General features: G+C 42.1%; 1 protein-coding gene, 1 long non-coding RNA gene and 1 pseudogene across 4 annotated transcripts; 2 read left to right on the top strand and 1 right to left on the bottom strand.

Moving 5' to 3' along the window:
• Positions 1 to 7,044: 7,044 nt before the first annotated feature.
• Positions 7,045 to 25,945, bottom strand: LOC111957053 (cAMP-responsive element modulator). 2 transcript variants are annotated; one of them, XM_023977774.2, is made up of 8 exons: positions 25,770 to 25,945; positions 22,506 to 22,626; positions 22,103 to 22,234; positions 21,183 to 21,274; positions 18,885 to 19,027; positions 18,196 to 18,372; positions 10,354 to 10,516; positions 7,045 to 9,974 (listed from the first exon to the last, which is right to left on the bottom strand). In XM_023977774.2, exons 1-8 carry the CDS (start codon positions 25,907 to 25,909, stop codon positions 9,830 to 9,832), a joined length of 1,113 nt encoding a protein of 370 aa, XP_023833542.2. In that variant the 5' UTR covers positions 25,910 to 25,945; the 3' UTR covers positions 7,045 to 9,829. The 2 variants fall into 2 exon arrangements, with proteins under 2 accessions (XP_023833542.2, XP_023833543.1); XM_023977775.2 differs by lacking the exons at positions 18,196 to 18,372; positions 18,885 to 19,027; positions 21,183 to 21,274; ... (1 more) ...; positions 22,506 to 22,626; positions 25,770 to 25,945 and adding an exon at positions 16,208 to 16,462.
• A 17,912-nt stretch (positions 25,946 to 43,857) lies between these two features.
• Positions 43,858 to 50,038, top strand: LOC111956393 (uncharacterized). Of its 2 annotated transcripts, none has more exons than XR_011474624.1 (4): positions 43,858 to 44,028; positions 44,214 to 44,536; positions 44,638 to 44,687; positions 49,894 to 50,038. It is a non-coding gene; the product is annotated as an uncharacterized lncRNA (long non-coding RNA). The 2 variants fall into 2 exon arrangements; XR_002876265.2 differs by lacking the exon at positions 49,894 to 50,038 and adding an exon at positions 44,875 to 45,039.
• Positions 50,039 to 52,894: 2,856 nt separating this feature from the next.
• LOC111956982 (ladderlectin-like) lies at positions 52,895 to 55,297 on the top strand (annotated as a pseudogene).
• The last annotated feature ends 1,041 nt before the right edge of the window (positions 55,298 to 56,338 follow it).

Genomic DNA, 56,338 nt, shown 5'->3' with positions numbered 1-56,338 from the left:
ATCAGTAATGTAACTTTTGGATTACCCAAACTCAGTAACATAATCTGATTACATTCAGTTACTTTTAGATTACTTTCCCCTTAAGAGGCATTAGAAGAAGACAAAAATGTATGTTACCAATTGAATGACATCTACTGCAGGTTAAATCAATGTTAAAGTTTACATAGCTGGCCATATATGGATGTTAACTTTTACTTTATGGGTTGGTTATGAAGGCTTCTTCTACCCCATCGCTTTCTACATCATATAATAATATGATTAAATTATATCTTTACATCAAAAACCAAAGTCTATCAGAATTCCAGTCATTCCAATAAATGTTACACCCCTTAATCTTCAAGAATAGGACTTGTAAATATGGAAGTATAGATTAGCCAAATAAAATCAAATGCTATTGGTCACATACACATTTAGCAGATGTTATTGGGGGTGTAGCAAAATGCTTGTGCTTCTAACTCCGACAGTGCAGTAAAATCTAACAAGTAATATCTAACAATTTCACAACATATACCTAATACACACAAATCTAAGTAAAGGAATGATGAATTAAGAATATATAAATATATGGACGAGCAATGTCAGAGTGGCATAGACTAAGATAAAATAGTATAGAATACAGTATATACATGAGATGAGTAATGCAAGCTATGTAAACATTATAAAAATGAATAGTGTTCCATTTATTAAAGTGTCCAGTGATTTCAAGTCTATGTATATAGGCAATGTTCTATGTGCTAGTGATGGCTAGTTAACAGTCTGTTGGCCTTGAGATAGAAGCTGTTTTTCAGTCTCTCAGTCCCAGCTTTGATACACCTGTATCACTGACCTCGCCTTCAAGATGATAGCGGGGTGAACAGGCAGTGGCTCGGGTGGTTGTTGTCCTTGATTATCTTTTTGGCCTTCCTGTGACATCGGGTGCTGTAGGTGTCGTGGAGGGCAGGTAGTTTGCCCCCGGTGATGTGTTGGGCAGACGGCACCACCCTCTGGAGAGCCCTGCGGTTGCGGGCAGAGCAGTTGCCGTAACAGGCGGTGATTCTGCCAAGCCAAATTTCTTCAGCCTCTTCATCACTCTGTCTGTGTGGGTGGACCATTTCAGTTTGTCAGTGGTGTGTACGCTGAGGAACTTGAAGATTTGGAGGCGTGCTTGGCCACGCAGTCATGGGTGAACAGGGAGTACAGGAGGGGGCTGAGCACGCACCCTTGTGGGGCCCCAGTGTTGAGGATCAGCGGAGTGGAGGTGTTGTTTTACCTGAGCATGAACCCAAAACTAATGACTTATTAGCCAGCCCTACTCTGTTGTTTATGATTTTGTTGTCATGGAGGACTGATTGGGCTCATTAATTCGAGGTAAAAAATAAATGCTGCGCTCAAGGAATGGCATGCTTTGAGCACTACTGAAAAATAAATGCCATATGCTGCATTTACTATAGGCCTATTGTTTACATTTTTGTTGGTGACACTTTGATATCTTGATTAAATGCAGCTGTTTAAAGGGCAAATCCACAGATGAAACAATAACAAAACGGGTGCCCTGCCTCTGTTTTGGTAAAAAAAGCTGAGGGATGGGCCTTGAGAAATGTTTCCACTCTCAGATTAATAGACAGAGCTAAGGATGCAAGCACTGCCCATCCATGACATAAAACATATTGTTTTAACCATGTTATGAGGCTATAAAGTGTTTGTTTACATTTACAATGTTTACAAACATTGGAGTAAAACAAGCTTATATTTTGGGTTCTCATGGAGTGTGACAGTTGAACTAACCTCATGAAGCATTTATAAGTTATATATAATATATTGATTCTTGATGAATATAAGTCCAAAAATGAATGTATAAACTACAGATTAAAGGGGCAATCTGTAGTTTTATTTAATTTGATTTAAGTCTATCAAAAGTGTGCAAGTTTAAGCATGTGTCCATTAGACCTATTAGACCAATAAAAGCCCCACTTCCATAGGCTTGGAGCCAAACTATGCAGCTGTTGCAAGAGCACATTTTTCACTGGCTGTCCACTGGTTTCAAAAACAATGATTGATAGGCAGCTTAAACTTCTTGAATTCAACCATTATTGGGTTCAAAAACACATTTAGATTTGTGCACAACCATCCACAACAACCACAAGCCGTAAGGCGCAAAAACTAAATGAGAGAGCAGCAGTGTGATTCACATCCATGTGCTATGTAGATATCAATAATAAGTGCTATCCATATCGCCGTAGACTACACCATACACCACTGCTGTCATCCTACCTCCAAGCGTTTATTCCAGTTGGATAATCTTTGAATGCCGACAGTATGCCGACAGTTGCACCATTGAATGATATATGTTGGACTGTAGTCTACAAAAGCCTATTTCTGCTCTTTTCCCGCGATCCATCAAACACATTTGGTCTGTCATCATAGTGGTCTCTGACTTGTGGTCAGACTCACTCAGGTGGAACAAACTTAAATGTACGTCTTTTTTCAATGGTGATTTGAATGTCATTGAGAAAACAGAGAACTGTCAAATATTTTTTATCGTTAACATCCTTTCTGATTTTAAAAGTAATCCTCGAAGTAATCATATAGTTTTTAAAAATAATCTGTAATCCGATATTTTTGCTGGTAACATAACGGATTACATAAAATACAAAGATGAGTCCTATATCTATCACTATGGCCTGTTATTCACACACATATCTGCCCTCTCATTGACTACAATGGTCCCACCTGATCTCGCCTCCTCCTGCCTGCATTCCATCTTTGATAGCATGTATTTTCATTGTTACAATGGTCACTTGACTATCTTGTCAATATAATAAACAATCTTTGTTTTTTATCAGTTATAACAAAAATGTAAATGGAGCTCTACTATGGCACATATGATGGCACATAAAATGGGTGCTCCTGCTGTCACAATGACAGAGGCAACACAGTTGTAGCTTGAAAAGGTTCCAGATCAAGTTAGTGGTTACAAATTAGCTCAGCGCAAGACAGCGAGAGTGTGTGTGTGTACAGTGGTGTAATGAGTTCAGACAGGCAGTTATCAAGATCAATGTGACATGGCTAGACATGGCTTTGACTGTGCAATGGGCTCTAGAGAGAGCAAGAGACTGTGACGAATGGGATCTGTCTGACTGTAAGCCACAGAACACACACCTATGGTGCTTTTCCATCTAGACTTACCCCCACACCAGTGTGTCACCAGTGTTTCATGTTAATGTAAGCTAGTGTTATTGTGTTTCCATCAGGAGTGTAACACTAAAGACTTGTGGCAAGCAGAATCAATAACCTTTGCATCATTCAAGACGGTTGCTTTGTGAGGTGTTAAAGTTCACAGTTAGCCATTGTTATGTAAATGCTAGCGTACAAGTACCCAGTGCCTTGGCAAGTCAGGGCAGGTCTGCCGGAGCCATGGCACAGTGAGACACAGGTAGATGGAAACAGAAAAGCTTTAGCCTTTTGGGTAAACGCTGGGGTAAATCCTTAGTGGAAATGAACTACTAGCCTACTGTAAGAGGCCTGCTGCCAGGCTGGAGGCCTATGATATGACCTTATCTGTTAATGCCAGACAGACGGACGGACAGGACAGACATGTTCACCATTCCAAACAAAGACATGACAGATCAAATTCTCACAAAAGGTTTACAGATTCCTGGTGTGAATTGGTGGTGCTTTGACAGATCAGATGAGGCTTTACATCACATATACTTTAGAATACCATAGCAGTAGCAGGAGTATGGAGAATAAACATGCAGACTTTCTCTCTCTCCCCTCTACCGCACCTGCTGTCTCATCCTCTGAATTCTCGGCTATGAAGAGCCAACTGACATTTACTCCAGAGGTGCTAACCTATTGCACCCTCAACAACCACTGTGATTACTATTATTATTGTTATTAGACCCTGCTGTTTTATTTACAATGACGGCCTACCCCAGCTAAACCAAAACCCGGACGACGCTGGGACAATTGTGCGCCGCCCTATGGGACTCCAAATCACAGCTGGTTGTGATACAGCCTGGAATCGAACCAGGGTCTGTAGTGACGCCTCTAGCAGAGATGCAGATGCAGTGCCTTAGACCGCTGCGCCACTCAGGAGCCCATGGCTCCTCTCTAGGTTTCTTCCTAGGTTCCTGCCTTTCTAGTGAGTTTTTCCAAGCCACCGTGCTTCTACATCTGCATTGCTTGCTGTTTTAGGCTTGGTTTCTGTGTAAGCACTTTGTGACATCTGCGGATTTATATACGTTTAGTTTTCTAAATGTAGTAACACCCTCTGTCCACAAGATGTCAGTGTTGAACTATTAGCGAAGGGAGAGGCTTCAGGATTAGACCAGTGTATTACTACATTATTAATTGCTCGATGGCGCCTTGTCCCGAGGTGGAAATTTCCACTTCAACCAAACAGGATGAACTTCAGGAGATGTTGCAATGCTGCTAATAAAATATTAAATATACACCCACCTCCAGTTGTTCAACTTCTAAGTTTTGATAGGTCCTATCTGACGGGTGCAATCCTCATGTACTAAGCATTTCAGGCAAACTGCCTAATGTACAGTAAGTAGTATTAGTAAAATCATTTGCCATATAACATGACCACGAAACACTCTGAGAGAAGTGAACACATATTACGTAAGAGATGTTCACAGATTGGCTTTACAAAAACACAACCGTAAGGAAAAACACCATTGTTTCAAGGTTTCATGCCAAGTCCTCTGTTTACAGTACCAACCCATCCACTTTGCAGTGTCCTGAAACAGAGAGAGAATGGTGTACTGCACTCTTTCAGAGAAATGCAAAACACTTTTAAGAGAAATGAGAAATTCAAGGCTTAAAAATAACAAATGAAACTTGAGGGCAGTTTGTAGAGCATAAACCAGTTATTAATAAACAGCATTGCTGCTCTATAAAGCACTACACCGTTATTGTCATTTAGATTTACAGAAGACAGTGAAATAATTCTATAAGTGACTGATATTCCTTGGGACGTCAAGGGTAGTAAATCCTTCTCTTATATGGAGTCCTGATGATTATAGATCACAATCTGATGCCTGGAGTATCATAATGAATTTGTCTCAGCATGACTCTCTGTTCAAATAAAGTTTAAATAAAAAATGTAATGTTGGAACATGAGGTTTTAGGTTATTTGCTCTAGGCAACATTTAAGTTTTGTGTAACAGCCTTCTGTTTTCTGTTGTACAATGTTGTGATGACAGAGTTAAGGTGAAGATAAATTAGATGTGGGTTAGTATTTGTATTCATTATTGTGCTTGTTTTTTCTGCAACCTAGACTCATGATAGACATAACATAGTAAATGTATATATGTCTCCCTACATTTGGTATGATATGTTACTTTTGTGTGGTTTATGTTCTTATGTGGCTGTCCACCATCCATTTCGTATGATACGTTACAAATTGCAATTTGTACAATATGTTATGAATTTGCAATACATATAAACATATAATAAATGTCCCTTTTTCAGGACCCTGTCTTTCAAAGATAATTTGTAAAAATCCAAATAACTTCAACAGATCTTCATTGTAAAGGGTTTAAACACTGTTTACCATGCTTGTTCAATGAACCATAAACAATCAATGAACATGCACCTGTGGAACGGTCAGCTTACAGACAGTAGGCAATTAAGGTCACAGTTATGAAAACTTAGGACACTAAAAGAGGCCTTTCTACTGACTGAAAAACACCAAAAGAAAGATGCCCAAGGTTCCTGCTCATCTGCGTGAACGTGCCTTAGACATGCTGCAAGAAGGCATGAGGACTGCAGATGTGTCCAGGGCAATGAATTGTGATGTCCGTACCGATAGACGCCTAAGACAGCGCTACAGGGAGACAGGATGGACAGCTGATCGTCCTCGCAGTGGCAGACCACATGTAACAACACCTACACAAGATTGGTACATCCGAACATCACACCTGCGGGACAGGTACAGGATGGCAACAACAACTGACTGAGTTACAGGAACGCACAATCCCTCCATCAGTGCTCAGACTGTCCGCAATAGGCCGAGAGAGGCTGGACTGAGGGCTCGTTGTAAGGTAGACTCCTATGGGCACAAACCCACTGTCGCTGGACCAGACAGGACTGGCAAAAAGTGCTCTTCACTGACGAGTTGTGGTTTGTCTCACCAGGGGTGATGGTCGGATTTACGTTTATCGTCAAAGGAATGAGCGTTACACCGAGGCCTGTACTCTGGAGCGGGATCGATTTGGAGGTGGAGAGTCCGTCATGGTCTGGGGCATTGTGTCACAGCATCATCGGACTGAGCTTGTTGTCATTGCAGGCAATCTTAACACTGTGCGTTACAGGGAAGACCTTCTCCTCCCTCATGAGGTACCCTTCCTGCAGGCTCATCCTGACATGACCCTCCAGCATGACAATGCCACCAGCCATACTGCTCATTCTGTGCGTTATTTCCTGCAAGACAGGAATGTCAGTGTTCTGCCATGGCCAGCAAAGAACCCGGATTTCAATACCATTGAGCACATCTGGGACCTGTTGGATCTGAGGGTGAGGGCTAGGGCCATTCCCCCCAGAAATGTCCGGGAACTTGCAGGTGCCTTCGTGGAAGAGTGGGGTAACATCTCACAGCAAAAACTGGCAAATCTGGTGCAGTCCATGAGGAGATGCACTGCAGTACTTAATGCAGCTGGTGGCCACACCAGATACTGACTGTTACCTTTGATTTTGACCCCCCTTTGTTCAAGTACACATTATTCCATTTCTGTTAGTCACATGTCTGTGGAACTTGTTCAGTTTATGTCTCAGTTGTTGAATCTTATGTTCATACAAATATTTACACGGTAAGTTTGCTGAAAATAAACGCAGTTGACAGTGAGAGGACATTTCTTTTTTTGCTGAGTTTAATTCAGGTCATGTAGTGTATGATAATAATTTGAGTCTCCAATTTACATTTACTATGTTACGTCTTTGAGACCAGGCTGATTTCAGTGGTAAGCCCAAAGGCATTGTGTGGAACAGACTTCAATCCATATAGTGTATAGTTTTCTGACTATGAATCTTACAAACATTTTCACTGCAAATTCATACTCTGGTATGAACTTTAGGAAATTTTATTTAGAAATAGTATTCTTTTTTTTTAAACAAATTTCAAACATAGCAGGGATCAACACGCGCTGTACAACTGGTTAAGAGCTAAGCCCAAAGGCAGTGGTAAGCCCAAAGGCATTGTGTGGAACAGACTTCAATCCATATAGTGTATAGTTTTCTGACTATGAATCTTACAAACATTTTCACCGCAAATTCATACTCTGGTATGAACTTTAGGAAATTTTATTTAGAAATAGTATTTTTCTTTTTTAAACAAATTTCAAACATAGCAGGGATCAACACGCGCTGTACAACTGGTTAAGAGCTAACCTGTTTGACATACTCTTCAATTCTATCCAACAACATTTACTGAGATCAATTTTCTTTTTCATCTTATTTGATATCTCACCTGAAATGTATAACCACTGGCATGACAACATACAAAGGACATATACATGTAAACAGAAAGAAAGATTACCTCAAAATTCAAAGCAAGCGGGAGGGTGCAAAATCAGCAAGCAGAACTGGTGTGAGGAAAGAAAATGAAGCTAGTTCATCAGTCAAGTCTGTGCTCTCATGGACATTCATTAGCAATACCCTTTAAACAGAGCAGTCCTGAACTCTATGCATGTCCCAAATGGCACACTATTCCTTATTTAGTGCACTAGTTTTGACCAGGGCCCATAAGACTTGTTAAAAGTAGTGCTCTATAAAGGGAATAGGGGGCCATTTGCGACACATCCTACCTGTTATTAGCAAGTCATTCACATACATTTTTTATAAAGACAGTCAAAATACCCAAGCATTAGTTCATCAGTACTTTCTGTGGTTGTAATATATATAGATATATATATTTTTTAAACATGTGTACAATATACTGGCACAGTAATGTTCCAAGACAGACAAAGTGGAGAACGATTGGTGAGCCATTCAGTAAACGGAAAATGTAGCCATTTTGAAAGAGTAGCATAGCAGTAGTCATTTCAACATGGTCTTGGTGAGATAAGATTCCTCAGATGGCTATAAATATATAATTATTTAATTTAAATTCCTCTGAGGGGCATGTCATGTAAATTTTAGCTCCCGGCTGCGTAGCCGGGAGCTAAAAGAGAATGTGGTTCTATTTGTGACACTCAACGCGCTGCAAGTCCTGCCTCTCAAATCTCCTCATTGGATTTTAGGAGCATATACCCATGTGGGTGATTGAAAGATGAACTGAGGTCCACACTCCACACGGTTGTAGTAATGCTGTAATGTTGGTTTCCAACTTCCATATGAAGTCTAAATAAGAAAAAGAAGCCTGAAGGAAGGAGGAGAGATGAGGAGAAACAAATTTGGTTACCGTTTTATCTGTGGATTAAATTGTCAGAGTAGAGGACCTTTCAGGTAAAGAGGACCTTTCAGCATTTCAGGTAAAATAACAACCCAATGTTTATATCCCAGGACAAATAAGCTAGCAACAGCAAGCTAGCTAGCTAAATTGCCATAAAATGTTTAATGCTTGACATCCTTGACACTGGGTCTTACACATTAATTCAAGTAACACATTAAAAGGCCCAGTGCGGTCAAAAACTAGATTTGCCTGTGTTTTAAAATCATTTCAAAACTATGAGGTTGGAATAATACTGTGAAATTGCATTTTTTTTACGATAATGCCCTTTTAGTGGAAGAGCTGTTTGAAAAGACCATCTGTAATTTCAGCCTGTTTTGGTAGGATGGTGTTTTGGTCTGCCCGGTGACATCACCAGGCGGTAAATTAGTTAATAGACCTGTAAGAAAAAGCGTTCCAAAACTCGCCAATAACAGCTCAGACCACTCCCAGACAGCCCAAGCTAAATTCTTGCTTGAGATATAGCTCTTTGCTAAGAAGCAAATTTTGGTTTATTTTTGACCACTTTAATTGAAAACAATCACAGAAAGGTACTTCATTGTAACCCAGGAATTAGTTGCTATGGACATAAAGGTCCAATGCAACCGTTTTTAAGTCAAACATTTTTGAATTAACTCAAATGGTCAAACACAGCATCCCAAAACTTCAATGATGCAGAAAGTGTATTTACTCATCACACTTCGTCCTGAAAGGGGTTAATCTCATTTCACAAAGGAATGTTGACAACAGCCAAGGTGAGAAGAGAAGTATAGTAATATAAGAACAACTCTAGCTAGCAGTGAAAAGTAAAGATGGGTAGGTTTAGCCTGATCCTAGATCTATTGGTGCTCTTGCCAACTTGATTGGTTTCATTGTCAAGCCAAACAAGGAGTTGGCATGATAGCATAAACAGACTGGCACTTAGGCTAAGGTAGGTTGGCTTGCTGGTGAGTCTGCTTGCACAAACTTGCTGGCTGATAATGAGGCTCTATCGCAGGTCTTTAGTTTTTGCTTCTCCACTGTGGTGAGTCAGTGTTGGTGAGCGGTGTGCCTTCAGGAAGCACATGTATTTCCTTTTCCTCTGCAGGCTGGCTTCTCATTGGTTGCCTCCCTGAAAATAGCAAAAGCAAAACGCGGCTGGGCGACACTTATGTATTCACTTGCAAGCGCATGAGTGAGGACAGACAGGGGCCCTGGGCCAGACCAAGACTTGACTTGTGCCCGGAGAGCACAAGCCTATGGCCGCCTGACAACCTCTGATGCAGTATCAAAGTGACTGGGCCTGAAAAAGCGGAGTAGACAGTGAAAGTAGTTTTTGTTCCAGTCTTTTAGAGCAGTCAGTCTGTAAACGGAACTATATGAGCCTTTTTAGTAGGATCTCTCTCTCCTGGCACAAGGCTGAGTACAGCTCCTGAGCTACTCGTTCTTGTGGCAGTAAATGTCCTTTAATGCTCGGAGTTCCTCGATGAGGGTCTTGTTTTGATTTTCCAGCACTCCCACGCGGTTCTCCAGACACCGGACATACTCTTTCTTTTTCCTGCGGCACTCCCGTGCAGCCTCCCTAGAGAAGACAGGGGAAAAGAGATGGTCAGTGGGAGAAATTACAGCACTTAGCACCAATCAAAAGTGAACAAATACACCTCAGACGATTCACATAACATCCACTCAACCTTTATAGCTAACCAATTATCAAAAGGGTGCTTTAAAAATCTACAGGAAAGGGAGGAAACCGAAAGATGAGTATGAATGATTTTGAAATCTATTCCCCTTTCTCAGTTGTTAGCCAAATTCAGAGCAATTCAAGTAAACTCTGTGTCTGTGTTCCAAAAGGCACCCTACTCTCTATAGTGTACTACTTTTGATCAGGGCCTCTGGTCAAATGTAGTGCACTATAAAAGGGAACAGGGTGCCATTTGGGACGCCAACTGCGTCTGTCTCACCTGTTCTTCATGAGGCGGACCTCCCTCTTGCGTGTGACCTCCTCAGTGTGCACCGGGGGGCTGTGCATGGACAGGGAGCCTGGGGACGCAGCCATCACCAGGCCCTGGGGCAGGCCCGAGGTGGGCGAACGCAGCTGGTACGCTGGCATATCTCCAGTGGCAGCTAGAAAACACAGACAGAACATCAGGGTTAGTTTTGATAGTAATTTACTTAAATCAAGTTCATCCCTTGCACAGAGAGACAGACAGGACATCAGAATACAAATTCTCACTTGTAATGACCACCTGTATTTAGCTTGCTGGTTGAAAATCAGGTACTGTATTTTTTAACTCAAGTCTTTCAATCACAAAGATTACTCATCATCTTCTATCTATTTACAGGATAGATAGAAGATGAGCAACTGTAAATTAGACAAACACAAAATACAAATAAAGTAGATGGGAATACTTTTAACGGCAAAAAAAACAACTGACCACTCTTTCTATTAAAACGACCAGACAAGCCCAGATTCCAACAGACACAAGTGAACTAAGCAAAACAAACCTAATTTAAATTGTTATTTTTATACAGACAGATTTAAGATCACAGCACAGCTGCCAAATTAGGGAGTAGTTCTGAGTAGTTCTGTCAAATCTGGACTGGGAGAGTGTGAGAATTCATCCCAAATGGCACCCTATTCCCTCTGGGCCCCGGTCAAAAGTAGTGCACTATAAAAAAATGAATATGGTGCCATTTGGGATGCATTCAGAGCGTGATCCATGACGAGAGCCAGGAACCCTCACCTTTGACCCCTCTGTAAAAAGATTAACCAATGGCCTGTGACTTAACACCAACAACCAGGATTGATAGACAATCACCTTGCCCAACACAGTAGAACCTAACTCAATTAAAAACCATTTCACTGATTGGTTGATGTCATAAAAAACCTCTGAACAAGCAGCTTATGTAACCAGTGTTCTTGTCTTTATCAGATGATCAACGTGCACATTGACATTAAAGAATAGAGAGGATATTAGCTTTATAGGCGATGGTGGGGGGGATTAATTACTACAATTATGTGAAGACAATTGTCATTATCTGGTTACTGGGTGGATAACTGCCATCAAAAGTGAAAGAAGAGACAGCCTCACTGATAGCAGCCTACATTATTTGGTGATGATTAATTAAAAAACTATTTCAAAGTACAAAGAAACCCCAGAGGTTGCCAGGGGGTAGTCTAGTGGTAGTGCTGCCGCCCCTGAACCACATATGCCCCTAGAGAGCGGTTCGATCCCCCATTCCCCRACTCACTTTCTATACTGTATACCTCTAATCTATTTCCCAATCTACCGTACCAGTCAAAAGTCATCAAGGCAAAGGGTGGCTACTTTGAAGAATCTCAAATATAAAATATATTTTGATATGTTGTACACTTTTTTGGTTACTACATCATTCCATATGTGTTATTTCATAGTTTTGATGTCTTCACTATTATTCTACAATGTAGAAAATAAAGAAAAACCCTGGAATGAGTAGGTGTGTCTTGACTGGTACTGTACATTTCTGACCTGTTTTGGCACATTTTTAAAAATAAAATACATACAAAATACATATATATTTTTTTAAATCTGAGGATAACACATAAAAGCGTAAAATACACTTATTTCCAATGTGCTACTCGGTTTAGAAATTGAGATTCTCATCCGATCGCTGGTATTTTGATAAATACCTTTCTAATCTCTTCTAATAGTAACTGCAAAGTAACTACAGGAGAGAAAAAACTAAAGATGTTTGTCACAAACTATCATCATGCTTACAGTGCCTTCAGAAAGTATTCACAACCCTTGACTTTTTAGGGGTTGCAGTGATGGGACAAGACTGTAACGACCAATTGGGTATCACGAAATTGGGGAGAAAAAGGGCAAAAAACTAAAAGCTGAAATGTCTTGAGTCAATAAGTATTCAACCCCTTTGTTATGGCAAAACTAAATAAGTTCAGGCATAAAAATGTTCTTAACAAGTCACATAAGTTGCATGGACTCACTCTGTGTGCAATAATAGTGTTTAACATGATTTTTTAATGACTACCTCATCTCTGTACTCCACATACATAAGGTCCCTCAGTCGAGCAGTGAATTTCAACCACAAAGACCAGGGAGGTTTTTCCAATGCCTCGCAAAGAACGGCACCTATTGGTAGATGGGTAAAAATAGCAAAAAGCAGACATCGAATATCCCTTTGAGCATGGTGAAGTTATTAATTACACTTTGGATGGTGTATCAATACACCCAGTCACTACAAAGAGACAGGTGTCCTTTCTAATTCAGTTGCAGGAAAGGAAGGAAACCACTCAGGGATTTCACCATGAGGCCAATGGTGACTTTAAAACAGTTACACAGATATGTGAAAACTGAGGATGGATTAACAACATTGTAGTTACTCCACAATACTAACCTAAATGACCGAGTGAAAAGAAGGAAGCCTGTACAGAATAAAAATATTCCAAAACAATAATCCTGTTTGCAAGGCACTAAAGTAAAACTGCAAAAAATGTGGCAAAGAAATTAACTTTGACCTGAATACAAAGTGTTATGTTTGGGGCAAATCCAACACAAAATACACAGAGTACCACTCTCTTCCGGCGCCGATAGAGATGGCCGCCTCGCTTCGCGTTCCTAGGAAACTATGCAGTATTTTTTTTTTTTTTACGTGTTATTTCTTACATTGGTATCCCAGGTAATCTTAGGTTTCATTACATACAGTCGGGAGGAACTACTGAATATAAGAGCAACGTCAACTCACTATCATTACRACCAGGAATATGACTCTCCYGAAGCGGATCCTGTGTTTTGCCTTCCACCCAGTACAATGGATCTGATCCCAGCCGGCGACCCTAAACAACGACGCCGTAAAAGGGGCAAACGAAGCRGTCTTCTGGTCAGGCTTYGGAGACGGGCACATCGCGCTCCACTCCCTAGCATACTACTCGCCAATGTCCAGTCTCTTGACAACAAGGTTGATGAAATCCGAGCAAGGGTAGCATTCTAGAGAGACATCAGAGACTGTAACGTTCTTTGCTTCACGGAAACATGGCTCACTCGAGAGACGCTAACGGAGTCGGTGCAGCCAGCTGGTTTCTTCACGCATCGCGCCGACAGAAAAAAACATCTTTCTGGTAAGAAGAGGGGCGGGGGGGTATGGCTTATGATTAACGAGACGTGGTGTGATCATAACATACAGGAACTCAAGTCATTCTGTTCACCTGACTTAGAATGCCTCACAATCAAATGTCGACCGCATTATCTACCAAGGGAATTCTCTTCGATTATAATCACAGCCGTATATATTCCCCCCCAAGCAGACACATCGATGGCCCTGAACGAACTCTACGACTCTATGTAAACTGGAAACCACACACCCTGAGGCTGCATTCATCGTAGCTGGGGATTTTAACAAGGCTAATCTRAAAACAAAACTCCCTAAATTCTATCAGCATATCGATTGTGCTACCAGGGCTGGTAAAACCCTGGATCATTGTTATTCTAACTTCCGCGACGCATATAAGGCCCTCCCCCGCCCYCCTTTCGGAAAAGCTGACCACGACTCAATTTTGTTGCTTCTAGCCTACAAACAGAAACTAAAACAAGAAGCTCCAGCGCTCAGGTCTGTTCAACGCTGGTCCGACCAATCTGAATCCACGCTTCAAGACTGCTTCGATCACGTGGATTGGGATATGTTCCGCATTGCGTCCAACAACAACATTGACGAATACGCTGATTCGGTGAGCGAGTTCATTAGGAAGTGCATTGACGATGTCGTACCCACAGCAACGATTAAAACATTCCCAAACCAGAAACCGTGGATTGATGGCAGCATTCGCGTGAAACTGAAAGCGCGAACCACTGCTTTTAACCAGGGCAAGGTGACCGGAAACATGACCAAATACAAACAGTGTAGCTATTCYCTCCGCAAGGCAATCAAACAAGCTAAGTGCCAGTATAGAGACAAAGTAGAGTCGCAATTCAACAGCTCAGACACAAGAGGTATGTGGCAGGGTCTACAGTCAATCACGGATTACAAAAAGAAAACCAGCCCCGTCGCCGACCAGGATGTCTTGCTCCCAGACAGACTAAATAACTTTTATGCCGTTCTGTACCATCACTCATTCATATATCTTTATGTACATATTCTTTATCCCTTTACACTTGTGTGTATAAGGTAGTAGTTGTGGAATTGTTGGGTTAGATTACTCGTTGGTTATTACTGCATTGTCGGAACTAGAAGCACAAGCATTTCGCTACACTCGCATTAACATCTGCTAACCATGTGTATGTAACAAATAAAATTTGATTTGATTCATATTTTCAAGCATGGAGGTGGCTGCACCATGTTATGGGTGCTGTCATAGACTAGGGATTTTTGGAGGACAAAAAGACACAGAATAGAGCTAAGCACAAGAAAAATCCTAGAGGAAAACCTGGTTCAGTTTGCTTTCCAACAGACACTGGGAGACAAATTCACCTTTCAGCAGGACAATAGCCTAAAACAATGGAGATGCTTACCAAGACAACATTGAATGTTCCTGATAGGCCTAATTACAGTTTTAAATTTTGATTATCATCTGGAAAAATCAACAAACAACTTTACAGAGCTTGAAGAATTGTTTAAAGGATAAGGTGATTCTAACATGTACTGACTCAGGCGTGTGAATACTTATGTAAATGAGACATTTCAGTATTTCATTTTCAATACATTTGTAAAAATGTCTAAAAACATGTTTTCACTTTGTCATTGGATATTGTGTGTAGATTGGTGAGAATTTTTATTTATTTAATCCATTTTGAATTCAGGCTGTATAACAACGTGGAATAAATCAAGGGGTATGAATACTTTCTGAAGGCACCTATATGGCAAGAACAAACACTTATACAAAACAACTATGCTTTCACAAAAAAAATAGCTTTTTTGGTAACATTTATGATGTTGATAATAGCCCAAATGCTACCACTGCACTAGTGTTTTAACGCATGAGTGAGCTCTTCTCTCTCGTCATCTGAGTGGATTACTAAAACTGGCAACGCCTACGCTGTGCTCACTGCTCTCAGAGGGCTCTGTTCTGTCTGTAGCCTAATCACAGCATGACTCCCTGCTGACGTCAATCTGGGTCTCACTCGACGCATTTTCATTTCCCTGCCCAGATCTGCTTCCAGGAAACCGGATTGACGTCAACACACATCCACCACCCCTCTCCCTCGCTGATCCAGAGAAGCATTCTGTTTGAGCATTTCAGGGGGCAGGCAGACCGGTACCGGCGGATTGAGCAAGCTAACCAAACACTTACCGCCTTGTTCGGTCAACAGTCATGTCTAGCTTTTCACTACAGGAATGTTGAATGGTAATTATACAGTACTCTTGCAAGGTATTCAAGTCTCAGAAAGAACTGTGGGCAAGATGCCTCTTGGTAGCTAGCTATTAACCCTCAGTTAGTGCACGTCTCAGTTTGCTATTGGTTTCCTCTGTTCCCTTAAAAACACTCAGTATCTTGAGAAAATACTCTGAAGACTTTTGAAGACTCCAAGCGAACTGGCACCTTTGGTAAACTACATACACGTTTTTATCAATGCTTAAAAGTTCTGTAAAGATATTTAACCAACCCAACATTAAAGTCATTCCTCACAAAAACAAAATGTATAAAAATGATGTATTTAGCCGTCGAAATATAGACGATGCAGATAGATTGATATCTATCTGAATTGTACAACAATGCAGCTATACATTTTCAATTACTGCCAGCATGCAACATTTCATTTTCTATGAAAATCTAAGTCTGAGAAACACTTACAAAAGAAAAACTTAAAAACGACAGTTACATACCTGATTCAGTCTCATCTCCAGTAACAGCCATATATTCTACTCTAACATAGGCTCCACAGAACCAGACACTTTTTCTGTCTTTATCAGACTGTGTCTTTCTATCTGCCTGTGTGTGTCTCGCTCTGCCTGCTCTCTACATGGAGGGGTCACCCATCAACTTTGCACAAAATTACAATTAGGGACATTGACATCACAATGACATCACTGTCCCTGCTGAAGTCAATAAGACATTCCGCCTCTAGGCCCCTCCCCTGCTCTTCTCCTGGATCAAATGCTAAAGTGGAGCAACACAATGCAGTGAGGCAGGGGGGAGGGAGGGAAAGACGCAGGGAGGGCTAGCTGGATATTTTTAGAACCTATGACGCAACTAGGCAATGGAGATCAAACAGCTCGTTGACGAGAGAGGTCACGGTAGATTGGCAAGAATCATGCAAGCTAACAGGCGTGACACAAACAGACAAATAACGCCGCAGTACAACAGTGGTGTGCAGAACAGCATCTCGGACAACTAGTCGGTCCTTGTCACGGATGGGCTATTGCAGCTGCTATTGCAGCTAAAAACAAGAAGAAGCGGCTCCAGTGGGCACGTGATCACCAACACTGGACAATAAAATAAAAACATCCTGATTTAGGGAACAGCATGCCATTTGGGACATAAAGAGATTGGAGTTCATGTAGCCCTTTACACTCATACCCGTGTTCGGGTTGAAAAAGGCAAATTTGGGCACTGATTAGTGCCTAAATTGAAACGCAGTGGCTGTACAGTAACATACTATGTATGACATCAGAGCTCAGGCTCTGTGCTTCACAGTGCTGTATGGGTTTTGACTGACAGCCGTTCTGAACTTGAGCACCGCACACGACAAGAAGTTGCCCCCATCCCTCCTGCTAATTGGGCAAGTTTTGCAGATTTTGGGTTGTCTGAGTTAGGGAAATCCTGTAAATGAAAAGGGCTCTATGTATTTTGGAAGATGAGACATTGAAGATTATAATAAATACCACTTTGATGTCATACAAGCAAGCCAAACACTGAGTCCAAATGTGCATTTCACATTTCCATATCATAAAACTCATGTCATGTACAGTATTAATGTTTATGATCACTATGTTTGATGTACAGTTACAAGATGACATGGCGTCAAACCCTGGGTTGTTCTGAACAGAATGAGCCTGTTTGTCTGTTGTGAAGAGAATTCACTGTGGAATGCACACCTGAATGCACTCATGACTCCTTTCTATGCACACCAAAATGATGATCTGTTTCCCGGAATTGCATTGAGAAAGCCAAACTGTAATATTGTATTTTTATAACTTAGCTAGTTATGTTGGCAATAGAACAAGCTTTCAAATTATGCCCACCTGACCCAGATGGCGATTTATAATGGACCGTTTTTAAATTGCGTAAACAACAACAGTAATTGCGTGATGGCTGGATGCAGGGCTGTGTACCAAACAAAACAACTACAAGTGTGCTTGCTCTAGTCCCTCAACGGCACAGCTAAGAGAGCTCAAAAAAGTACCTTAGTGTTGAAGACTCTTTTTTGAGTCATAAAAGTACATTGAAATGACTTAGGAACTGTGCACTTTGGAGAGATGTGTGTCCCATTGGAGACACCAGTTAGTCCTCTCACTCAAACCCTTATGTTACACCTACCCAACATGTTCCAGGAATATTCTTATCATGTTACTGAATGTATCCACAGTATTTTCAGATTTCGTTATCAACAAATATGGTGAAAAGTACAGTAAACGTAAAATGCACATAAAATTAACATTGTAATGTTTGGATTCAGTCTTGTGTAACGTGAACTGTTGTGTCCTCAACTTTGGTCTAATAATGTTCCCATTATCTCCAAACTGTTCCCTTTAAAATTACTACCATGCGTATGTATATGCTTTTCATATTTCCTCTGTAAGAAACAGTTTAATTTAGACGTATCCACATAAGCCAATTCCCACGAGTGTAAAGGGTTCAGTACCGTTCTTACCTTGTATCACCACCTGGCCACCTTGCACAGAGAATAACTGCTGTCCAGAGTCCCCTGCCTGGGCTGCGTACTGCAGGATCTGGGTACCAGAGTTGGACATGGCCAGCGACTGTACACCCTGGAGGCCCTCACTGCCTGGGCTGGCTATCTGGATGGCTCCCCCCTGGGTGATGGCAACTGAGGGACACACGTTTTTAGAAGGGTTACTCAGAGGTATATGTGGATGTTAGTGTGAATCTAAAAAAGGTCTCTGACCAAAACATGAATAATCAATGTGCAGAAGTAAAAGGGTGTGGGAGTTTATTTTGTCAACGAGGGACAAAAGTCGCATGCAGTTCTGCATTTTTGACCACGGCGACAAATAGCTCATTACTGTTATCAGCCGTTTCTAAGCAGCACCTTTCGATCTATTAGATGATGTTTTCTTCAAATATAAAAAAGTACTGTACTTGGTATGGATGGTAAGGTTGGGTGACTGGCTTATTGATGCACTACTGTAACATGGAGAATTTAGCCTCCACAATGAATACTCAGTTTAAGATCTCTTATCAATAACACAAAGTGGATATGGAACTTAAATGTCACAATAGTGAGTGCACGTCAACATTTACACCATAGTTGCGTCCCAACTATGGCAACCTATTCCTTGTATAGTGCACCACTTTTGACCAGAGCCTAATGAAACTCACTGTATTGGCCACAGCTGGTCTGATAGATTGAAGTTGGAACTTGAACTGAAGAAACACTGGAGGGTGGAACCTCATCTTCAGGTTTCTCCTCCTCAATTCTTGGAATTGAGGAGGAATCCGTTGATAGTTCATTGAGGATTTTTCTGAAGGAAAGAGGAAAGCACGTAATGAACTACTCTGCTTGGATTGCTTTGAAATGTCAATGGTTATACAGTGCCTTCGGAAAGTATTCAGACCCCTTGACTTTCTCTACATTTTGTTACATTACAGCCTTATTCTAAAATTGATTCCGTTTTTCAAATCCTCAGCAATATACACACAACACCCCATAATGACAGAGCAAAAACACGCCTTTAGAAATGTTTGCAAAAGTATTCAAAATAAAAACAGAAATACCTTATTTACATAACTATTCAGACCCTTTGCTATGAGACTTGAAATTGAGCTCAGGTGCATCCTGTTTCCATTGATCATCCTTGAGATGTTTCTACAACTTGGAGTCCACCTGTGGCTCCCGAATGGCGCAGCGGTCTAAGGCACTGCATCTAAGTTCAAGAGGCGTCACTACAGTCTCTGGTTCAAATCTAGGCTGTATCACATCCAGCCGTGATTGGGAGTCCCATAGTGCGGCGCGCAATTGGCCCAGCGTTGTCCGGGTTTGGCCGGGGTAGGTCATCATTGTAAATAAGAATTTGTTCTTAACTGACTAGTAAAAAAATAAATAAAAAATACAAATGCTATTGATTGGACATGATTAAGAAAGGCACACACCTGTCTATATAAGGTCCCACAGTTGACAGTGCATGTCAGAGCAAAAACCAAGCTCAGAGACAGGATTGTGTTGAGGCACAGATCTGGGGAAGGGTACCAAAACATTTCTGCAGCATTGAAGGTCCCCAAGAACACAGTGGCCTCCAATATTCTTAAAATCAAAGAAGTTTGGAACTACCAAGACCTAGAGCTGGGCCGCCCGGCCAAACTGAGCAATCGGGGGAGAACGGCCTTGGTCAGGGAGGTGACCAAGAATCTGATGGTCACTCTGACAGAGCTCTAGAGTTCCTCTGTGGAGACGGGAGAACCTTTCCAGAAGGACAACCATCTCTGCAGCACTGCACCAATCAGTCCTTTATGGTAGAGTGGCCAGACGGAAGCCACTCCTCAGTAAAAGGCACATGACAGCCCGCTTGGAGACTCTCGGACATGAGAAACAAGATTCTCTGGTCTGATGAAACCAAGATTCAAGTCTTTGGCATGAATGCCGAGTGTCACGTCTGGAGGAAACCTAGCACCATACACACGGTGAAGAATGGTGGTGGCAGCATCACACTGTGGGGATTTCTTTCAGCGGCATGGACTGGGAGACTAGTCAGGATCGAGGCAAAGATGAACGGAGCAAAGTACAGAGAGATCCTCCTCCAGAGCGCTCAGGACCTCAAAATGGGGCGAAGGTTCACCTCACCTTCCAACAGGACAATGACCCTAAGCACACAGCCAAGACAACGCAGGAGTGGCTTCGGGACAAGTCTCAATGTCCTTGAGTGGCCCAGCCAGAGCCTAGACTTGAACACAATCAAACATCTCTGGAGAGACCTGAAAATAGCTGTGCAGCGATGCTCCCCATCCAACCTGACAGACCTTGAGAGGATCTKCAGAGGGGAATGGGAGAAACCCCAAAAACAGGTGTGCCAAGCTTGTAGCATCATACCCAAGACTCTAGGCTGTAATCGCTGCCAAAGGTGCTTCATCAAAGTACTGAGTAAAGGTTCTGAATACTTATTTAAATGTAATATTATTATTTATTTTTTCTCTCAAATTTGCTAAAATATGTTTTTACTTTGTCATTATGGGGTATTGTGAGTGGATTGAGGATATTTTTTGTTTTTAATCAATTTTAGAATAAGGCTGTAACATATCAAAATGTGGAAAAAGTCAAGCGGTTTGAATACTTTCCAAATTAACTCTATATAAAAATTTTGTCGTTTAGCAGATGCTCTTATCCAGAGCGACTTACAGGAGCAATTAGGGTTAAGTGCCTTGTTCAAGAGCACAGACATATTTTTTACCTAGTCGGATCGGGTATTCGAACCAGTGACCTTTTGTTTACTGGCCCAACACCCCTAACCGCTACACTACGTGCTGCCCCAAATATATAAACTTACACCCTGTTCCATTTATAGTGAACTACTTTTAACCAGGGCCCATAGGTCTCTGGACAAAAGTAATACACTTAATAGGAAATAAGGTGTCCTTTGGGACACATACAATTTTTATATTTGCAATGTTTTCATGTCTGCCTACCGATAAGATGGGCGTCTTGAGAGAATCTCTCTTCTTTTCTGTGTGTCTGTGACTGCCGACTCCCCACCTTCAAGCCCAGCTATAGAGGTGATCTGGAGCAAAAAGAGGGTGTGAAAGTAATGCATAGACACGGTCCCTGTGTAGGGCCACCTCCCTCCATTTTAAAACACCTTACTGAATACTGAAAAATAATAGTCATTCCCAAACAGTATAAATCTCAGGTTGTGTCCCAAATAACACCCTATTGCCCTATTCACATGGCTCTAGTCAAAGGTAGTGCACTATAGGGAATAGAGTGCCATTTGTGACTCATTCTTTGTTGGGGAGTGTGATTTACAGAAAAAAGGAAAATGAGCATGACGTGCTGATTTGTCTAATGCAAGCAGACAGCGTGTTTTCTAAGAGACTGCCAGACACAATACAACATCCGGCACATGAAGGTCAAAGTGATTAGCTTAAATCACAGATCCCATTTCTCAAACAAGGCCAATTAAGAGAGTGCTGCATTAGAGCCAGAACACCCACACCTGTAGATGTGAAGATACCCTTTGTTACATCCTTGGGATCACTGATACACAACATCAGAAACTACTAGCCTGGCCCCAGATATGTCTGTGCTCTTCCTAACTCCATTGCTGTCATTATCAACGACATGACAAAGAATGACAAGAATTTGGCATGATGGGACAAACAGACTGGCACTCAGGTTAACAAACTACAGCTACAAGTCCCCAAAACCATTCTGGAATTGTTCTATGGGGAAAAAACGAACTACCGAATTACTGTATTGAGCCAAGACGAGTGCATCCCCAATGACACCTATAGACCACTACTTTCAAAAGTAGTGAACTATAGGGAAAGAGGTGCAAGTTGGGACGCAACCTGAGGGTATAAGGAAGGGATGGAGCTCTAGTAGCTACCTGTACAGTCTGCATCTGTGGTGACTGGATGACAGAGGCCTGAGGAGCCTGGATGACAGCCTGGACCTGAACTGTCTGCTCAACAGGTAACTGCACCACTGTCATGCCAGCGGAGTCTCCTGTTCCGGAAACCTGGAGAAAAACAAGAGACGTTGAATTGTTTTACTACCCATTAACAATATTTGAGAAAAGGATACTCCAGCATCAGTGTGTCTAAATTAGCTTGTTTGTGCCATCATGCCAACTCCTTGTCATTTATTGTTGTTTGGCTTGACAATGAGAAACAGAGTTGGCAAGAGCACCAACAGATCTGGGACCAGGCTTTAGACCCTGATGCATCTCTGAATATAAGAGTGATGATGAGTGATAATGGCAACAACACACACTACACAAAAGGTGCTACCTGAGTAAGTACAGCAGTCGGTGAGTTGGATTCACTCTGACTTGGTTCTTCATCAGACAGAGAGTAATCAACACTTCCATCCTTCTGTGATGACGCAACCGCTGTGTCCATGGTCATCGGACTGGAAATGTCAGGAAATTGAGCACAATTGAAGGGGAAGTTCACTTTTTTTTTTCACATATCCTTATTTTGACTCTTCCTGTAGCTTGTAGTTGATCCCCCCCAAACCATAATTTTAAATATTTTGTATCATTACAAAGGAAATTGGTTGTCACATTTTTCTGAGTGAGCACTTGCAATTGACTATAAAGCAATAAAGCATATAAGAAAACACTCCACACCAACTCATATTACATCAAAATCTCATTCTAAATTATGTGTCTGCACTTAATTAAAAAATCCACTGTGCCATGAATCCATATTTGAATGAAAAAAATGAATTTAACTACAACAAAAATATGTAAATATGGATTAATGGGACAGTAGAAAAACAAATCTAAAATTGAGTGCAGGGTCGTACTGAGCAATTAACTGAAATGTTGGTTATTTTTCTGTTTTTAAACAACTAATTGAGCAACGTAGGTTCAATTACTTTAATTCCATTTTTTTTTTAATCTGTGCGCTCGGTGCACAGTTTCTTTAGAGATCATCAGATCAAGCCTGAACTGTGCAATGTAGTACAGTTGTAGTTTCCAACAGGCCAATATTCCAAATAGTTGAGCGCAGAAAACATGGTAATTAACTACAATGACCATAATCCATTGTTCGCCCGCCTACTTGTCCAGTCTGTGGAGCAGACAGGGAGAGAGAACGTGCGATCGAGAGGGATAGAAAGCAAGGTATCTTTACCTTAAAAATACATGATCTAAGTGATTGATAGTTAGTATTCAGCAGTCATAAAAGTATGCCTTATTTACTTTGAAGAACTACTAAAACAGTGATTCATAGGCAGCAGCTCTATAGAGATGATGACTTGGAATGAAATAAAACAAACGTGATATACACAACTGAAACATTTTATTAAAGTGATTAAAATGGTTAATAAGTGATAAGCAGTATTGGACAGTCACTACAAAGGTTGTTGGATCGAATCCCCGAGCTGACAAGGTAAAAACCTGTCGTTCTGCCCCTTAGCAACTCAGTTAACCCACTGTTCCCCGGGCGCCGAACACGTGGATGTTGATGAAGGCAGCCCCCCACACCTCTCTGATTCAGAGGGATTGGGTTAAATACGGAAGATACATTTCAGTTGAAGGCATTCAGTTGTACAACTGACTAGGTATCCCCCTTTCCCATCATGGAACTTTTATTAATTGGTTTTATTCTGAGTTGTTACAGCATTCAATCCACATAATTTTTAAAATCTAAACCGAAAACCGTGATGATTTTTTTGTAATCGAATCAACCCAAAAAAGCACTAATCACTTTTCACTTGCGCAGAGACATCATTAAGAATGGGAGTCTGTAATGAGTTGGTTTGGAACATTGCCAAAACATGTAGCACCCACCTGGGTGATGCCATGGCTGCTGAAAAGTGCACAAAAAGCCACCCTAATAGATGATTAGATAAGAACAAATTATGCTCCCTTTGGGAAATGTAAGTCTAAGACTATTTCAATATTATATCATTAGATTAAAGCAATTAATGTTGTCATTTGTACGGAACAACTGCCTGATTACTCAAAAACAGTGCTGGTTGATTGGGCTGCCATCAAAATCAAATCAAATTTTATTGGTCACATACACATGGTTAGCAGATGTTAATGCGAGTGTAGCAAAATGCTTGTGCTTCTAGTTCCGACCATGCAGTAATATCTAACAAGTAATCTAACAATTTCACAACAACTACCTTATACACACACAAGTGTAAAGGAATGAATAAGAATATGTAAAATAACTGTTAGCACATTTGTTTTATTTAACTAGGCAAGTCAGTTAAGAACAAATTTTTATTTAAGATGATGGCCTACCCCGATCAAAACCTAACCCAGACGACGCTGGGTCAATTGTGCACCACCCTATGGGACTCCCAATCACGGCCAGTTGTGATACAGCCTGGAATCGAACAAGGGTCTGTAGTGACGCTTCTTGCACTGAGATGCAGTACCTCAGATCCCTATGCCACTTGGGAGCCCATTAGTTAAAGTATTGTGTTAGGGTCCTCCTGTGCTGTAAACATATTGATTAAACTGGGACACACTTTAAAGAAATGCAAGGAATGACTAGTGTCTTTGCATATTGGAGAACAAATGCCATCAATTCGAGGGCTTTTGATTAAGTTACAAGTGGCCTACTGTCACTACAAAACAAACCCCTTCAGTGACAATGCATTACATGAAACACATTTCAAACGTTTGATTTAATTTAAATTAATGTATTCAATTAAACATTGTGTGAAACTTGATTGTTGCGTTTGCTTGGTTCATGCTTTCCATTTTTTAATGGTGCTTTCAAGTCAACTGGGAACTCGGGGGGGGGAAGAGTTCAAAACATGAAGTCAGTGATCCTCATGTCGGAGCGCTATAAAGAAACCAGGGTTTCCGAGTTGGATAACCCGTTCCAAAAGATTTTTCCCAGTCAGAGCTGTGCCCCCCGGAATAACTCCCATGTAGCAAAGACAGCCGCATGCCTGTCTGAATACAAAATGGGAGGGTCCAGAGTTTCGAAGCTGTCACTCTGAAATTGTTAATTTGTAGCCATATTCAGCACCTAAACAAAATAGACTTTGGGTACATTTATTAACAGGGATTTTTTTTCGTTAGCTGGCTAACTAACGTAACCTTTCCAAAAATTGAACGCGAATGGAGTAGCGTAATTTATGCAGCTGTAGACAAACGCTCGAGAGAAACTGCGACTTAACACCGAAAAGCACGAAAGGTGGATAGCTAACGTTATTTCTCATGTAACTAACGTTAGCTAGTAACATACAGTTACTAGTTTTCTAAAAGTAATACGGACGCTGGCTGGCAAGCCAATTCACTCTGTCTATGCCAGTTTAACGTTAGTTAGCAAGCGAGCAAACTGTTCCATTCGTGTCTTTGCATAAAGTAGTTCAGCTGGCTAACACACAGGAAGGAGATTGTACACGTAACCAGAGCTAGCAACTAGCTTTAGCTAACATTGTCATTAGCCTGTAGATTCGACTGACAAATTGGAAGTTTGTCCATGCGTCATTGTAAACCGTGATCTTTCTGTTTTGTTGTCTCTACTTTTTTTTCTTCTTCAGAACGAGTCCCACGACTAGTCTACCGTGTAATAACTTACCAAAGTTTTACGTAGTCAGACTCGTCACTAATTATGGTAGGAGTGGATGGCTCGAGCCTCTGCCCACGTAGTCCCCACGTCAGTCTTGATGATGCAGTGCTAAAATGTCGACCAAGCGCTCGTCCTCTCCAACTGAACATGACAGGGGGGAAAAAAACTACACATGGGAGGAGCTTTACACATTACTGTAGATTGAGGACAACAAATATAATTTCTTTACAATTGTATGACTCTAGACAGCAATGTACTGTACAAAACGACTCGTAGAAACATGTTAGAATTAACTTATTTAACCTTTTTGATACCGTATATCAAAATCAATAGGTTACTGACAGAGTGAAAAATACGTTTAAAGAGTAGACCAAGCATTCTATAATTATCTCATCCATCCCATATGCACAGTAATGTTACACACTAAATAGTTTGACATGTATATTTTGTTCATATTTTGGAGGCCTAACCTGTAACGTACAGTATTTAAATATGACCTAAATGTGCCATCTAGTGGTTGTAAAGGAGAAGAAAACACTACATTGGAAATGTAAGCTACTATTTATATAGCGAATTGGTATATATATATATATATATATATATATAGCCCAACAACCTGCCCGCTTGACCCTATCCCCTCCTCTCTTCTCCAGACCATTTCCGGAGACCTTCTCCCTTACCTCACCTCGCTCATCAACTCATCCTTGACCGCTGGCTACGTCCCTTCCGTCTTCAAGAGAGCGAGAGTTGCACCCCTTCTGAAAAAACCTACACTCGATGTCAACAACTACAGACCAGTATCCTTCTTTCTTTTCTCTCCAAAACTCTTGAACGTGCCGTCCTGGCCAGCCTCTCTCCTGCTACTCTCTCAGAATGACCTTCTTGATCCAAATCAGTCAGGTTTCAAGACTAGTCATTCAACTGAGACTGCTCTTCTCTGTGTCACGGAGGCGCTCCGCACTGCTAAAGCTAACTCTCTCTCCTCTGCTCTCATCCTTCTAGACCTATCGGCTGCCTTTGATACTGTGAACCATCAGATCCTCCTCTCCACCCTCTCCGAGCTGGGCATCTCCGGCGCGGCCCACGCTTGGATTGCGTCCTACCTGACAGGTCGCTCCTACCAGGTGGCGTGGCGAGAATCTGTCTCCGCACCACGTGCTCTCACCACTGGTGTCCCCAGGCTCTGTTCTAGGCCCTCTCCTATTCTCGCTATACACCAAGTCACTTGGCTCTGTCATATCCTCACATGGTCTCTCCTATCATTGCTATGCAGACGACACACAATTAATCTTCTCCTTTTCCCCCTCTGATAACCAGGTGGTGAATCGCATCTCTGCATGTCTGGCAGACATATCAGTGTGGATGACGGATCACCACCTCAAGCTGAACCTCGGCAAGACGGAGCTGCTCTTTCCTCCGGGGAAGGACTGCCCGTTCCATGATCTCGCCATCACGGTTGACAACTCCATTGTGTCTCCTCCCAGAGTGCTAAGAACCTTGGCGTGATCCTGGACAACACCCTGTCGTTCTCAACTAACATCAAGGCGGTGACCCGTTCCTGTAGGTTCATGCTCTACAACATTCGCAGAGTACGACCCTGCCTCACGCAGGAAGCGGCGCAGGGCCTAATCCAGGCACTTGTCATCTCCCGTCTGGATTACTGCAACCGCTGTTGGCTGGGCTCCCTGCCTGTGCCATTAAACCCTACAACTCATCCAGAACGCCGCAGCCCGTCTGGTGTTCAACCTTCCCAAGTTCTCTCACGTCACCCCGCTCCTCCGCTCTCTCCACTGGCTTCCAGTTGAAGCTCGCATCCGCTACAAGACCATGGTGCTTGCCTACGGAGCTGTGAGGGAACGGCACCTCCGTACCTTCAGGCTCTGATCAGCCCTACACCCAAACAAGGGCACTGCGTTCATCCACCTCTGGCCTGCTCGCCTCCCTACCTCTGAGGAAGTACAGTTCCCGCTCAGCCCAGTCAAAACTGTTCGCTGCTCTGGCACCCAATGGTGGAACAAACTCCCTCACGACGCCAGGTCAGCGGAGTCAATCACCACCTTCCGGAGACACCTGAAACCCACCTCTTTAAGGAATACTAGGATAGGATAAAGTAATCCTTCTAACCCCCCCTTAAAAGAGTTAGATGCACTATTGTAAAGTGGTTGTTCCACTGGATATCATAAGGTGAATGCACCAATTTGTAAGTCGCTCTGGCATAAGAGCGTCTGCTAAATGACTTAAATGTAAATGTAAATGTTGGTAATGACGTCTTTTTACAGGCACTAACTACGCCATTCGTTGGACAAAGCCTATGGGGGAAATTAATGGCGTTTTTGTATAAACGCCGAAAATAAGGTTTGTGAACACAGGCTCGTATTATGAGATAATCTTCATCAGCTAACGTCACTTTTTGTGAATTTTGAAGAATGTAATGTGTAACCTTTAATTAACTAGGCAAGCCAGTTAAGAACACATTCTTATTTACAATGGACGTCCAAACCCGGACGACGCTGGGCCAATTGTGGGACTCCCAATCACGGCCGATTGTGAAACAGCCTGGACACGAACTAGGGTGTCTGTTGTGACGCCTCAATAGACAATGGACCTGACCGGACAGCTCAGAGCTTCTGCTCTTTTCTGTCCATAAAAAACAAATGGATTGGTGGAAGGGGAAGGCCAGGAGCAAGGCATCCCCCAAGGCTATATGCCCTAAGGTTTTTATCATAACAGGCGTAGATTAGTCTCACCTTTTTCTTTTACCGACATGAGTTTGTTGTGTAAAAAATTAATTATAGCTCACAACTGTGCGGGGGAGAGGGGTGGGGGCGCTAAGGATGCAGTGCCTTACATGTGGACCAGACCGGACTCGTCGCGTCCACGAGCGTCATAATTTTTTGGGGGAAATCCATGTTATTCAATTATTGCACCCACACTGCTCGCACGCGCCAACGAGCGTCTGCGTTACCAAGGGCTAAAATAGAAGTCATTCCTATTTCTGACGCAGATCGCGCTGAAAGTCCTGCCTCTCCCATCTCCTCATTGGTTTATAGAAGCAGGTACCCACGTGCCATCTCCTCATTGGTTATACCCACGTGGGTGATTGAAAGACGAACTGTTTTGCCGGTAGTCGCGGTAATACTATGAAAGTTTAGATGCGATCACTATATAAATTCAACGATAAAAAAGCCTGGAAGGAGGAGAGATGACTAGAAACGATTCGGTTGGCCGTTTTATGTGTGGATTAATTTGTCGGAGTAGAGGACCTTGTGCAGTTCAGGTAAAATAACAACTCAATGTTTATATCCCAGGACAAATTAGCTAGCAACAGCAAGCTAGCTAAATAGGACAAATTAGCTAGCAAGTGCAAGCTAACTAGCTAAATTGCTATTCATGTTTAATGCTTTTCGACCTGTCCCCAAATTAATGTAATTGGTTCAGAGTTTGTTTTGATATTTTAACCTGCGTGTCGTGATCGCGTTTGGTGTAGGGGGACGAAATAAATGTATGCATGATAGCGCACGCGTGCAGCCGGTTTGGGTTCCGTGTTCTATACCGCTGCGCTACTCGGCGGGAGCCCAAAAACCACATACAGGATTCATAAGGGTCATGTTAACTGACTTCTATTATCTTATAAAACAAAACTTATTTCCCGGTTTTAGGACTACACACTGGCGAGCTCTATGGCAATATTTTACAGAAAACTAAATCGAACGTTTGGATACATCTGAATTTGACCTCCAAAGTAGGCCCACAGTTCATTGACTAACAGCTATTATTTACCTGACTGGCTCTGGATTGAACTGTTGCTCTCATTCACTCAAGGCTACTAATGTATTGACAGTCAATACAATGGGCTAGATTGAACTAGACTATTCACGTTTTCATTGGTAGCACTGGTGCTCCCAACTTTTAAAAGTTCGCACCACCAAACAAAATAGGAGCACCAGAAAAAGTGATTAGCCTTTAATGAATCCTACCTTAGTTTGAAAACACCTCTCCAGCCTATTTCCTTTCTTCCAGTGCCAACTTATACCATATGGGTAAGGTACCAGTTTCAGTGGTGTAGCCAGAAATGTGTTGGTGGGTGGGTTTGCAGACATTTGGGTGGATGTACAATAACCAAAAATATTAATGCAACAATTTAAAAGATTTTACTGAGTTACAGTTCATATAATGAAATCAGTCAATTTAAATAAATAAATTAGGCTCTAAATCTATGGATTTCATATGACTGGGAATACAGATACCTTAAAAAAAAAAAATCAGTATCTGGTGTRACCACCATTTTCCGCATGCAGCGCAACACATGTCCTTCGCAGAGAGTTGATCAGGCTTTTAATTGTGGCCTGTGGAATGTTGTCCCACTCCTCTTCAATGGCTGTGCGAAGTTGCTGGATATTGGCGGGAACTGGAACACGCTGTAGTACATGTCAATCCAGAGCATCCCGAACATGCTCAATGAGAGGTACATGCAGCGCTTGACTTGGACTGAAATAGGTGGCTGTACTCATTTTGGGTGCTATTACTGTTTATACTAAGGTGTAGGAGCTCCACAATACTTTTGAGCTAATATTCTATAAGAGGAACAAGAGCTCAAGCAGTAGAACATTTAAGGTGCCGCGACTCAGATCCAGTGAGCAACTCCCCAAGACAATGTTACCCTTCCAATGAGCTTATCATATAAACTACAACGCGAAAAGTACGGTTTACTTCACTTTTAATCATGTCAGCACAGGTAACAGCCGTTTACAGTCTTTCTTTAGTTTTTCATTCTTACTCTTCCCAATTGACTTAAACTATATTTCTTTATTTCCCATGGGCTTCACCAGAGTACCCCCTAGTGGCTGGAATACAACTGTATTAAGCCCCTTACAACAAGCACTGGTGACATGTCTGGTTGTATGTAAGCCATGGAAGAACTCAGACATTTATCTTCCAAGAATTGTGTACAGATCCTTGCAACATTGGACCGTACATTATCATGCTGAAACATGAGGTGATGGCGGCAGATGAATGGCATGACAATTTGTATTATCTTTTTATTTCACCTTTATTTAACCAGGTAGGCTAGTTGAGAACAAGTTCTCATTTGCAACTGCGACCTGGCCAAGATAAAGMAGAGCAGTTTGACACATACAACACAGTTACACATGGAATAAACAAACATACAATCAATAATACAGTAGAAAAGTCTATATACAGCATGTGCAAATGAGGTAGGATAAGGGAGGTAAGGCAATAAATAGGCCATGGAGGCAAAGTAATTACAATATAGCAATTAAACACTGGAATGGTAGAATGTGCAGAAGATGAATGTGCAAGTAGAGATACTGGGGTGCAAAGGAGCAAGATAAATAAATAAATACAGTATGGGGATGAGGTAGATTGGATGGGCTATGTACAGGTGCAGTGATCTGTGAGCTGCTCTGACGGCTGGTGCTTAAAGCTTGTGAGGGAGGTAAGAGTCTCCAGCTTTAGTGATTTTTGCAGTTCGTTCCAGTCATTGGCAGTAAATAACTGGAAGGAGAGGCGGCCAAATGAAGAATTGGCTTTGGGGGTGACCAGTGAGATATACCTGCTGGAGCGCGTGCTATGGGTGGGTGCTGCTATGGTGACCAGTGAGCTGAGATAAAGCGGGGCTTTACCTAGCAGAGACTTGTAGATGACCTGGAGCCAGTGGGTTTGGCGACGAGTATGAAGCGAGGGCCAGCCAACGAGAGCCTTTAGGTTGCAGTAGTGGGGAGTATATGGGGCTTCGGTGACAAAACAGATGGCACTGTGATAGACTGCATCCAATTTGTTGAGTAGAGTGTTGGAGGCAATTTTGTAAATGACATCGCCGAAGTCAAGGATCGGTAGGATGGTCAGTTTTACGATGGTATGTTTGGCAGCATGAGTGAAGGATGCTTTGATGCGAAGTAGGAAGCCGATTCTAGATTTAATTTTGTATTGGAGATGTTTAATATGAGTCTGGAAGGAGAGTTTACAGTCTAACCTGACACCTAGGTATTTGTAGTTGTCCACATATTATAAGTCAGAACCGTCCAGAGTAGTGATGCTGGACAGGCGGGCAGGTGCGGTCAGCGATCAGTTGAAGAGCATGCATTTAGTTTTACTTGCATTTAAGAGCAGTTGGAGGCCACGGAAGGAGAGTTGTATGGCGTTGAAGCTCGTCTGGAGGTTAGTTAACACAGTGTCCAAAGAAGGGCCAGAGGTATACAGAATGGTGTCGTCTGAATAGAGGTGGATCAAAGACTCACCAGCAGCAAGAGCAACATCATTGATGTATACAGAGAAAAGAGTAGGCCCGGGAATTGAACCCTGTGGCACCACCATAGAGACTGCCAGAGATCCGGACAGCAGGCCCTCCGATTTAACACACTGAACTCTATCAGAGAAGTAGTTGGTGAACCAGGCGAAGCAATCATTTGAGAAACCAAGGCTGTTGAGTCTGCTAATAAGAATGTTGTGATTGACAGAGCCGAAAGCCTTAGCCAGGTTGATGAATACGGCTGCACAGTAATGTCTCTTTTCGATGGCGGTTATGATATCGTTTAGGACCTTGAGCGTGGCTGAGGTGCACCCGTGACCAGCTCTGAAACCAGATTGCGTAGCGGAGAAGGTACGGTGGGATTCGAAATGGTCGGTAATCTGTTTGTTAACTTGGCTTTCGAAGACCTTCGAAAGGAAGGGTAGAATAGATATAGGTCTGTAGCAGTTTAGGTCTAGAGTGTCTCCCCCTTTGAAGAGGGGGATGACCGTGGCAGCCTTCCAATCTATGGGAATCTCAGACGATACGAAAGAGAGGTTGAACAGGGGTTGCAACATTTTCGGCAGATAATTTTAGAAAGAGGGTCCAGATTGTCTAGCCCGGCTGATTTGTAGGGGTCCAGATTTTGCATCTCTTTCAGAACATCAGCTATCTGGATTTGGGTGAAGGAGAAGTCGGGGAGGCTTGGACGAGTTGCTGTGGGGGGTGGAGGGCTGTTGATCAGGGTAGGGATAGCCAGGTGGAAAGCTTGGCTAGCCGTGGGAAAATGCTTATTGAAATTCTCAATCATAGTGGATTCATCGGTGGTGACAGTGTTTCCTAGACTCAGTGCAGTGGGCAGCTGGGAGGAGGTGCTCTTATTCTCCATGGACTTTAGTGTCCCAGAACCTTTTTTGAATCGGGCATGCTTATTTAAGATTTTATTTTATTTAACCTTTATTCAACCAGGAAGGGCTCATTGAGATTTAAAATCTCTTTTTCAAGAGCGTCCTGGCCAAGATAGGCAGCACCAAGTCATTACAAAAATTACAGACAAACATGCCAAACTACAAGTAATCTTGTAAAAACCATAGAATTCACAAGAGTATAACAAAAATCAAAAACAGCAAATTAAAAACATTGACAGGTCAGGGAATCAGTCTCAAGATCATTCATCAGTGATTTAAAACTACCAATCGGGACAAGTTCTTCCAGTTTAAAATTATGATTATTTTGTAAGGCGTTCCAAGACGATGGCGCAGAGTACATAAAAGCCCTTTTACCAAATTCAGTTCGGACATTTGGAACAGTTAGCAGGATAAAGTCCAGCGAACGAAGAGAGTACCCACCACATTTCTGAACAATAAAAATGCCCAAATAAAAAGGTAGTAAACCCAAAAGGGCTTTATAAATAAAAGAATACCAGTGACTGAGCCTACGAGTGACTAGAGAAGGCCAGCCAACCCTGGTATACAAAGTGCAGTGGTGCGTAAGGGTTTTGCAGTTTAAAATAAATCTCAAAGTGCCATGGTAAAGGGTGTCAATTGATCTCAAACACTGAGCGGAAGCATTCATATATAAAATATCCCACCATTAAAGACAGACAATTTAACAGTTTAACAGACATAAGCCCATCAAATTGAGTGCACTGAGTTCTATCAGACAGATAAGTTAGCAAACCATTCAACTGCATGCTCTGAAAGACCTACACTCGACAATCTTTGCCTTAGTATAGCATGATCAACTGTATCAAAAGCCTTAGAGAGATCAATAAAAAGTGAGACACAGTGCTGTTTTTTGTCAAGGGCTTCAGTGATATCATTTAAAACCTTCATGGCTGCTGTAATTGTGCTATGCTTCTTCCCGAAGCCCGATTGGTACATTGATAAAATAGAGTTAGTAAATAAAAACTCTTTCAGCTGTTCACTCACAAGGGTTTCAAGTAWTTTCACCAGGGGTGACAGCTTTGAGATTGGCCTATAATTATTTAAAAGAGTTGGATCTCCCMCTTTTAAAAGTGGTAGGACAAATGCTGATTTCCAGATTTTCGGAATTTCATTACATTCCAGGGTTAGATTGAACAGATATGTAAGTGGTTCAGCTATGGAATCAGCTGCCAGATTTAAAAAGCAGGGATCCAAAAGATCAGGACCTGCAGGCTTTCTCTGATCTAAGGATTTCAGGGCTTTATGTACCACCTGCACTGAGAATGGCAAAAAGCTAAAAGTTTGACCAGCTCTCACTGGTTCATCCACACAGGGTTGTACAGAGACAGAGGACACTGGTTCATCCACACAGGGTTGTACAGAGACAGAGGACACTGAATCAAACAGCCTACCAGATGATACAAAGTGCTCATTGAAACAATTCAGCATTTCAGTTTTGTCATACAGTGGGGAGAACAAGTATTTGATACACTGCCGATTTTGCAGTTTGTCCTACTTACAAAGCATGTAGAGGTCTGTAATTTTGATCATAGGTACACTTCAACTGTGAGAGACGGAATCTAAAACAAAAATCCAGAAAATCACATTGTATGATTTTTAAGTAATTAATTTGCATTTTATTGCATGACATAAGTATTTGATACATCAGAAAAGCAGAACTTAATATTTGGTACAGAAACCTTGTTTTGCAATTACAGAGATCATACGTTTCCTGTAGTTCTTGACCAGGTTTGCACACACTGCAGCAGGATTTTGGCCCACTCCTCCATACAGACCTTCTCCAGATCCTTCAGGTGTTCGGGGCTGTCGCTGGGCAATACGACTTTCAGCTCCCTCCAAAGATTTTCTATTGGTTCAATCTGGAGACTGGCTAGGCCACTCCAGGACCTTGAGATGCTTCTACGGAGCCACTCCTTAGTTGCCCTGGCTGTTGTTTCGGTCGTTGTCATGCTGGAAGACCCAGCTACGACCCATCTTCAATGCTCTTACTGAGGGAAGGAGGTTGTTGGCCAAGATCTCGCGATACATGCCCCATCCATCCTCCCCTCAATACGTGCAGTCGTCCTGTCCCCTTTGCAGAAAAGCATCCCAAAGAATGATGTTTTCACCTCCATGCTTCACGGTTGGGATGGTGTTCTTGGGTTGTACTCATCCTTCTTCTTCTTCCAAACACGGCGAGTGGAGTTTAGACCAAAAAGCTCTATTTTTGTCTCATCAGACCACATGACCTTCTCCCATTCCTCCTCTGGATCATCCAGATGGTCATTGGCAAACTTCAGACGGGCCTGGACATGCGCTGGCTTGAGCAGGGGGACCTTGTGTACACTGCAGGATTTTAATCCATGACGGCGTAGTGTTTACTAATGGTTTTCTTTGAGACTGTGGTCCCAGCTCTCTTCAGGTCATTGACCAGGTCCTGCCGGGTAGTTCTGGGCTGATCCCTCACCTTCCTCATGATCATGATGCCCCACGAGTGTGAGATCTTGCATGGAGCCCCAGACCGAGGGTGATTGACCGTCATCTTCAACTTCTTCCATTTTCTAATAATTGCGCCAACAGTTGTTGCCTTCTCCCCAAGCTGCTTGCCTATTGTCCTGTAGCCCATCCCAGCCTTGTGCAGGTCTACAATTTTATCCCTGATGTCCTTACACAGCTCTCTGGTCTTGGCCATTGTGGAGAGGTTGGAGTCTGTTTGATTGAGTGTGTGGACAGGTGTCTTTTAACAGGTAACGAGTTCAAACAGGTGCAGTTAATACAGGTAATGAGTGGAGAACAGGAGGCTTCTTAAAGAAAAACTAACAGGTCTGTGAGAGACGGAATTCTTTTACTGGTTGGTAGGTGATCAAATACTTATGTCATGCAATAAAATGCAAATTAATTAGTTAAAAATCATACAATGTGATTTTCWGGATTTTTGTTTTAGATTCCGTCTCTCACAGTTGAAGTGTACCTATGATAAAAATTACAGACCTCTACATGCTTTGTAAGTAGGAAAACCTTCAAAATCGGCAGTGTATCAAATACTTGTTCTCCCCACTGTATACAGCAACAGAGTCCTTCAAAACACATGACGGTAATTCATTAACATTACTGTTACCAGACATAGACTTAATAGCCTTCCAAAACTTTCTAGGGTCATTCAGGTTATCAGTGGTAACAAACATAAAATATTCAGACTTGGCCTCCCTGAGAAGAAAAGAACACTTGTTTCGTAACTGCCTAAAAATAAGCCAATCAGCATCAGAACATGATTTCCTTGCTTTAGCCCAGGCTAGATTACGGTCGTGAATAATACAAGACAGCTCAGAAGAAAACCATGGATTATCCCGCCCTTTAACCCTGAACCTGCGGAATGGGGCATGTTTGTTTACTATTTGGAAAAAAACATCATGAAAGAATATCCAGGCAGTTTCTACATCATTGATAAGCTCAATCTTGCTCAAGTCAAAATAAAACAAATCGTGAAAGAAAGCCTGGTGAGGAAGGCACTTTTAAAGAATAACCAGGCATCGTCTACTGACGGGATGAGGTTAATATCCTTCCAGGATACCCGGGCCAGGTCAATTAGAAAGGCCTGCTTGCTGAAGTGTTTTAGGGAGTGTTTGACAGTGATGAGGGATGGTCGTTTGACCGCAGACCCATTACGGATGCAGGCAATGATCACTGAGATCTTGGTTGAAAACAGCAGAGGTGTATTTGGAGGGCAAGTTGGTTAGAATGATATCTATGAGGGTGCCCGTGTTTACAGATTTGGGGTTGTACCTGGTGGGTTCATTGATAATTTGTGTGAGATTGAGGGCATCAAGCTTAGATTGTAGGATGGCCGGGGTGTTAAGCATGTCACAGTTTAGGTCACCTAGCAGAATGAGCTCTGAAGATAGATGGGGGCAATCAATTCACATATGGTGTCCAGGGCACAGCTGGGGGCAGAGGGTGGTCTATAGCAAGCGGCAACGGTGAGAGACTTGTTTCTGGAAAGGTGGATTTTTAAAAGTAGAAGCTCAAATTGTTTGGGTACAGACCTGGATAATAAGACAGAACTCTGCAGGCTATCTCTGCAGTAGATTGAAACACCGCCCCCTTTGGCAGTTCTATCTTGTCGAAAATGTTATAGTTAGGGATGGAAATTTCAGGGTTTTTGGTGGTCTTCCTAAACCAGGATTCAGACACGGCTAGGACATCCGGGTTGGCAGAGTGTGCTAAAGTAGTGAATAGGAGGCTTCTAATGTTAACATGCATAAAACCAAGGCTTTTACGGTTCCAGAAATCAACAAATGAGAGCACCTGGGGAGTAGGAGTAGAGCTAGGCACTGCAGGGCCTGAATTAACCTCTACATCACCAGAGGAACAGAGGAGGAGTAGGATAAGTGTACGGCTAAAGGTTATCAGGACTGGTCGTCTGGTGCGTTCAGAGCAGAGAGTAAAAGGAGCAGGTTTCTGGGCGTGATAGAATAGATTCAAGGCATAATGTACAGACAGAGGTATGGTAGGATGTGAGTACATTGGAGGTAAACCTAGGCATTGAGTAATGATGAGAGATATATAGTCTCTAGAGAGGTTTACACCAGGTGATGTCACCGCATATGTGGGAGGTGGAACTAAATGGTAGGTTAAGGCATATTGTGCAGGGCTAGAGGCTCTACAGTGAAATAAGACAATAATCACTAACCAGGACAGTAATGGACAAGGCATATTGATATTAGGGAGAGTTATGCGTAGCCGGGTGATCAATAGGGGTCCAGTGAGTGGTTGGGCTGGCTGGAGACACAGTGATTCAAAACGCTAGCAGGCCGGGGCTATCAAGCTATCTGAAGGGCCTTAGAGGGACGTCCTGACGGAGGAAAGTCTGCTTTAGCCTCTGCGTGCGGTGACGTTGATAGACCCTTCGTGCTGGATTAGTAGGGTTCCGAGTGGCCCGAGAAATTGGCAGATGGATCTATACAGCTAACAATCCAATATGCTCTAGTGGATCGGCATTCAGGGAACGTCGTGATGTAGAGGCCAGTTGACTACCCCCTCGAGCAGATTACGTTGTCGTCCAGTCATGAAGGATCGGGGTTCCGTGCCCCGTACTGGCAGTAGAAGGGGTCCGGGTATTGTAGCCCAGGAGTGGGCCTCTTTAGCTAGCCGGGAGAAAGGGCCTAGCATGGGCTAGCTCCGGGCTAATTGGTGCTTGCTCCGGGACCAACGTTAGCCAGWAGTCACTCGGATAGCAGCTAGCTAGCTGCGATGATCCAGGTGAAAATGTCCAGAGCTTGCGGTAGGAATCCGGGAATATGGAGAGAAAACAGGTCCGGTATGCTCTGGTTTGAGTCGCGTTGTACAAACTGGCGAAAGCTTTCCGAGCTAATGGTTAGCTGATGACCGCTAGCAGTGGTTAGCTGACTAGTAGCTAGTGAGCTGGCTAGCTTCTGTTGGGGGATTCCGGAATCGAGGTTAATAAAAATACTTGAAAACAGATCCGCACCACATTGGGTAAGGCAGGTTGCAGGAGAGTGTTTTGAAGTTGAGATTTAGAAAAAAAGATATAAAAAGATATGCTTAGAAAAATATATAAAAAGGTAAATACATGGGTCACGACAAGACGAAGGACAAAAGACGTCTACGCCATCTTGGAAATGGGCCTCAGGATCTCATTACGGTATCTCTTTGCAATCAAATTGCCATCGCTAAAATGCAATTGTGTTCATTGTCCGTAGCTTATGCCTGCCAATAACATAACCCCAACGCCACCATGGTCCACTCTGTTGACAACATTGACATCCGCCAACCACTCGCCCACACAAACGCATCTGCCCGGTACAGTTGAAACCAAGATTCTTCCGTGAAGAGCACACTTCTCCAGTGTGCCAGCGGCTATCGAATGTGAGCATTTGGCCACTGAAGTCGGTTACGATGCCGAACTACAGTCAGGTCAAGACCCTGGTAAGGACGACGAGCATGCAGATGCGCTTCCCTGAGACGGTTTCAGAAAGTTTGTACAGAAGTTCTGCAGTTGTGCAAACACACAGTTTCATCAGCTCTCCGGGCGGCTGGGCTCCGACGATCACGCAGGTGATGAAGTCGGATGTGGAGATCCTGGGCTGGGGTGGTTACACGTGGTCTGCGGTTGTGAGGCCGGTTGGACGTACTGCCAAATTCTCGAAAATGACTTTGGAGGTGGCTTTAAATTAACATGAAATTCTCTGGCAACAGATCTGGTGGACATTCCTGCAGTCAGCATGCCAATTGCACGCTCCCTCAAAACTTGAGACATCTGTGCCATTGTATTGTGTGACAAAACTGCACATTTTAGAGAGTGGCCTTTTATTGTCTACAGCACAAGCTGCACCTGTGTAATGATCATGCTGTTTAATCAGCTTCTTGATATACCACACCGGTCAGGTGGATGGATTTTCTTGACAAAGGAGAAACGCTCATAAACGGGGATGTAAAGAAATGTGTGCACAAAATGAGAGAAATAAACTTGTGTTTATGGAAAATGTCTGGGATATTTTATTTCAGGTCATGAAACATGCGACACTTTTACATGTTGCATTTATATTTTTGTTCAGTAGTTATACTGCATCTAAAGTCAATCTAATGACATCACAATGATGACAAAGGTTTTCCTACTAATTATTTGTTTCCTTCTGAAATGTCATTGTGTTTCGAAGCCACTATAATCCACTTTAGACCATCTTCATTAGTTTCAATTAGAATTAAGTACAACGTTTAATCGGGCACCAGTGCTCAAGAGAATCTTCATAAACAATGTGGCGCAACATGCAACCCATGTTTTTTCTTTTTTTTTAAATAACAAATTATATCCATTTTTAAAATGGAAACCGGGGAAGAATTAATGCTGAGGGTGCTGTAGCATCACCTGAAAAATCAGATTAAAAAAATCGGTTTTATTTTTTTGTATACAGTGTGTCAAAAGTTATAACACATCTCATTCCATGGTTTTTTATTTTTACTATATTGTAGAATAATAGTGAAGACATCAAAACTATGAAATAACACATATGGAATAATGTAGTAACCAAAAAAGTGTTAAAGTACCCACCTTTGCCTTGACAGCTTTGCACACTCTTGGAATTCTCTCAACAAGCTTCATGAGGTAGTCACCTGGGATGCATTTCAATTAACAGGTGTGCCTTGTCCAAAAGTTAATTGGTGGAATTTCTTTCCTTAATGTGTTAAATGCGATCAGTTGTGTTGTGACAAGGTAGGGGTGGTATACAGAAGAAGACCAAGTACATATTATGGCAAGAACAGCTCAAATAAGCCAAGAGAAATGACAGTCGATCATTACTTTAAGACATGAAGGTCAGTCAATGCAGACAATTAATAACTTTGAACGTTTCTTCAAGTGCAGTCGCAAAAACCATCAAGCACTATGATGAAACTGGCTCTCATGAGGACTGCCACAGGAAAGGAAGACCGAGAATTTCATCTGCTGCAAAGGATAAGTTCTTTAGAGTTTGCCGCCCAAATAAGTGCTTCACAGAGTTCAAGTAACAGACACATCAACTGTTCAGAGGAGACTGCGTGAATCAGGCCTTCATGTCAAATTTCTGCAAAGAAACCACTACTAAAGGACACCAATTAGAAGAGACTTGCTTGGGGCAAGAAAAACTAGCAATGGACATTAGACCGGTGAAAATCTGTCCTTTGGTCTGATGAGCCCAAATTTGAGATTTTTGGTTCCAACCGCCGTGTCCTTGTCATACCCATTGTGAATCACTAACCCAAGCGGGGGATCGGACAGTGAGGAGACAGACAGAATGTTCTGGTGCTAACCTCTCTTAGAGGGTTTTATTTACAATATTAACAGGTGCAGGACTAATTAGCCTATAAACTATGTACAGAAAACAACAAACAGGGCATTGACAAAGACTTAAATAAATCAGTATAGACTATTCGGGCAGCTACTCTTTGCCTATAACTCTACTCTAGCCAACCTGTTACCTGCCCAGCCTGCTCTCCCCCAAGGTAAAACTCAACTGAGCACCTAAGTACTCTTTCCAGGAAGTCCCAGCTAGGAATGTTCCATCACAATAGCCCCAAAACACATTTCTACCATAAATGCATAATTTCCCATGGACATATAACATAATAAACAACGGTTTTACATGAAGACACATAATTCAATAACTTGTGCCATAACTTATATTTTAAGTCACACAATACACATTCATTAAATAATTCACCCCCATGATAATTCATCACCTTGGTTATTCCCGTCAACCAATACATGTTCCTCAATGACTCGTAGACTAATTTGCCTCATGCGTAATGCACACCAGCACTTCAACAAGGAAACAGCGCGGCACTTCAGACAAACACAGAGAAAGATTAAATCATATGATTATACTCTACCAATACTTTGATCGTTATTCTAATAATATATATATATTCACATTGTACGTTTAAATGTGCAGCTTTATACACAGTAGATACATTGTTTTAGTAACTAGTTGTCACGCCCTGACCTTAGAGATCCTTTAAAATCTCTATTTGGTAGGTCAGGGTGTGACTAGGGTGGGAAATCTATGTTTATATTTCTTTGTTGGCCGAGTATAGAAAATGTACGCCTACCACGCTGCACCTTAGTCTTCATTTAACGACGGATGTTACAATAGTGCGCAACAAACAATCAACTTTGGCGCCTTATGTCAACGTATTGTTGGCAAACTACTCAACCCAACATTCTCTTTGGTTTCAGGATTTTTGACTTTACCTTGAAGAGATACAATAAAGAGTCTTAATTCAAACAATCATTTGTTTCAGTGTCATTGTCTACAAGTCATGGACATTCGCTGCATGACACGCAGAGTAGGTGAACGGATGATCTCCGCATGTGTGGTTCCCACCGTGAAGCATGGAGGGGTGATGGGGTGGGGGTGCTTTGCGGGTGACACTGATTTATTTAGAATCCAAGGCACACTTAACCAGCATGGCTACCACAGCATTCTGCAGCGATATCCCATCCAGTGGGACTATCATTTGTTTTTCAACAGGACAATGACCCAACACACTTCAATGCTGTGTAAGGTCTATTTGACCAAAAAGGAGAGTGATGGAGTGCTGCATCAGATGACCTGGCTTCCACAATCCCCCGACCTCAACCCAATTGACATGGTTTGGGATGACTTGGACCACAGAGTGAAGGAAAAGCAACCAACAAGTACTCAGCATATGTGGGAACTCCTTCAAGACGATTGGAAAAGCATTCCAGGTGAAGCTGGTACTTATTCCATATCGGTCTGGCCATGTTTGAAGTTTGTATGGAGTTTAAATCTGGAATCCTTAATGATGACCCATCCGTTTGTGACATATAACAAATAAGTTACTGCTATTTTTTGTTTGTTTTAACCATGCTGCGCGACGCAATTCATCGTTCGTGCCGATGAAAACGTCTGGAACGATGAATCATGTGGAATGAGCTATCCCTCCGTGTGCTCCATAAGAACCTGTTTAATCCCTCAAACTATCAATTGATACCAAAAATGCTACTCAGGTGTGAGGATCCTAACTGCAAATGTTTCATGTTATAGTGAATGACTTTGAAGGTATTTGTTTATGTAAAAAATGTTTGACTTGTAATACATAAATGTGTAATTATTGTTGCTTGTCAATAAAACGGGTGTACGTATTTAATCTCATGAATCGTTATTAAACATCAATGATATTACCATAATTGATTCACTTTGTTTCTTGAAGATGCAGTCTGGGAGTCTGTTCAGTGGGCATTTAAATTCTTTGATATTATTAAGCCATTGTTTCTTGAAGAATAGAATTCTCTTATGACCCAAAACGTTATTACTCTACAAACATTAATGTAAACTAACAGTGTGTGTGTATATAGCTTTGAAATAAATGGAAACTTTCATGTGGATGTCAGAGCGCTGTCTGTGAATATTAGTGTTACATTTCCCTACCCTATCCGTTCCCTGTATACCAAGTAGTGGGGCAGCCGTTTGGTTTTTAGAATCCCAGAATGTAGCTTTGCGTATCCAAACTCGCTGGGTATAGACGTGTGAGTATAAGATGTACTTATTAGAGCCAACTGTATTAGACTGGTTTCAACTGTTCTGCCTGCGGATATGGAACACGGACCTGTTCATCGGACGTGCTGTTTTCGACTCTCTCGACCTCAATGCTCGGCGATGAAAAGCCAACTGGAGTTTCCTCCGGATGTGCTGACCTGTTGCACCCTCTACAACCACTGTGATGATTTATTTATTTTTTGACCCTGCTAGTCATCTAAGAACATTTCAACAGCTTGAACGATCTGGCCTTAATGGCAATGTACTCTAATCTCCACCCGGCACAGCCAGAAGAGAACTGGCCACCCCTCATGTACTCTCTAGGTTCCTGCCTTTCTAGGGAGTTTTTCCTAGCCACCATGCTTCTACRTCTGCATTGCTTGCTGTTTGGTTTTCTGTATAAGCACTTTGTGAAATCTTCTGATGTAAAAAGGGCTTTAGCAATGCATTTCATATGGAATCGCATGATGCTCAGTGTGAYGTGTTTATTCCCTCCGTGCACAGTTAGCTAGTATAATTGCATCACCATGATCACAGTAATGAAGGGAAGGTGGTGGCAATACCCATTAGGGTCAGTAAGGGAAGAAAGAGGACGTGCTTAACTCAAATAAATCCCTTCTGTAAACCATTAAAGGTGCTTGGAACCAAAAATAGATTTTTGTTTTGTATGATATCCATCAAGGACGAGGTTGGCGAGGCTACTTCCAAGGCGATGGTGGACATCTTCAACACCCACGGTCATCTTGAGTGACTGAGGTCATGAACGCTGGAATGGTTATTTTTTTACAATTTCTTTGTTTTTCCATGGTACATATTTCAATATGTTACATTGTTATTAGATATCGCTTTCCAATCCCCTCCTCCAGGTTTGGTGACTGGAACAACCAGACCCTCAAGACTGCCATGGGCAAGTCCCTTGATTGGTACCAGGAAGGACGGGAGAACAACCTGAAGGTAAAGTCTCTCTTTGCACACGACMGCAGCATCCAGAGTACGGACGGGAGCCGCAGCTGTTGACTGAGGTAAACAATGCAATTGTTATTACATATACTGTAGTCTTTCAAATTTCTGTATAACGTACTTTCAGATCACTGAAACCCCACCTGATGTGGTGGAAATTTTTGAACCAGATCAGAACGCCTTCGAGGACCACCTTCCTATGAAATGTATATGATTGTATTTATTCCTGTTATCAATCAAGTTGAGACTGAACATGGACGAGGCGCAGGAGAAACAGAAGGAGAGCTACCGGAGCAGAATCAAGAAACGGGACCAAGTGCTATGACGTCTGGGCAAACGACTTGGTTTGGAAGAAGGACGAAAGGAAGGCGAGACCTGGGGAAAAACTCGCTGCTCTTTCGCTCCTAGCTGGGGTCACCATCTGTTAAAGTGAATATTTAAAATCTAAACTATTTGCATACAAAATAACCTGAAGCTACTTTTAGTTTTTTTCGGACTTCCTAGGGTTACCTCGGTGGAAGCCAACAATCAGTCGGCCGCTGAAAGCCCTGACGCCCTACACTTCAGGGAAGCTCGATAGACAAAGTACGTTAAGTTTTTGGTTGACATTTGAGAAAAGCAAATAAATGTAGTTAGCTGAGCATATAAAATGTACCTCTTCAATTTACCTCTCCAAATGACCTTAGGACCATCGACTGGCCGAGCCCCCCGGGAGGTATCCCATCCACCAGAACCAGTGAGTTCGGATCAGTTTGATTCGCTGTGCTCTGAGTCGGAGTGGGACCAGTTAGGCCATATCTTCCAAAAGTGTTGAAGTACATATCTCCCATTTCTAACACTGCACCAATCCATTACATTTTCTCAGTGAAACTGTGTGTTTGCTTGTTTATGTGTCTGTCTCCTACCCTGCTCCTGTTATCAAGAGAGCAGCAGTGCCTGGACTTTGCAGTCCCCTTCCGAGACTGGCTGCCTGTTGAGAACAAGGGACAGGCAGAACCTCCCACCCAACCCTCTTTATTCCACAAACCAGAATTCAGTATTTTAGTCTATGATTGCCATTTGAGTGTACAGAAAATCTGTGAAAATAAATTCATGACACAGCTGTACAAAAAGATAAAGTTAATGTATTCAAATATTGACAGGTTGGGTTTCACAAGGTGTTCATTATTGGAAGCTGTAAGTATCCTTTGATGGTATTTATTTGTTCCAGGTTATTATTGTTGTATCCTAGGACCTACACAGATATATATACTATATATTATATATATATATATATATATATATATATATATATATATATATATATATTCAACTACAAGGGTGTAATAATGAGCTATGCGAGATGGGGGGGATGAATGATAATAGAGGACTACTGAAATTATATTATTTCAGTGTAGATAAGGGCAGGTTAAAATAAAAACATGACAGCCAGACAAGCCAGTGACTGAATTAAAAGGATTTACATCTGAATGGAGTGGACATCAGCTTACTTTGTGATCTATAAGGTAAGTAACTTTAATGTGTCAAGCAGAATACATGTTTTCTTTGCCATTTCCGAAACGTAGCAACGTTTAAGACATGGATTTCATGTTGTAATGTTGACGAGGTACCCCAAAAAGTAATTTGAATGAACGTTTCCATGTTACAAGCTAAACAAAGCTTGTTTAAACAGCGGAATTGTCGCAGAAGTCAGTCTTGTTTGCAAGGCGACGAAGAAAAGACCACAATTTAGGCTGTGATCTCCAAAATTGTAATCACTAGGTAATCACACCGTCGATATAGCAATGGACGCTAATAGTTGATCGAATCCTATTGCGACGCAGTGGGGGACAGTATTTGGCATGACAGGCCCCTCCATTGGTTTTATTAGTCTCTCACTCATATAGCAAAATGTGTAAAATTGCAGGAAATTAGCTTTACAACTGCAAAAATGGCTCTACGCCTTATGGCAAAATGTTGAAACAATATGGCAGTCCCCGCACCACAATGTGCATTCTGTTGGGCATGCACAAATAGGCTGATTGCGCGCACAGAAAAAAGTGTATATAACTTTCCCTTAATCAGTTTTTAGTTTCCAAATAATTCATTAGTGCAGCAATTTCATGTATTTAATGTATCAGTTTGGATCAAAGAGTAATTCCACTAGCCAAGCTGTTTCAAAATGTTCAGCACCGCATGACGTTTCACAGTTCAGCACCAGGATGTGGATAGCACACATGACATCATTGCCATAACCTCACACTTGGTTTTGCAGGGGTCCTCCAATGTGCAAAGAAAATGACCCAAATTAATTTCCCAAAATGAATCTGGTACATATGTTTGTGTGACGTAACAATTGGTTCATTCATTCTCAAAGGGTACACGGTAACAAGGCTTGTCAATGCTCATACACATGCTCTGCTAAGACCCGTTCAAGCCAGTGTCAGAAAGCTTCAACTTTTTCCAAAAGCAAATTCCGTCATCTACCTGCCAAACGGCCAACAGGCTTACATGGGCTTTTAGCCGTTATTGTTGGGGTACTTATAATGGGGTAGACTCTGGCAGAGAGCGAGAGAGATGCACTAGCAATGCTACTGGTCTATGTTTGAAAAAAATACAGGAGCAGGGTAGGAACGAGCTTAACAGAAATTGCTATTCATGCAGGTGATATCCAGGGACATAGAAGCATCAAAATATCAGCTGCATTTCAACTGTATTTTGACTGCATTTTTGCTGTGAACCATAACAGTGATAGGCTTGGCAAAACAGCATAAACAGATCTGGGAGTGTGGCTTTCAGTTAGTTCTTTTTGGCAACCCATCCCATGAGAGTGAATGTCTCGCCAGTTCATCTGTTCTGTTATATTTAATCAAATCTGACTAACCCAGTGCACTGCTTGCTATGAATTCTATCTGATGGTGTTTGCATGTTTARGTAAAAATACAAATAATGTCCCCATTTGGAACACTGACAAGTAAAGAGCATACATATATACAGTACCAGTCAAACGTTTAGACACACCTACTCATTCCAGGGTTTTTCTTTATTTGTACTATTTTCTACATTGTAGAATAATAATGACGACATCACAACTATGAAATAACACATATGGAATCATGTAGTAGGCCAAAAAAAGTRTTAAATCAAAATCTATTTCTATTTGAGATTCTTCAAAGTTGCCACCCTTTGCCTTGATGACAGCTTTGCACACTCTTGGCATTCTCTTATCAGGCATCATGAGGTAGTCACCTGGAATGCATTTCAGTTAACATGTGTTCCTTGTTAAAACTGAATTTGTGGAATTTCTTTCCTTCTTAATGTGTTTGAGCCAGTCAGTTGTGTTGTGACAAGGTATACAGAAGATGGTCTTTTACCAAATAGGGCTAAGTCCATTTATTTGACAAGAACAGTTCAAATAAGCAAAGAGAAATGACAGTCCATCATTACTTTAAGACAGTGGTACTTATTCCATATCGGTCTGGCCATGTTTGAAAGTTTGTATGGAGTTTAAATCTGGAATCCTTAATGAACCCTCCGTTTGTGACATATAACAATAAGTTACTGCTATTTTTTGTTTGTTTTATACCATGCTGCGCGACGCAATTCATCGTTCGTGCCGATGAAAACGCTGGAACGATGAATCATGTGGAAGAGCTATCCCTCCGTGTGCTCCATAAGAACCTGTTTAATCCCTCAAACATCATGATTACCAAAAATGCTACTCGGTGTAGATCCTAACTGCAAATGTTTCATGTTATAGTGAATACTTTGAAGGTATTTGTTTTGTAAAAAATTTTGACTTGTTTGTGTAATTATTGTAGCGTTGTCAATAAAACGGGTGTACGTATTTAATCTCATGAATGTTATTAAACATGATTCATTGATTCACTTTGTTTCTTGAAGATGCAGTCTGGGGTGTCTGTTCAGTGGGCATTTAATTCTTTGATATGCCATTGTTTTTGAAGAATAGAATTTCTTAGACCCAAAAACGTTATTACTCTACAAAACATTATGTAAACTAACAGTGTGTGTATATAGCTTTAATAAATGGAAACTTTCATGTGGATGTCAGAGCGCTGTCTGTGAATATTAGTTTACATTTCCCCACCCATCCGTTCCCTGTATACCAAGTAGTGGTGCAGCGTTTGGTTTTTAGAATCCCAGAATGTAGCTTTGCGTATCCAAACTCTCTCGCTGGGTATAGACGTGAGTACAAGATGTACTTATTAGAGCAACTTATTAGACTGGTTTCAACTGTTCTGCCTGCGGATATGGAACACGGACGGTTCATCGGACGTGCTGTTTTCGACTCTCTCATCTATGAAAAGCCAACTGACGTTTCCTCCGTGTGCTGACCTGTTGCACCCTCTACAACCACTGTGGATTATTATTTTGACCCTGCTGTCACTAAGAATGTTTCAACAGCTTGAACGATCTGGCCTTAATGGCATGTACTCTAATCTCCACCCGGCAAGCCAGAAGAGAATGGCCACCCCTCAGAGTCTGTCCTGCCTTTCGAGGGAGTTTTTCCCCCTACGCACCATGCTTCTACATCTGCATTGCTTGCTGTTTGGTTTCTGTATAAGCACTTTGTGAAATCTCTGATGTAAAAAGGGCTTTAGCAATGCATTTCATATGGAATCGCATGATGCTCAGTGTGACGTGTTTATTCCCTCCGTGCACAGTTAGCAGTATAAATTGCATCACCATGATCACAGTAATGAAGGGAAGGTGGTGGCAATACCCATTAGGGTCAGTAAGGGAAGAAAGAGGACGTGCTTAACTCAAATAAATCCCTTCTGTAAACCATAAAGGTGCTTGGAACCAAAAATAGATTGTTTTGTATGATACCATCAAGACGACGAGACTGGATAATCAACACCCACGGTCATCATTGAGTGACGAGGTCATGAACGCTGGAATGGTTTTTACAATTTTTGTTTTTCCATGTTATTTCATATGTACATGATAATATCGCTTTCCTCCCTCCTAGGTTGGTGACTGGAACAACCAGATCCTCAAGACGCCATGGGCAAGTCCCTTGATTGGTACCAGGAAGGAGGAGAACAACCTGAAGGTAAAGTCTCTCTTTGCACACGACGCAGCATCCAGAGTACGGACGGGAGCCGCAGCTGTTGACTGAGGTAAACAATGCATTGTTATTCAAATTGTTTATGTATAACGTACTTTCGATCACTGAAACCCCACCTGATGTGGTGGAATTTTCGAACCAGATCAGAACGCCTTGAGGACCACCTTCCTAGAAATATAATTGTATTTATTCCTGTTATCAATCAAGTGAGACTGACTGGACAGGCGCAGGAGAAACAGAGGAGAGCTACCGGAGCAGAATCAAGAACGGGACCAAGTGCTATGACGTCTGGGCAAAACTTGGTTTGGAAGAAGGACGAAAGGAAGCGAGACCTGGGAAAAACTCGCTGCTCTTTCGCTCCTAGCTGGGGTCACCATCTGTTTAAATGAATATTTAAAATCTAACTATTTGCATACAAAATAACCTGAAGCTACTTTTAGTTTTTTTCGGACTTCCTAGGGTTACCTCGTGGAAGCCAACAATCAGTCGGCCGCTGAAAGCCCTGACGCCCTACACTTCAGGGAAGCTCGATAGACAAAGACGTAACGTTTTGGTTGACATTTGAGAAAAGCAAAAATTGTAGTTAGCTGAGCTATAAAAATGTACCTCTTCAATTTACCTCTCCAAATGACCTTAGGACCATCGACTGGCCGAGCCCCCGGGAGGTATCCATCCACCAGAACCAGTGAGTTCGGATCAGTTTGAATCGCTGTGCTCTGAGTGGAGTGGGACCAGTTAGGCCATATCTTCCAAAAGTGTTGAAGTACATATCTCCCATTTCTAACACTGCACCAATCCATTACATTTTCTCAGTGTAACCTGTGTGTTTGCTTGTTTAGTGTCTGTCTCCTACCCTGCTCCTGTTATCAAGAGAGCAGCAGTGCCTGGACTTTGCAGTCCCCCTTCCGAGACTGGCTGCCTGTTGAGAACAAGGGACAGGCAGAACCTCCCACCCACACCTCTTTATTCCACAAACCAGAATTCAGTATTTTAGTCTATGATTGCCATTTGAGTGTACAGAAAATCTGTGAAAAAAAATTCATGACACACTGTACAAAAGATAAAGTTAATGTATTCAAATATTGACAGGTTGGGTTTCACAAGTGTTCATTATTGGAAGCTGTAAGTATCCTTTGATGGTATTTATTTGTTCCAGGTTATTATTGTTGTACCTAGGACCTACAATATATGAGTAGGTGAACGGATGATCTCCGCATGTGTGGTTCCCACCGTGAAGCATGGAGGAGGAGGTGTGATGGTGCTTTGCTGGTGACACTGTCTGTGTTTTATTTAGAATTCAAGGCACACTTAACCAGCATGGCTACCACAGCATTCTGCAGCGATACACCATCCCATCTGGTTTGCGCTTAGTGGGACTGCTGTCATTTGTTTTTCCACAGGAGAATGACCCAACATGCCTCCAGGCTGCGTACGGGCTATTTGACCAATAAGGTAGAGTGATGTAGTGCTGCATCAGACYGCCCTGGCCTCCACAATCACCCAACCTCAACCCAATTGAGATGGTTTGGGATGAGTTGGACCACAGAGTTAAGGAAAAGCAGCCAAMAAGTGCTCAGCATATGTGGGAATTCCTTTAAGAATGTTGGAAAAGCATACCAGGTGAAGCTGGTTGAGAGAATGCCAAGAGGGTGCAAAGCTGTCATCAAGGCAAAAGGTGGCTACTTTGAAGAATCTAAAATATATTTGGTTTTGTTTAACACTTTTTTTGGTTACTACATGATTCCATATGTGTTATTTCACAGTTTTCATGTCTTCACTATTATTCTACAAAGAAAATAGTAAAAATAAAGAAAAACCCTTGAATGAGTAGGTGTGTCCAAACTTTTGACTGGTACTGTATATATATATATATATATATATGTTCACTTTTTATAAATTTGTTACATTTTCACAAAAGTAGTGCTATAATAGTGGACCAATAGAGTGCCTGTAGCACAGGCAAAGATATTTTTCCAGCACCCCAATTGAAAATAACATTCATTAAAAGTACCCTGCACCACCAAACTTCTTCCCGTGGCTATGCCCAAGGGGGTGTACGTTTTTGGTTTTTGCCCTAACACAACACAGCTGATTCAAATGATAAAAGCTTGATGATTAGTTGATTATTTGAACGGTTAAATGATGAGAGAGGGAGGGGTCTGACTGGATGGGTCCTTAAAAAGGAGAGCAGGAAGCGGTAAAACTCAACTCACAAACAGAGCGCTGACAAGACCAGACTGCAGGTGAGAGTTCAACATAGTCATCTAGTACTGTATCTGCTTTCAATCCCAAATGGTAACCTATGTGGTGCACTACTTTTGACCAGGACCCATTGGGCATATATGACCCTGATCAAATGTAGTGCATTATATAGGGCAGGGGTCTCCACAGGTCGCAGTAGTTCGCCAAACAATATTTAATTTTTTCACGTGTTCAACTGTCAAGCAAATCTCAAGTATCAGACACTGCAAGTTACTAAATCAACGTGACTTGACGTTATCCCACCTCTGGTTAGTCAACTTTAAAACCATATCTGCCAATTAATTTCCAGCAAATTGCCCCGTCTGTCGCTCACTCCCTGTGTAGCCAGAGTATGCCTAGTGGGTTGACAGATTTTTTCTCAATTAAGTGTTAACTGCAAAGTATACTTACAATTTCTAACTTGTGACAGGTATCTATTGTTATTTGCAAACCTTGCCATGAAATGACAGCAATTGGCAATACAGAACCATTGCTAGACTGGCACATTAGACCACGCATTGCTTCCTCATGTGTTACTTTTCTTCCAGACCTAAAACAAATGGTATTCTGATGCGATTTAAGCACTGCCATGGACTCAGAACAACACATTTTGTTCTCTATTACCAATTGTAATTGAGTGGCAAACAGGAAATTGAACTGAGAACATCTTGGAAAATGGATGTAATTTGGGGTTTAAAATCACAGCTTTTTTTTTTTTTGGGCCCCTTTAGTAGTTTATTACCCATTTTACTGTGTATATTGCCAGAACGCTACACTGAAGATTTGTAGGGCAGACGAGAAGAATGAGCCTATTTAAAAGAAGTCGCTTGCGACGGTTTGTATAAAGAAAAGTAGCTCATGCTAGGCAAGTTAGTCTCCTGCTCTAGAAGAATGCACTTTACCAGCCAATTTCATTTGCAAAACGGTGTCTTACCAGGTGTGCATGCATCGGGGTTAGTTAGCTAGGGTGTGGTTTTGGGGAGAACCAAGAGCATAGACTTCTCCTTAACTTAAGTAGATGGTGAATATCAGATGCTTTCAATTCCCTATAGTGCCATTTGGGAGTCAAACATTCCTAATCTACTGTATGTGGTGGAAGACATGATGCCTGGTATTCCTTAGCCCTTCATTAGTTGAATGTGATAAGTGGACTTGCTGGGGTACTCGAGGAGAGGTTGGGGACACACTGATGGCTTATCTCGTGTGTGTGTGTCTCAGGAGACTATCACCATGGCGACGTTGACCCTTCTACTGCTTCTCAGCGCTGCTTTACACTGGGCGACATAATGACTGTGAACGACGCAAGTAAGAGTCAGCCTCACACTTTACATCACGAGTGTCAAACTCATTCCACGGAGTGCCTTGTATCTGCAGGTGGTTTACCTTTCAATGAAGACCTAGACAACCAGGTGAGGGGAGTTCTTTACTAATTAGTGACTAAATTGCTCAATCGAGGGAGGAGGAAAACCTGTAGACACTCGGCGTCTGTGGAATGAGTTTGTGCTTTACATCATTCATTGTGTATCTTTTGTTGTAGTGTGGCATGACTGATCTACAAATGTTATTTATGATGCAAGGGATCGGTCAGTCAGGACTATCCTTTAAAGTCGGTTGCAATTTCGGAACACTCCCTGTCTTCTCCTTTCGAATGAATGGTGAAATTTGCACCAGACCAAAGAAACACATGCCCCAGAGGCTGGTTCCAATTTAATTCACGCTGCTTCATGTTTGTCAAAACTTCAAGGACATGGCCCAATGCAGAGGTATAATGCTTACCCTCTACAATTGAAATCAATTTTGTTTTTTAGTTAAAGGTGCTTTGGCCTTATTTTAACAGGCGCCTCATGTAAAATACTGAACTCCCCTTAATATGCTGTAATAAAAATGTTCTATAGGCTTTTCAATATTTATTTGTTGAGTTGGGCCCTCTTGTATATTAGAACCCTCAGGACATGGGTTAAGACAGAGATGAACTAATCTCTAAGAGCCTGTTTATTGAACATTAGTTCCGATGGCAATATTTGAGAGTCCAGAAGACAAATTCTCAGACTGACACACTGCCTAATACTTCCATTATGACGTGTCTTTGTCTCTGTGTACTGCTTGCTCTAGGCGCACTGTCAGTTACTTGGAGAAAAACTGAAGCCTGTGCACAACACTGTAAAGTACCTTGGCGCAAACCTGGCATCTGTGCACAGCTATGAAGAGTCCCGATTCTACAGGCGGTGGTGTTGATCGCGATGGCAGTTTCCCTCTTACCTGGATTGGTGGATTTGATGCTGTTCAAGCAAAGGTGGAAAAGGTACCAGTTGTCATAGTTGAGTAAAATGAAGATGCCTTAATAGAAGTGACTCCAGTGAGAGGTATACTCTAGCTGAACAGAGTAGTATACTCATCAATCTGTCAGGTCCTAGGAATCCTGTTTTAAGACTAATAAAACCATCAGCTCCGAGTAGGTGTTAAGACACTGCTCAGACAACTCTGTGCCAGGAGTAATCAACTCGCTGGTAATGACCACAGTTTGAGGTACCGCAGAGGAAAGATGGTGCCGACACTCATTGCCATTTAGCAAATAATGGGGAATAGCAATCGCAACTGATGCTTTGAATGGCCCAATGTCGTCTTTTTATACTGATATTAATGTGCTTTATTAGCCTAGTGGTTATAAGTATTAGGCATGTGACTAAGGTTCGTGTGAAGTCATTGGCAAAAGAAATACTGTTGGATGTAGGTCTAGATTTGAGTTGATCATCTGAAAATATCCAAACAGTCTTTCAACTCCAGAGCAATTGCCACAGATTGACCAGATACTCCATTGGCCTCTAACGATGTGAAGAGTCTGCAATGTCGGGCAGATCAGGTGGGACCATTCTAGCCTATGAGAGAGCAGATTCGAGTGACAGGCACAACTCCGGTATAAATGGTTTTCTCAGTTTCTGACATGTCATGTGTGCTATTTGTATCAGTACTCGTAACAACCTAAGCATTACAAAACGTATATTTGCTCAAATAAGCCACTATATTTTTCTTGAATGAAATTCGACATCTTATTGACGGCCATACAAAAACGACTTGCTTGAGAAGGCAGATTTTGGGCGCAGTTATCCTTCTCGCTTCGCCTCTTCCTCTTTTGCTATGGCGCAGAAACAATTTACTAGCTGGCTTTTTCTATTTCGAGACCTTGGGATTAAGGTTGTAGCTGACGTTTTTGTCAAGTTAAGAAAGTGTGTCTATATAAAAATAAAATAAACTGTTTTGGAAGATCTTACAGATGTACAAAAAGAATGAATACTATAGCGTGGTATTAAAAGGCCAGACCGATATGGAATAGGTTGCCATGTCTAAAGTTTGTATGGCGTTAAAATCTGGAAGCCTTAATGGTGACATATAACAACTGAGTTGGTGCTATTTAAACGGTTGTAGTTTGGTTTTTCACATTCAAGTCTACGGCCATTGAATGCATTGGGATTTTTACGGTTTTGGTGCTACTGGTGGTGGAGGAAAGCCATGAGTATGTCGGATTTTCAGCAAGCATATCTAATTTTGATACTGAGATCTCACTACTTCCCCACAGGACAGGCTATGGTTCTGGAGTGACGGCTCCAAATTTGATCACGAGAGCTGGGCTGAAGGGGAGCCGAATAACCACAATGGTGCCAGAGAGCCATGTATTCAGATCAACTTTGGAGGTACAGTAAGCCCATTATCATTCATCAAATTCAACTTTTTCAGAGTAGGCTTAACAAATAAATGTGACCTACTTTTCTATTTCGTGTTTCCTCTAAGCTGAAAACGACTGGAAGATGAATCATGTGGAAGAGCTATCCCTCCGTGTGCTCCATAAGAACCTGTTTAATCCCTCAAACTATCGATTGAAACCAAAAATGCTACTCTGGTGTCAGCATCCTAACTGCAAATGTTTCATGTTATAGTGAATTACTTTGAAGGTATGTGTTGCTGTAAAAATACGTTTGACTTGTTGTGTAATTATTGTAGCTTGTTGTCAATAAAACGAGTGTACGTATTTAATCTCATGAGTGGTTATTAAACATGGATTCACTTTGTTTCTTGAAGATGCAGTTTGGGTGTCTGTTCAGTGGGCATTTCAATCTTTGATCCATTGTTGAAGAATAGAATTGTTAGGACCCAAAAAGTTGTAAAAAAATGTCGTCTCACTGTCAACTGCATTAAATTTCAGGAAACTTAACATGTTTAAATATTTATGAACATGAGAGTCAACAACAGACATAAACTGAACAAGTTCCACAGAAATGGAATGTGTCCCTGACCAAGGGGGCGGTCACAAGTAAGTCAGTATCTGGTCTGGCCACCAGCTGCATTAAGTACTGCAGTGCATCTCCTCATGGACTGCACCAGGGTTGCCAGTTCTTGCTGTGAATATGTTACTCCACGAAGGCACCTGCAAGTTCCCGGACAATTCTGGGGGAATGGCCCTAGCCCTCACCCGCCGATCCAACATGTCTTAGACGTGCTCAATGGGATTGAGATCCGGGCTCTTCGCTGGCCGTGGCTGAACACGGGCATTCCTGTCTTGCAGGAAATCACCCACAGAACTAGCAGTGTGGCATTGTCATGCTGGAGGGTCATGTCAGGATGAGCCTGCAGGAAGGTACCACATGAGGGAGAAGGCTGTCTTCCCTGTACTGCACAGCGTTGAGTGTCTGGGGCGGTGTGTCACAGCAGGCAATGACGGACCCTCCACCTCCAAATCGATCACGCTCCAGAGTACAGGCCTCGTGGTAACGCTCATTCCTTATACGATAAACGCGAATCCGACCATCACCCCTGGTGAGACAAATCCGCGACTCGTCAGTGAAGAGCTTATTTTAGTTTCTTGGCCGTCCTGTCTGGTCCAGCGAGGGTGGGTTTGTGCCCATAGGTGATGTCTGGTGAGGACCTGCCTACAAGACCTCAGTCCAGCCTATTGCGGACAGTCTGAGCACTGATGGAGGGATTTTGCCTTCCTGGTGTAACTCGGGCAGTTGTTGCCATCCTGTACCTGTCCCGCAGGTGTGATGTTCCGATCCTGTGCAGGTATTACACGTGTTCTGCCA

Source organism: Salvelinus sp. IW2-2015, linkage group LG32 (assembly GCF_002910315.2).
Source record: "Salvelinus sp. IW2-2015 linkage group LG32, ASM291031v2, whole genome shotgun sequence".
Lineage (NCBI taxonomy): Eukaryota > Metazoa > Chordata > Actinopteri > Salmoniformes > Salmonidae > Salvelinus > Salvelinus sp. IW2-2015.
This window is presented reverse-complemented; position numbering and strand designations above follow the sequence as displayed.

Coding starts and splice junctions, on each gene's coding strand:
- LOC111957053 (XM_023977774.2), bottom strand. CDS start 25,909: ATGTTCAGTTGGAGAGGACGAGCGCTTGGTCGACATTTTAGCACTGCA. Junction 22,627..25,769: donor TCTGACTACGTAAAACTTTG/GTAAGTTATTAC, acceptor TGACATTTCCAG/TCCGATGACCATGGACACAG. Junction 10,517..18,195: donor TGGCCAGGTGGTGATACAAG/GTAAGAACGGTA, acceptor TGTGTTTTCTAG/CTGCCACTGGAGATATGCCA.